The 72,089-nt window shown below is 47.8% G+C and overlaps 1 protein-coding gene across 1 annotated transcript; it reads left to right on the top strand.

Moving 5' to 3' along the window:
- Nucleotides 1-32,219: 32,219 nt before the first annotated feature.
- rgmd (RGM domain family, member D) lies at nt 32,220-63,327 on the top strand. Its single transcript, XM_070860806.1, has 3 exons — nt 32,220-32,391; nt 32,778-33,331; nt 62,422-63,327. Exons 1-3 carry the CDS (start codon nt 32,304-32,306, stop codon nt 63,070-63,072), a joined length of 1,293 nt encoding a protein of 430 aa, XP_070716907.1. The 5' UTR covers nt 32,220-32,303; the 3' UTR covers nt 63,073-63,327.
- The last annotated feature ends 8,762 nt before the right edge of the window (nt 63,328-72,089 follow it).

The raw sequence follows: 72,089 nt of genomic DNA, 5'->3' as shown, positions 1-72,089 counted from the left end.
CGGTTAGACAGCCAAGGAAAGAGCCCCGGCTACAGCTGGGCGTGAATTTTCTCCCCTTTTGTTTCCTCTTCAGATAAACACTTTGTTACACGTTGAAATTAAAACGTAAACTGCAGCAGAGTAACTGATTTCTTCTGCAATATGCAGCAACCTCCTTGTTGTATAAAGCATCAGGTTACGCATTGGGGTCGTAGTGCAAAGAGCTGCTTTAGAATGTAAAAGATGTGTGGAATGCTAGCTCCTGCCACACACCTGCAGGAACTTTCTTATATTTATTCACGGGATGTGGCCATCACTGCCAAGGCTAGCATTTATTGCCCATCCTCTAATCAGCCGTGAGAAGGCCATCATGAGCCACCTTCTTGAACCTCTGCAGTCCGTGAGGTGATACTTTGTCACGGCTTGGTACAAACTCCAAGGGCAGTTAAGAGTCAACCACATTGCTGTGGGGTCTGGAGTCACATATAGGCCAGACCAGGTAAGGGCAGCAGATTTCCTCCCCTGAAGGATATTAGTGAACCAGATGGGTTTTTACCACAATCCAATAGTTTCATTAATTAACTGAATTTAAATTCTCAAGTGCTTATGGTGGGATTTGAGCTCATGTCTCTGGATCATTAATCGAAGCCTCGGGATTATTAATCTAACAACATAGCCAATACGCCACCATGCCCAGTATAAAGAGTGTATAGTCTCTGCCCCAATAGCTATCTGTATGATGGTGATCCATTGTTCTAATAACCTTCTGTATGAAAATAAATGCCTTCAAACAGCTTCCTTTACTATACTTTGTCTTGTTTATAAATAAAAAAGCTTTTCCATGAACTAATTGCAAAAATAAATATGGAAGTTTGCAACACAAGCTTAAAAAAGAAAGACTTGGATTTATATAGCACCTTTCATGATCACCAGACATCCCAAAGCGCTTTACAGCCAATGAAGTACTTTTTGAAGTGTAGTCACTGTTGTAATGTGGGAAATGCGGCAGCTTCCACAAACAGCAATGTGATAATGACCAGATATTCTGTTTTTGTTATGTTGATTGAGGGATAAATATTGGCCCAGGACATCAGGAATAACTCCCCTGCTCTTCTTTGAAATAGTGCCATGGGATCTTTTACATCCACCTGAGAGGGCAGACGGGGCCTTGCGGCTTAACATCTCACCCGAAAGACGGCACCTCCGACAGCGCAGCACTCCCTCAGTAATGCACTGGGAGTGTCAGCCTGGATTTTGTGCTCAAGTCTCTGGAACTTGACCCCACAACCTTCTGACTCAGATACTTGGAGAATGGATAGGGAAGTGGCTGAAAGAGAGGAAGCAATGGGTGCGAGCTAAGACAGTGCCAGGCCTGTGGTGGGGGGTGGGGGGAGTGCTGCATGCAATGCCCAGGGATTGGTGCTGGGCCTGTGCTATTTCTTGTCTATAAACTGACTTGGATGAAGAATCGCAATGCAACCTGGTCAGATTTGCAGATGATGTTAAATTGAAGCGGGCTGTAGAGTTTGAGCTAAGGCAGATGAAATTTGATGCAGGTGAGTGCAAGCTCCTATGCACTGGAACTTTGCACTGACCAGGAATCTAACCTGGAACCTCACAGTCTCGAAGGGCTAAAAATTCTGGAGCGCACCTTTTGGGGAAAGTAACACTTGCAAGGCACCAAGCGCAGAAGTCTTGCCTTTTGCGAGAAATTGGGACTGAATCAAGCGCTGCACTTCCTTTCCAGGGCGGGAGCGGGGCGCATGACTGGAATGTAATGACTCAGCACCGCTACGCACTGGGCCGCTCAGGTCTCTGGAGTGGGACTTAAACCCACAACCTTCTGACTCGGAGCCAAGTCTGCTACCCACTGAGCCACGGCTGACACACTATGCAAATGCCAATGGAGGCGAGTGGGCCCAGGAGGCTGGTGTTGCAACACTCTGCTGGAGGTGACATTGCAAAGTAAAAGTGGCCGTGGATTTTCTTTCGGGTTTGCTGGTTTTGTCGCGTAGCGCAGACGTGCAGGAGTGGCTCTTCCCTGAATTAAAGGGAAGAGCCCAAGCTGCACACTCTGAATTAATGAAAGGGCTTTACCTGGAGCACTGGGGAGTGGGGTGCCATGCGAGCACCGCGTACTGAAAAACACCTGTGTTGTGCCATGTATAATGAAAGTCTCTGCACTGTTCCGTAACTTGAAAAGAAAAGCAAATGTATTCCCATCCGTTCCGTGTACTGCTTTCATCTACATAGTGCTCCATGTAACGTGATTTGTGATTGATATTGAAATGTATCCTGGAATGTAATGTAAACCTGTTCTCATCTGCTCCATGTAATACCCTTATTTGCACAGAACTACATGTAACGTGATTTACGGATTGAGCTAAACTGTACCTTGAAATGAAATGCACGCTAGTGCATTGTATGGAATTGCTGTCAGCATCCAAGCGAATTGTATGGAATTGCTGATCGCAAGGTACTGAACTATTTTCCAATGTATCGCGGCACGGGCCCCCTGTGTCCAAAGTGGCAACAAGAACCGGGCCATTTTATTTTATGAACAGCAGTGCACCCCCCCTTTAAATTTCGCCCCGTGAGCAGCCGGCCGCCCGGTATACGACTCCTGGAGCTGTTGCTGTAATTGCCCGACGCAGCTTCAGGGGGCCGATACCCAATTTAGGGTCTGGGGCGCTAATGGGGTGCTGTGCATGGTGATGATGTCACGATCTCCGGGCGCAGGAAATCGGGGCGCAACGCCACAGCGGGAATCATGAGTGGCGCCCCGCCTGGTCGCAAAGCCATTTACATCCCGTTAGCGCCCATGGGGGGGGGGGGGGGGGAAGAGGGGCTAATGGCAGGCGCAAATGACCCGATTTTCTCCCCATAAGTCTCAGCTACTCGCTGGCTATATCAACTGAGCCATTGGGGCTGTTACACAAGATGGTTTTAATATTCTGCTTCTCTGGTTCGCTGCTCCAACCTCCACAATAGAAGACCTTTGGTCTGCCAAGCTGACACCACCTCCAGCAGTGCGCCATGCACAGATTCCAACGGGAATGAAGGTGCAACATGTGCTGTCGCACAAGCAAACACATGGTGCAATTGAAAGAAAGACATGCACTTACCAGGCCTCTCGTCACCCCACACTTTCACGCTTTCACACAGCTTTGAAGTGCAATCACTGTGAGGGCGAGCCAAAGGTGGGCAGAGGAAACGTTACAGGGACACCCTCAAAGCCTCCCTGATAAAGTGCAACATCCCCACCGACACCTGGGAGTCCCTGGCCAAAGACCGCCCGAAGTGGAGGAAGAGCATCCGGGAGGGCGCTGAGCACCTCGAGTCTCGTCGACGAAAGCAAGCGCAGGCAGCGGAAGGAGCGTGCGACAAACCTGTCCCACCCACCCTTTCCCTCAACGACTATCCGTCCCACCTGTGACAGGGACTGTGGTTCTCAGATTGGACCTGTTCAGCCACCTAAGGACTCATTTTAAGAATGGAAGCAAGTCTTCCTCAATTCCGAGGGATTGCCGATGAATGAATGAATGTGGGCTAAGAAGGCTAGCGGCCACAAACAGCAAATCAGACGTATGACCATGTAATCTGTCGTGGTGGTGCTAGTTGAGAGATGAATATTAACCAGCACACCAGGAGAACTCCCTGCTCATTCAATAAAGCCATAGGGTCTTTGATGTCCAGCTACACAGGCAGACGGAGCCTCGGTTTAATGGCTCATCCAAGCTCTGGCCATGCCGCTCTCCCTCGGCACTGCACTGAAGCATCAGCCGCGATCGGGATGGGATTTAAACCCGCAGCCTTCTGACTCAGAGATGATACCGCTACCGGACTGAGCCAGGCAGACATTCAAACCTTCCCATTAAACTTTTATTATCCAATAAAGCATTTTTATTATACTTTTTTGTAACTCTTTTAGCGATTCCACCTAAACAAAACCAGCAAAACCCGAAAGAAAATCCACGGCCACTTTTACTTTGCAATGTCACTTCTCGGAGAGTGTTGCGACACCAGCCTCCTGGTCCCACTTGCCTCCATTTGCATTTGCATAGTGTGTCAGCTGTAGCTCAGTGGGGAGCACACTTGGCTCTGAGTCAGAAGGTTGTGGATTCACAGTCCCACTCCAAAGACTTGAACAAAAAAATCCATGGTGACACTCCCAGTGCAGTGCTGAGGGAGTGCTGCAATGTCGGAGGTGCTGCCTTTTGGATGAGACGTCAAACCGAGGCCCTGTCTGCTCTCTCAGGTGAACGTAAAATATCCCACGGCGCTATTTCGAAGAAGAGCAGGAGAGTTACCCCCGGTGTCCTGGCCAATATTTATCCCTCAATCAACATAACAAAAGAACAGATTATCTGGTCATTATCACATTGCTGTTTGTGGGAGCTTGCTGTGTTCAAATTGGCTGCTGCGATTTCCTACATTACTACAGTGACTGCACTCCAAAAGTCATCATCATCATCATAGGCAGTCCCTCGGAATCGAGGAAGACTTGCTTCCACTCCTGAAGTGAGTTCTTTGGTGGCTGAACAGTCCAATACGAGAGCCACAGATTCTGTCACAGGTGGGACAGATAGTCGTTGAGGGAAGGGATGGGTGGGACTGGTTTGCCGCACGCTCTTTCCGCTCCTGTACTTGATTTCTGCATGCTCTCGGCGTTGAGATTCGAAGGGCTCAGTGGCCTCCCGGATGCACTTCCTCCACTTAGGGAGGTCTTTGGCCAGGGACTCCCAGGTGTCAGTGGGGATGTTGCACTTTATCAGGGAAGCTTTGAGGATGTCCTTGTAACATTTCCGCTGCCCACCTTTGGCTCATTTGCCTTGAAGGAGCTCCGCATAGAGCACTTGCTTTGGGAGTCTCGTGTCTGGCATGGCACTATGTGGCCTGCCCAGCAGAGCTGATCGAGTGTGGTCAGTGCTTCAATGCTGGGGATGTTGGCCTGGACGAGGTCACTGAAGTTGGTGTGTCGGTCCTCCCAGGGGATTTGTAGAATCTTGCGGAGACATCGCTGGTGATATATCTCCAGCGACTTGAGGTGTCTACTGTACATGGTCCATGCCTCTGAGCCATACAGGAGGGCAGGTATTACTACAGCCCTGTAGACCATGAGCTTGGTGGTAGATTTGAGGGCCTGATCTTCGAACACTCTTTTCCTCAGGCTACACTGGCGCACTCCAAAAGTACTTAATTGGCTGTAAAGTGCTTTGAGACATCCGGTGGTCGTGAAAGGCGCTACGTAAATGCAAATCTTTCTTTCTTTCTTCCATCCAGCGTGGTTTCCCATCAGGCACCAGAACCATATGGAGTTGGCAAGAGTAGTGGCAGTTTGCCAGGCCAACAAAACAGCAAACCTCCTCTGGCAATGGAATAAGGCAAATTAGGTTGTTTATAGTTCAAACTGTAGCCTAAGGAGAGGTGCCTGAGCAATGGCATTTGGCTGCAGGTTTTTTTCAGCATTGTAAGCACCTTAAATATTAAGGAAAGCATTTGAATTTATATCACGCCTTTCACGATAATAGGGCATCCCAAAGCGGTTTACAGCCAGTGAAATACCTTTTGAAGTGTAGCTACTGTTATAATGTAGGGAAACGCAGCAGCCAATTAGCGCACAGCAAGCTCCCATGCACAGCAGAAAGATGGCAACCAATTTACGCACAGCAAGGTCCCATAAGCAGCAATGAGTTAATGACCAGATGGTCTGCTTTAGCAATGTTGGTTGAGGGATAAATAATGCCCAGGATACCGGGGGAGAAGGCCTCCCTGTGGTTCTTCAAATAGTACCGTGGGATCTTTCTTTTCTTTTCTGATAACCATTTCACATCTATTTGGATCGCTATGAATTAATTAGGGGCAACTCCATTAAGATGCCACAAACGCACAGGGAAAAAAACAACAGAGGGAAAATAAAACCTCTATTTAAAAAAAAAAAATCCTGTTAATTAACAACAAAGGCCAATACTAAACACAACAGCAGTGGGAGCAGGAATGCTTTTCCGGAAACACAATGGGACAGTGTGCGGGTTTAGCAATGTGTAAAACTGCATGTGAGTGAAATGCGATGAAGTTCTCACTGAAGCCTTTTCTCTCTCTTTTCCCTTACAGATGTTGAGGAGCGTGACTGGATCCCGGACATGCTCGTTGCAGTGAGTTCTTTTTGTCTTCTTGGAGTTTGGCTTCATCCGGGGTGTCGGGAACAGTCGGGAGCAAAGTTGGTGCAGGCTGGGAGGAGGGGCAAGTGGGTTAAGATAATGCATAAAAGCACACCTACACACTCGCACACACTCCCTCCTCTCACACACACATACTACTCATACACTCACACACCCTCGGCACACACACTCCCTCCACTCACACACACATACTACCCATACACTCACACTCCCTCGGCACAACTACATAAAACCTACACACTCACACACACTCCCTCCTCTCACACGCACATACTACCCATCAGCAGGCCGGGGCCATTAGAGGGAGCAGCGTGGGGGGGCATGCCACTGCAGGGAGCAGCGCGTGCTGCTGCAGGAGGGCGACGGCTGACTGCAGTGCGGGCAGGTGCAGCAGGAGCGGCGAGCTCGGGGCAAAGGAGCGGCAAGTTTCTTAGAGGGATGTGATCGGTGCCTAGGAGAGGCATGAATTCAGGGCCCAGAAGAGCCGAGGGCCCAGGGGCAGCACGGGCCAGCCCACACTGCGATATGTGTGTGCACTAGGTCCGTGCAGCAGAGCAGGTCTCCAGTTGTCTTGGTTAATCCTTGCCACTGGACCAAGACCTAGCTCTGTCAAGCCCGTGTGGTGGCTGATGTGCAACGGCCACCACACGTTAAAAAAATCCACGCACAGGCATCTTCCACCCTTCAACATGCAGTTCGGGATCTGGAATATTAGGTCCTTCATTGAAACACCTGTGAACTCATCCCTTTTCAGCGTGGAAGCAAGTCATCCTCGATACAAGGGACAACCAATGATGATGACTACCCATACACTCACACTCCCTCCACTCGCACGCACATACTACCCACACTCACACTCCCTCGGCACACTTACATAAAACCCACACACTCTCACGCACTCTCCCCACACACCCATACACAAAAGAAAAGAGAAAGAAAGCCAGTTAGTTCCCTCTGGTTTTCTGTCCTTGGCAACATGGCCTGCCCCCAAGGGTAGAATTTACGAGCAGCTGTCAATTGCCGAAACTCCCCTCAGCAATATCCTCCAATTGACCTCAGGGTGTGACTAATTAGAGCACACCCTCACAAGGAGGACCTGTGCAGTGGCCTCAAGAGGATAGTTCAGGTTAAACACAGCTCAGGTCAGCTGTTAACCATTGCCACCACTTACTCAAACCCCAGTCTACCTGTCAGCAATGCCACGGGAGATCAGCGAGCACAGTTTTTCTCACTAAATCTCCAAAGGTTTCCCCTGCTGCATCCTCTGATTTTCATAAATACAGCAGAACCTCTGTTATAATCAAGAGGACCTTCACCCAGTGATGACAGAAACTGGTAGGTAATCAAGATCCCTGTATTATGTGTTTCCACATATTGTACAGCAATATCCTTGACTCAGGAATGAATAAAACAGAAAGGCTTTGCATTTATATAGCGTCTTTCACGACCTCAGAACCTCCCAAAGCACTTTGCAGCCAATGAAGTACTTTTGGGAATGTAGTCACTGATGTAATCTAAGAAATGCGGCAGCTAATTTGCGCACAGCAAGCTCCCACAGACACCAATGTGATAGTGAACAGATCATCCGTTTTAGACGTTGATTGAGTGATAAATATTGGCCAGGACACCAGGTAAAATCACCTGCTCGTCTTCAAATAGTGCCGTGGGATCCCTTACATCCACCTGAGAGGGCAGACGGAGACCTCGGTTTAACGTCTCATCCTAAAGACGGCACCTCCGACAGTGCAGCACTCCTTCAGCACTGCACTGGGAGTGTTAGCCTAGATTTTTATGTGCTCAATCAAGTCCCTGGAGTGGGATTTGAACCCACGACCTTCTGACTCAGAGGTGAGAGTGCTGCCCACTGAGACACAGCTGATGGTATGATAATCCAGTACTATCGTCGCCACACTACTGTATCCCAGCATCAAAGCACTGACCACACTCGACCAGCTCTGTTGGGTGAGCCACATTGTCCACATGCACGACTCCCAAAGCAAGACTCCCAAAGCAAGCGCTCTACTCGGAACTCCTACACGGCAGATGATCCACAGGTGGGCAGAGGAAACGTTTCAAGGACACCCTCAAAGCCTCCTTGATAAAATGCAACATCCCCACCGACACCTGGGAGTTCCTGGCCAAAGACCGACCGAAGTGGAGGAAGTGCATCCGGGAGGGCGCTGAGCACCTCGAGTCTCGTCGCTGAGAGCGTGCAGAAACCAAGCGCAGGCAGCGGAAGGAGCGTGCGGCAAACCAGACTCCCCACCCACCCTTTCCCTCAACCGCTGTCTGTCCCACCTGTGACAGGGACTGTAATTTTGCGCTCGGGTATCGGGAGTGGGGTTTAGGAACCCACAGCCTTCGGACTCAGAGTCACACATGACATACATGACACACCGAATGCACATGCGCAATAACAAACATTTTGCAGATTAACTCACCAAGGAAAGTAGATGAAATCCAAATGACAAGAGAAGCTGTGCGATAAAGCCAAAGCCCACACACATGGATAAAGGGGATGGCAGATAGAGGGGACGGCAGATAACAGGAGGGTGGATAATAGTGGTTCCACAGCGATTAAAGAAACTATGCGCAATCATCCCTGCACCTGTTTTTTTTTAACAATCACTTCCTTATTAAGTTTCAAAAAGGTCTGACTTCCTGTGAAGTGCTTCCATATGGCTGCATCCTGTGACTATTGTGCAGGGGAGAGAGAGTATGTAGCACAGCATTGTCAGTGACTGGACACTGACCCTGTGTTTCTAGGTGCCTGGCAGCGAATGTTTAAAGGCACCTTTACGTTCCCTGTTTTTTTACTATCTACAGAGGTCGGTCTCTACTCTTACTTCTACAGTCGGTTGCCGGAATCACTGGGCTCTGCTCCCGAGATCTCCCCCACCCCGCCCACACCCTCCAAACCCCCGCAGTTGTCGTTATCAGTTCAAACACATGGAGTCTGCCACCCTGCCTTCATTTTGTTGAAACAGCTCCCTTGAGGCGGATTTTCACAGTGTGACGTATTTGCTTCATGGGTTCTTTGCGTAAGCATTCATAGCAACACATTGATGTGGAAATCGCAGCCTCCCCTGGTCCGTACGGAGTGTCTACGGACCCGGGAAGGCATCGGAAAAGCCTATTTTTGGCGTGCAATGCGCATGCGCTGAAAAACAGCTTTTCTGATCTGTCAAGTTTCTGGCTTGCCGGATTCTCCACATCTCGGGAGCGAGGACATTTGCCAGGGCAAGATTGCGGGATTTACCCATGTCTTGCCCAGCAAATGTCCTCAAAACTCTTGCGCCCGAAAAAGCAGGCACATAGCCTACTGTTACAGGCATAAGAGTTTTAAAATACACAAAAACATTTTAAAATAAAGTCATAAAAACACATTTTATTGTTAAAATCGCTTCCCACTACGGTAAGTTTATTTTAAAGCATCATTTTAAAAACTTTTTTAAAAATCGGGAAAATATATATTTTTTTAAATACATAACTTTAATTTAAATTAATAAAAATATGTTGTGCATTTTTTTCTATCTTTTATTATTGTATATTAGTGTTTTTGGGGCTGTTTCTCATTCACAATAATGGGAACTCCAACTTACGGAGTTCCCATTATTATGAATGAGAATATACTGCACCTGATTGGCTGTCCAGAGCCATGTGACTCCAGCTCCAGGTCTGCGCACATCCCGACTTGCATGCGCTGCGACGCGCAGTCAGGAGAGGCCTCCGGACAGGGATCTCGCGTGGCCGTAGAGGCTTCAGGCAGGTCGGCATTTTTCTCTATATTCCATTCGAACACCAGCGGGAAGGGAAAACCGGGATTTCTGGGCCATTGCTATTAAGAACTAGTTGGTTTATTAACAAAGGTTTAACAATCACACTACACATTACCAGTTCATCCACTTGGCTCACAACTGCATACCTCGTCGTGGATGACTCAGACCCAACTGGCTGGGGTTTTATTGAGTCTTGTGAACATCACGTGACTGGCTAAGCCACTCACCATTCAACAGCTCTACAACTATTTTAGTAAAACTACAAATCAAGTGTCTCCCCTTAAAAGGGGCACTAGAACCAACAAATTAACACTTGAAAACTTTTACAGTAATGTAAATCAAATTAAAATTTGGTTGCCAGGGGCAACGATGCACTCCAGTCCCTCCGGTGCCCACCTCTCGCGGAAGGCCATGAGTGTACCGGTGTCAACAGCTCTACAAACCTGCGAGCATACTTACAAGTGCATACATTACACACGGGTCTCCATTTTGTCATCCCTTCCTGTCAGGTTGAGAGACCGTGAATCATTTCCCCCGGCCACCCACCCCACCCCCCACCCCCGCAACAGCCAACTCCGCAATGGAACTGAATCTATGTCAGACTGAAATGAAACTGTTTTTTTATGGGGTAGTCCTTTGTAGGGAGGAGCGGATAGGTTCAGAGTGCTGCCGCAGGCTTCCCTGAGGTCTCAGCGTATTTACCCAGTGCGTAGCCAAGCCATATAGTCATCAAGGTCCAGGTCGGTGATTGGAGCATGGGCAGATATAGCAGGAGCAGCGAGGTCGGGGCAAAGAAGCGGCGAGAGATTGTAGAGGGATGTAATCGGGGCCCAGGAGAGGCGCGAGTTCGGGGCCAGAAGAGGCGAGGGCCCAGAAGCAGCACGGGCCAGCCCACACTGCGATATGTATACGCACTAGGTCCGTGCAGCAGAGCAGGTTGGCTAACCCTTGCCACTGGACCAAGACCTGGCTCTGTCAAGCCCGTGTGGTGGCTGGTGTGCAATGGCCACCCCACGTTATAAAAATCCACGCACAGGCGTCTCCCACCCTTCAGGATGTAGTTCGGGATCTGGAATATTAGGTCCTTCATTGAAACACCTGTGAACTCATCCCTTTTTGGCGTGGAAGCAAGTCATCCTCGTTTCGAGGGATTGTGTAGGATGATGAGATCATAGAATCATGGAAATTTACAGCACAGAAGGAGGCCATTAAGCCCATCTGTGCTGGCTGAAAAAGAGCTACCCAGCCTGATCCCACTTTCCAGCTCTTGGTCCGTAGCCCTGCAGTGCATATCCAGGTACTTTTTAAATGCGATGAGAGTTTCTGCATCTCTCATCCTTTCAGGCAGTGAGTTCCAGACATCCTCCACCTCTGGGTGAAAATAATTCCTCCCGACTCCCCTCTATTCCTTCTACCAATTACTTTAAATCTATGACCCCTGGTTATTGACCTCTATGCCAAGGGAAATAAGTCCTTCCTACCCAGTCTATCTAGGACTCTTGTAAAATGTTACGGGCCTGAAGTTCCGATCGAGGTCTTCCCGCGGGCAAACGACTGAAAAAGTTAAAAAAGATGGGCACCTACTTGTTGCTCCTGCGCCCGCTCAAACTTCCGATCCTGAGGCCTTCACTCCTACGCATCGCCGCACGTGCACATAGGGACGTGCGCAGGGCTGGAGCTGGAGTCACATGGCTCTGGGCAGCCAATCAAGGTACAGTATTTTCTCGTTCATAATAATGAGAACTCTGTAAGTCGGAGTTCCTTTTATTATGAATGAGAAACCCCCCCTAAACACACAAAACACTAATAAAAAATAGAAAAATACACTACATATTTAAGATTCATAAATTAAAGATCTTATTTTTAAAAATATTTTCCCGACTTTAAAACATTTTTTTTTAATTATGCTTTAAAATAAACTTACCGCTGGAGGGTTTTTAACAATAAAATGTGTTTTTATAACTTTATTTTAAAATGTTTTTGTGTATATTTAAACACTTGCGCCTGTAAAAGTAGGCTATACGCCTGCTTTTCCAGGCGCAAGATTTTAGAAGACATTTGCTGGGCAAGATATGCGTAAATATCGCAAATCTTGCCCTGCAAGTGTCCTCGCTCCCGATATGCGCGAGATCAGTCAAGCCAGAAATTGACAGATCGGAAAAGCGGGTTTTCAGCGCATGCGCATTGCGCGCCGAAAACCGGCTTTTCCGATGCCTTCCTGGGTCGGTAGAAACTTCGTACAGGCCCGGGACGTCGGAATTTCAGCACCATTGTTATGGTTGTACTTGGTCAGCTCTTCTCTGCTGATGCACCGGCAGTTCAGCAACAATTGGCCTTGTTATACCTGGGGCAGGGAAGGTGAAGATGACTAGGGTTCCTGATCCTCTGCCCCTGCTGGAAAGTCTGTATGGATGTGGATGCCCGGGATGGTAAGTCATTCCCCATCGGTGACAATGCCCTGTTTCTGCCGGGAGGGAGGATTCAAATCTCCGTCCAGTTCATTCAAATTCTGGTTGCATTGAAATCGCTGTGCATGACGGCAATGTGCTAGGCAATGTGCTTTCATCAAGTGGCGTGAACAGAAGCCAAGTGAGTTGATGCGCACGTGAAGGTTGTGTCAATGATGACCTATTCCATAAAATGACATCGCCTACACAGCACAGAAACAGGACCTTTGGCCCAACCAGCCTGTGCTGGTGTTTATACTCCACACACGCCTCCGCCCACTCCATCTCCCCCATCTCAGCCTTTAGCCTATCTTCCTGTTCCCTTTTCTCTCATATACTCGTCTCGTCTCCTTTTGAAGCATCTAAGCTATTTGCCGCAACCACTTCCTGTGGTAGCAAGTTCCAGGTTCTAACCACTCTCTGAGTAAAGATATTTCTCTGTCTTTCCCGATTGGATTTATTAGTAACTATCATGTATTTATGGCCCTTAGTTTTGGATCCTGTAACGTGGAAACATTCTATCACATCCACCCTGTCCAATTATAAACTTAAAGACCACTATTAGGTCATCTCTTAACCTTCTCTGTTCCAAGGAGAACAGTCCTAATTTTCCAACTTCTCCTCATAACTGGAGTCCCTCATCCCTGGTAACATCCTGGTAAACCTCCTCTGTACCCTTTCTAAGACCTTTACATCTTTCCTAGTGTGGTGCCCAGAATTGTCCACAATACTCCAGGTGAGGCCTAACCAGTGAGTTATGAAGTTCTAGCATGACCTCTTTGCTTTTATATTCTATCCCTCTGTTTATAAACCCAAGGAACCCATGTGCTTTTTTAACTACCTTATCAACTTGCCCTGCCACCTTTAAGGATTTGTGTATTTGGACACCAAGGCCTCTCTGCTCATCTACACTTTTCAAAATCGTGCCATTTATCGTAAACTGTCGTTCCATATTAGTCCTCCCAAAGTGCAACACTGCACACTTCTCCGCATTGAATTCCATCCGCCATGCCTCTGCCCACTTCACCATTCTGTCTATGTCACTCTGAAGCCTATAACTATTCATATCCAAAAGATGTGCTCAGGTGTGGTAAACAAGAGAACATCTCCTGTAAAAGTGTCGCTCTCCCTCTTCTTCTTCCTCTTGCTGCCATTGGCTCTGAAACACTCCAGGTGTCACACTCACACATGCATATTTTTCTCTCAATCATTTCCAATGTACAGGAAAAATTCTCCGCCAACAGAAAATGTCTCGTAATTGACATCTGGAGTCGCACTTTTAAATCAAAAGTTAAGAAAGAAAGCCAGTCTGACCTCTAATTAACCCGAGGATCGACTTAAAGTACAATTAGTCTCTAACTGACCCGAGGATCAGCTTCAGAACGATTAGACTCCAATTGACCCAAGGATCGGCTTAATAACAAATCTTTGGCAGGACAAGTTAATATGGCTGTTAAAAAAAGCATATGGGATCCTTGGCTTTATAAATAAAGGCATAGAGTACAAAAGCAAAGAATTACAAGTTGTTGTTGTTGTTGTTGTTTTGGTAAACCTTTATACATCACTGATTTGTACTCAGCTGGAGATTGTGTCCAGTTCTGGGCACCGTACTTTAGGAAAGGTGTCAAGGCCTTAGAGAGGGTACAGAGGAGACTTACCAGAATCGTACCGGGGATGAGGGACTTCAGTTATGTGGGGAGACTGGAGAAGCTGGGATTGTTCTCCTTAGAGCAGAGATGGTTAAGGGCAGATTTACTTATTGGTTAAAAATCTATCTATCTGTGACTTGAATACATTCAATGAGCTAGCCTCAACTGCTTCCTTGGGCAGAGAATTCCACAGATTCACAACCCTCTGGGAGAAGAAATTCCTTCTCAACTCGGTTTTAAATTGGCTCCTCAGTATTTTGAGGCTGTGCCCCCTAGTTCTAGTCTCCCCGACCAGTGGAAACAACCTCTCTGCCTCTATCTTGTCTATCCCTTTCATTATTTTAAATGTTTCTATAAGATCACCCATCATCCTTCTGAACTCCAACGAGTAAAGACCCAGTCTACTCAATCTATCATCATAAGGTAACTCCCTCATCTCCGGAATCAGTCTAGTGAATCATCTCTGTACCCCCTCCAAAGCTAGTATATCCTTCCTTAAGTAAGGTGACCAAAACTGCACGCAGTGCTCCAGGTACGGCCTCACCAATACCCTATACAGTTGCAGCAGGACCTCCCTGCTTTTGTACTCCATCCCTCTCGCAATGAAGGCCAACATTCCATTCGCCTTCCTGATTACCTGCTGCACCTGCAAACTAACTTTTTGGGATTCATGCACAAGGACCCCCAGGTCCCTCTTCACCACAGCATGTTGTAATTTCTCCCCATTCAAATAATATTCTCTTTTACTGTTTTTTTTTCCAAGGTGGATGACCTCACATTTTCCGACTTTGTATTCCATCTGCCCATTCGCTTAACCTATCTTAATTTCTTTGCAGCCTCTCTGTGTCCTCTACACAACCCGCTTTCCCACTAATCTTTATGTCAGCTGCAAATTTTGTTACACTACACTCTGTCCCCTCTTCCAGGTCATCTATTGCTTTCTTAGTTCAATTTAATAAATTTAACAAAGCCACCTCTCATTTTAAACTCATCCATTGCCGGATCATATGGAAAAGGGGTTAATAGCCAGCCCTGCCTGGTGCAAACGGTTGAACTCTGGATTCTGAATGTAACGTTCAGGGGAGGAGTGCTCTGTGAGGAACAGCTGGGGCTGAGGACAAACAAAACGGCATTCGTTCCAGTTGGGTAGCCCCATCCCAGGGACCCTGTCTCTTTGGTTACATCCAGGCGCAAGTGAGACTGCTGCCTCTACCAGAATCACTTAATTGTGCTCCCATCTCGTGCTGATAAGCGTAGCAGTGTGATACGGCGCATTCTGTGGGGAGCACAGTGCAGGAATTGTACAAGTTTTATTATTAGGAAAGGTCAGGGTAAGTTCAAGGCTGGCAGAGGGAATAAAGGCATAAAAGTGCAGGCCCGAGAGACAACAGAACATGCCTGTAGCGGAGACGAGCTGCCTGCTTTTACACTGGTGCCGGATTCGGGTTCCGGGACACCGGCATCCAGGAACATCCCTGCTCCACAGGGAGCCTCATGGGCAGCGACTCGGCTCGGGGAACCAGGACAGTAGTTATACCAAGGACCCATCATCATAGGCAGTCCCTCGAAATCGAGGAAGACTTGCTTCTACTCTAAAAGTGAGTTCTCAGGTGACTGAACAGTCCAAAACGGGAATTACAGTCTCTGTCACAGGTGGGGCAGACAGTGGTTGAAGGAAAGGGTGGGTGGGGAGTTCTGGTTTGCCGCACGCTCCTTCCGCTGTCTGTGCTTTTTTTTCTGCACGCTCTCGGCGACGAGACTCGAGGTGCTCAGCGCCCTCCCGGATGCTCTTCCTCCACTTAGGGCGGTCTTTGGCGAGGGAATCCCAGGTGCCGGTGGGGATGTTGCATTTTATCAAGGAGGCTTTGAGGGTGTCCTTGAAAAGTTTCCTCTGCCCGCCTGGGGCTCGCTTGCCGTGAAGGAGTTCTGAGTAGAGCGTTTGCTTTGGGAGTCTCATGTCAGGCATGCGAACAATGTGGCCTGCCCAACAGAGTTGGTCGAGTGTGGTCAGTGTTTCAATGCTGGGGATATTGGCCTGGTCGAAGACGCTAACGTTGGTGCGTCTGTCCTCCCAGGGGGTTTGCAGGATTTTGCGAAGGCATCGTTGGTGGTACTTCTCCAGTGGTTTGAGGTGTCTACTGTATATGGTCCACGTCTCTGAGCCATACAGGATGCTATATCCACACTGACACTGGAGCCTCTCAAGGTGACCCCTTATGTCCCTAATATGGGAGCCTGCTCTCATAGAATCATAGAACGATAAAAGAAAAAAAGACTTGCATTTATATAGCACCTTTCACGACCGCTAGAAATCTCAAAACACTTTACATCGAATGAAGTACTTTTGGAGTGTAGTCACTGTTGTAATGTAGGAAACGCGGCAGCCAATTTGCGCACAAGCCAGCTCTCACAAACAGCAATGTGATAATGACCCAGATAATCTGTTTTTGTTATGTTGATTGAGGGATAAATATTGGCCAGGACACCGGGGATAACTCCCATGCTCTTCTTCAAAATAGTGCCATGGGATCTTTTATGTCCACCTGAGAGAGCAGACGGGGCCTCGTTTTAACGCCTCATCTGAAAGATGGCACCTCCGACAGTGCAGCATTCTCTCAGCACTGCACTGGAGTGTCAGCCTAGATTTATGCGCTCAAGTTCCTGGAGTGGATCTTGAACCCACAACTGTCTGACTCAGAGGCGAGGGTGCTACCCACTGAGCCACGGCTGACACTCATCTCTCACTCATAGGCAGTCTCTCGAATCGAGGATGACTTGCTTCCACGTCAAAAAGATTACAGGTGTTTCAATGGTGGACCTAAAATTCCAGGTCCGAACTAAATCTTGAAGGGTGGAAGATGCCTGTGCGTGGATTTTTAACGTGTGGTGACTGTTGCACACCAGCCACCACACGGGCTTGACAGAGCTAGGAATAGCCAAGACGACTGGAGACCTGCTCTGTTGCACGGACCTAGTGCGCGCACATATCGCAGTGTGGGCTGGGCCCGTGCTGCCCCTGGGCCCTTGCCTCTTCTGGGCCCCAATCTCACGCCTCTCCTGGGCCCCGATCACGTCCCTCTACAATCTCTCGCCACTCCTTCGACCTGACCTCGCCGCTCCTGCTGTACCTGCCCACCGCTCCAATCACCGAGCTGGACCTTGGTGACGTCCCTTTTCACTGCCGTTGCTCTCCTGCTCCAGCACGTGCTGCTCGCTGGAGTGGTATACCGCCACACTGCTCCTTCCGCTCCCCGGCCTGTTCCGATGGTGCTCGCAGGCCGGTGGCTGACACTACAACAGCAAAGGAAGCCATTCAGTCCATCGTGCCTGTGTTGGCTATTTAACAGAGCTATCCTCTTAATCCCACTCCCCTGCTCTTTCTCCCTAGCCCCGCAAATGTTCCCCTTCAATTATTTATCCAATTCTCTTTTGAAAATGATAGTTGTATCTGCTCCCATCACCCTTTAAGGCAGTGCGTTCCAGATCACAACAATTCGCTGTGTAACGAAATTCCCCTCATCTCCCCTCTGACTCTTTTGTCAAACACCTTAAATCCGTGTCCTCTGGTTACCAACCCTTCTGCCACTGGAATCATTCTCCTTCGTTACTGTATCGAAACCTCTCATCATTTTGAACACCGCTATCAAATCTCCCCTTAACCTTCTCTGCTCCAAGGAGAACAACCACAGCTTCTCCACTCTATCCACGCAACTGAAGTCCCTCATCCCTGGTACCATTCTAGTAAATCTCTATTAAATTCTAATAATCAGCGAGTTATAAGAACATAAGAACAGAAGAAATAGGAGCAGGAGTCGGCCATCAGGCCCTCGAGCCTGCTCTGCCATTCAATAAGATCATGGCTGATCTGGTCTTGGCCTCAACTCCACTTCCCTGCCCGCTCCCCATAACCCTTGACCCCCTTATCGTTCAAAAATCTGTCTACCTCCCCCTTAAATATATTCAATGGCCCAGCCTCCACAGCTCTCTGGGGCAGAGAATTCCACAGATTCACGACCCTCTGAGAGAAGAAATCCCTCCTCACTTATGTTTTAAATGGGCGGCCCCTTATTCTGAAACTATGCCCCCTAGTTCTAGATTCCCCCATGAGGGGAACCACCCTCTCTGCATCTACCCTGACAAGCCCCCTCAGAATCTTATACGGTTCAATAAGATCACCTCTCATTCTTCTAAACTCCAATGAGTATAGGCCCAACCTGCTCAACCTTTCTTCATAAGTCAACCCCTTCTGTTATTGACGGATGCCAATCTCCTCAAATCCAAGTTAAAGATTAGCTCACCTTGAATATGAGTATCAGTGCCTGCCTCTTGGACCATTTACAGCTTCCCAATCATTTCTCGTCAGAAGAAGAAATATTCCTACGCAGGAGGTTATTATACGTTAACCCGCCCGGCGATAAACTGAGGGGATTGGATCGGTCACCCGTTTCACAACCTGCCCCAATTTTACTTTCGGAGCAGGACGACGTGGGCATAAAAGATGTTAAAGCGGGCAGTCTCCCTGACTATTTGTAGTCCTGTCTCCGACCTGTGCTCGCTGTGAGCGTGACCTCTCTACCAGGACTGACAGAATCGCCCTTTAGTGCCCTCCAGTGAGGAAAGCACTCCAGTGCCGTGCTGAGGGAGTGCAGCACTGTCGGAGGTGCCGCCTTTCGGGTGAGGCGTCAAACATCATCCTGTCTCAGGTGGGGTTAAAGGGTCCCACGACACCAAGAGCAGGGGGAGTTCTCCCGATATCCTGGTCACAATTTATCTCTCAACCAACGAGACTGAAACAGATGAACTGGTCATTACCTTGCTGTGTCAACCGTTGCTCCGAGGCACCTTTGAGTCAGAAGATCGTGGGGTTCACATCTCACTCCAGAAACTTGAGCGCAAGAATCCAGGCCGACACTCCAATGCAGTACTGAGGGAGTGCTGCACTGTCGGAGCTACCGTCATTTAAATGAGATGTTAAACTGAGGCCCCCAGCAAAGAAGGGCAGGGGAGGTTCTCCCAGGTCCTGACTAATAGTCTAATACTCATCCTTCAACTACCATCACTGAAACAAAGGATCTGCTCATTATCACATAGGGAGCTTGCTGTGCGCAAATTGGCTGCCATGTTTCCTATATTACAACAGTGACTACACTTCAAGCGCACTTCATTGGCTGTAAAGCATTTTGGGACATCTTGAGGTCGTGAAACGTTGCAGATGAATGTAAGTCTTTCTTCTTCTTCTTGCTGTTTATGGGATCTTGCTATGTACAAATGGGTTGCCATGTCCGGTACCACAAAACAGTAACTGCACTTCAAAAGATAATTCATTGACTGTGAAGCGCTTTGGGACGTCCTGAGGACATATAAAAGGCGTTAGATCAGATGCAAGTTATTTTCTTCTTTTAGATATCGCGGCAGCTTCCATTTCTATTTGACACCTTTTTAACCTGACAAAATGTCCCAGGAGCGCTTTACAGAGAAGGAAGTGAGTCGGGAGCAGGAGGTGACACAAAGCACGGCCAAAGCGGGGTCCAACTGAAGGGAAAGGGGGAGAGGGAGAGAGAAAGCGAGAGAGAGAGAGAGAGAGAGAGGAGAGAGAGAGAGAGAGAGACCCCATGGCCAACCAGTCAGCCAAAGGGTTAAGGAATTGGAACTGACCACTTTCCAGAGGCCAGTGACATTTCTGCACAGTTTGGAACATCTGTGCTTTGCAGCATTCAGCAGATGGCTGGCGAGAGATTTAAAGAGACAGTATCGCTTTTGTTTGGCCTACAGTGGCTGTTTCTTCTAAACTCGTAAAAAACAAATCTCTGTGACAGACCCTCCCCTTAACATAATCAAACCTTTTATTTTTTTTTGAAGTTAATTGAATATTTGAAAACTTCAATTTAATTTAAAAGGTAATATCCATAAAAAAACGACACAACATTTTTATTTGCGGTTCAGGGCCCAATTTTCCTCAGTGGTTAGTTTGTATGTGATAAAAGTAAGATGTGATTAATCGGGCAAGCAGAGGGACGCTGTGCCTTTAATTAATACCCCTCCGCTGAGGGGGCAGATTTACCCTAGTTACTGATTTCAAATCAATAACTACAGGGGAGTAGGAGAATTTCTTTTCACACAAAGGGCTGTATGAATCTGGAATATATTACCACTAGGGCTAATGAAGCTGAGTCACTCACAACGCTTAAAAAAAGAAAGATTTCTTTTATGTAGTACCTTTCACGACCTCACGATGCCAAAAATGCTTCACAGCCAATGAAGTACTTTTGACATTTAGTCGCTGTTACAAAGTAGGAAGGAAAGGGACGAATGGCCTCCTTCGGTGCCGTATGATTGGGAGCACCATCGAGCATGCTGGATCTTCACTGAACATCTGCTGGTCCCTTAGCAGCCAACACCTCTTCTAAAGAAAGAGAAAGACTTGCATTTATATAGCACCTTTCATGCCAATCGGACATCCCAAAACGCTTTACAGCCAATTAAATACTTTTGTGAAATGTAGTCACTATTGTCTTCTTCTTAGGCCTACTGATGGCCTTGCAGGCCGGGACTGTGCTGATTTCCAGGCTGGGCCGCCGCACGCTGCTCCCTCCAATGGCTGACGGGGCCAGCGTGCAGTGGCCCGGCCCGGAAATCGGCGCGGTCCCGGTCTGTAAGACCATCAGCAGGCCGGGGCCACTGGAGGGAGCAGCGTGCGGTGGCATACCACTGCAGGGAGCGGCGCGTGCTGCTGCAGGAGGGCGACGGCTGCGAAGCCAGGTCGCTGGTTGCAGTGCGGGCAGGCACAGCAGGAGGGGCGAAGGAGCGGCAAGAGTCCGTAGAGGGAAGTGATCGGGGCCCAGGAGAGGCGTGAATCTGGGGCCCAGAAGAGGCGGGGGCCCAGGGGCAGCACGGGCCCAGCCCACACTGCGATATGTGAGCGCGCTCGGTCTGTGCACCAGAGCTGGTCTCCAGTTAGTCTTGGGTAACCCTTGCCACTGGACTAAGACCTAGCTCTGTCAAGCCCGTGTGGTGGCTGGTGTGCAACGGCCAACACACCTTAAAAAAATCCACGCACGGGTATCATCCACCCTTCACGATGTAGTTCGAGATCTGGAATATTAGGTCCTTCATTGAAACACCTGTGAACTCATCCCTTTTCGGCGTGGAAGCAAGTCATCCTCGCTTCGAGGGACTGCCTATGATGATGACTCCTTAGGCAGTCCCTCGGAGTCGAGGATGACTTGCTTCCACACTAAAAATGAGTTCTCCCCAATGCGGACCCTACAGCCTCTGTCACAGGTGGGACAGATGGAGCAGGTGGGTGGGGTGCTTGGGTTGTCGTGAGCTTCTTCCGCTGTCTACGCTTGGCTTCAGGCAAAGAGACTCGAGGTGTTCGGTGCCTTCCCAGATGCTTTTCCCACATTACGGTCACTGTTGTAATGTAGGAAATGCAGCAGCTAATTTACGCACAGCAAACTTCCACAAACAGTAATGTGATAATGACCAGATAATGATATTGATTGAGGGATAGATAAATATTGGCCAGGACACCATGGAGAACACCCCTGCCCTTCTTCAAAATAGTGCCATGGGATCTTTTACATTCACCCAAGAGGGAAGACAGGGCCTCGGTTTAACGTCTCATCCAAAAGACGGCACCTCTGATAGTGCGGCACTCCCTCAGTACTGCACTGGAGCATCAGCCTGGATTTTTGTGCTCAAGTCTCTGGAATGGGACTTGAACCCACAACCTTCTGACAACAAGACAAGGGTGCTACCCACTGAGCCACTGACTGCCACTCTGAAACCTCCAGCGTCAGTGACATGTGTTTCTACTGCCGTGCTGCGTCAACCTTGTCACTCAATAATAGAGACAAAGTGTCTGTATCTAATATGTGGAGATAGACACACAGTTTAGGATTAACATGATGCACATCAGGTGCATTCCTCCAACTGTGCAAGAACGAGCATCTTCCCTTCCCCCCTTATTAAATAAACTGTTTTTGCTTTTGTGACCAGTTAATGACTCGTGATACAAGTGACCACCCCCTAGGGCTTAGGTAGCAAATTTCCAATTGTGCACAATTCTTTCAAGTGCAGCCCCTATTACCCCTCTGCACTCTGCTGTGTGCATTCCTATGAGGAGGGGGAGGAAACTGAAGACATGCTCCCATAGCTAACATTTGAACTTTTTAACATTATATTTGCTGCATTTTCCTTAATGTTAAACACTTTTTAACTTTACAACTGTTCACTTTTATTCCAAAAAATGTTTTTCTCATGGCAGGGGAAGTGACATTCGTATTAATCTATATTCACCCCAACAAAGAAACCATTACTACCCCCTTCACAAAGGGTTACGGAACCATAGCTGGTAGACGGAGTTAAGATACATAAGAACATAAGAACATAAGAATTAGGAACAGGAGTAGGCCATCTAGCCCCTCGAGCCTGCTCCGCCACTGAACAAGATCATGGCTGATCTGGCCGTGGACTCAGCTCCACTTACCCGCCCGCTCCCCGTAACCCTTAATTCCCTTATTGGTTAACAATCTATCTATCTGTGATTTGAATACATTCAATGAGCTAGCCTCAACTACTTCCCTGGGCAGAGAATTCCACAGATTCACAACCCTCTGGGAGAAGAAATTCCTTCTCAACTCAGTTTTAAATTGACTCCCCCGTATTTTGAGGCTGTGCCCCCTAGTTCTAGTCTCCCCGACCAGTGGAAACAACCTCTCTGCCTCTATCTTGTCTATCCCTTTCATTATTTTAAATGTTTCTATAAGATCACCCCTCATCCTTCTGAACTCCACCGAGTAAAGACCCAGTCTACTCAATCTATCATCATAAGGTAACCCCCTCATCTCCGGAATCAGCCTAGTGAATCGTCTCTGTACCCCCTCCAAAGCTAGTATATCCTTCCTTAAGTAAGGTGACCAAAACAGCACGCAGTACTCCAGGTGTGGCCTCACCAATACCCTGTACAGTTGCAGCAGGACCTCCCTGCTTTTGTACTCCATCTCTCTCGCAATGAAGGCCAACATTCCATTCGCCTTCCTGATTACCTGCTGCACCTGCAAACTAACTTTTTGGGATTCATGCACAAGGAAGGGGTCCTCCCACTATTTGTCGGGGACTTGGCCTGGAGGGTGGTGCACGGAGCAGTGCCGTGCAATAAATTTTTAAGCCGGTTCACGGGCTCCCAGGCCGCCTGCAATTTCTGCGGTCTGGAAGAGTCCGTGTTCCATGTTTTTATTGAGTGCACGAGGTTGCAGCCCCTGTTCTGTTATTTAAAGGGGCTGCTCCTGAAATTCTGGCTGCACTTCAGTCCCACTCTCCTGATCTTTGGGCACCCTGTGCGGAGGGGAGCGGGTAGGTCCGAAGGCCTCCTCGTAGGACTGCTCCTGGGCACGGCCAAGGGGGCCATCAGCCGGTCCAGGCAGCGGGCGGTCGAGGGGGTCGTTCAACCTGACTGCCTGCCTCTCTTCCGCTCTTACATCCGGTCCAGGGTGTCCTTGGAGATGGAGCACGCGGTGTCCACCGGTACGCTCGCGGCCTTCCGCGAGAGGTGGGCACCGGAGGGACTGGAGTGCATCATCACGCCCGGCAACCAAATTTTAATTTGATTTTACATTTTAAAGTTAATTTGTTTTAATTGCCGGTGCTTTTAGTGTCCCCTTCCCTTTTATAGGGGGCACTGGGGAAAAATTGTGATTTTAGTGCCCAAAAAAAAAAAAGAAAAAACAAAAAAAAAAAACACAAAAAAAGGGGGGAAAAAAAATGGGCCTTGTAAATGTCTGGAGTGTCACCCAGGTCGGGTGGCACAGTTTAATGTTTATGTTTTCGCAGGTAGACTCTAAAAGAGTTTCATGCACAAGGAAGGGGTCCTCCCACTATTTGTCGGGGACTTGGCCTGGAGGGTGGTGCACGGAGCAGTGCCGTGCAATAAATTTTTAAGCCGGTTCACGGGCTCCCAGGCCGCCTGCAATTTCTGCGGTCTGGAAGAGTCCGTGTTCCATGTTTTTATTGAGTGCACGAGGTTGCAGCCCCTGTTCTGTTATTTAAAGGGGCTGCTCCTGAAATTCTGGCTGCACTTCAGTCCCACACTCCTGATCTTCGGGCACCCTGTGCGGAGGGGAGCGGGTAGGTCCGAGGGCCTCCTCGTAGGACTGCTCCTGGGCACGTCCAAGGGGGCCATCAGCCGGTCCAGGCAGCGGGCGGTCGAGGGGGTCATTCAGCCAGACTGCCTGCCTCTCTTCCGCGCATACATCCGGTCCAGGGTGTCCTTGGAGATGGAGCACGCGGTGTCCACCGGTACGCTAGCGGCCTTCCGCGAGAGGTGGGCACCGGAGGGACTGGAGTGCATCATCACGCCCGGCAACCAAATTTTAATTTGATTTTATGTTTTTAAGTTAATTTGTTTTAATTGCCAGTGCTTTTAGTGTCCCCCTCCCCTTTTATAGGGGGCACTTGGAAAAAAATTTGATAATGTGCCCAAAAAAACCCCCAAAAAATAAAAAAAGGGCCTTGTAAATGTTGGTGTTTCCCCCAGATCGGGGGGCACGGTTTAATATTTTTTGTTTACTCCTAAAAGAGTTTCATGCACAAGGACCCCCAGGTCCCTCTGCACCGCAGCATGTTGTAATTTCTCCCCATTCAAATAATATTTCATTTTACTGTTTTTTTTTCCAAGGTGGATGACCTCACATTTTCCAACATTGTATTCCATCTGCCAAACCTTAGCCCATGCGCTTAACCTATTTAAAACTCTTTGCAGCCTCTCTGTGTCCTCTACACAACCCGCTTTCCCACTAATCTTTGTGTCATCTGCAAATTTTGTTACACTACACTCTGTCCCCTCTTCCAGGTCATCTACGTATATTGTAAACAGTTGTGGTCCCAGCACCGATCCCTGTGGCACACCACTAACCACCGATTTCCAACCCGAAAAGGACCCATTTATCCCAACTCTCTGCTTTCTGTTAGCCAGCCAATTCTCTATCCATGCTAATACATTTCCTCTGACTCCGCATACCTTTATCTTCTGCAGTAACCTTTTGTGTGGCATCTTATCGAATGCCTTTTGGAAATCTAAATACACCACATCCATCGGTATACCTCTATCCACCATGCTCGTTATATCCTCAAAGAATACCAGTAAATTAGTTAAACATGATTTCCCCTTCATGAATCCATGTTGCGTCTGCTTGATTGCACTATTCCTATCTAGATGTCCCGCTATTTCTTCCTTAATGATAGCTTCAAGCATTTTCCCCACTACAGATGTTAAACTAACCGGCCTATAGTTACCTGCCTTTTGTCTGCCCCATTTTTAAACAGAGGCGTTACATTAGCTGCTTTCCAATCCGATCGTACCTCCCCAGAGTCCAGAGAATTTTGCTATATTATAACGAATGCATCTGCTATAACTTCCGCTATTTCTTTTAATACCCTGGGATGCATTTCATCAGGACCAGGGGACTTGTCTACCTTGAGATCCATTAGCCTGTCCAGCACTACCACCCTAGTGATAGTGATTGTCTCAAGGTCCTCCCTTCCCACATTCCCATGACCAGCAATTTTTGGCATGGTTTTTGTGTCTTCCACTGTGAACACCGAAGCAAAATAATTGTTTAAGGTCTCAGCCATTTCCACATTTCCCATTATTAAATCCCCCTTCTCATCTTCTAAGGGACCAACATTTACTTTAGTCACTCTCTTCCGTATATATCGGTAAAAGCTTTTACTAGCTGTTTTTATGTTTTGCGCAAGTTTACTTTCGTAATCTATCTTTCCTTTCTTTATTGCTTTCTTAGTCATTCTTTGCTGTCATTTAAAATTTTCCCAAACTTCTAGTTTCCCACTAACCTTGGCCACCTTATACGCATTGGTTTTTAATTTGATACTCTCCTTTATTTCCTTGGTTATCCACGGCTGGTTATCCCTTCTCTTACCGCCCTTCTTTTTCACTAGAATATATTTTTGTTGAGCGCTATGTTCAGCCGTGATCTGATTGAATGGCGGAAGGGGCTCGAGGGGGCTGAATGGCCTCCTCCTGTTCCTCTTTCACAGAGACAATCTCCTCTAACCCATTCCACAGTTGACAGATACAGTCTACCCATTCCAACCTCCTTCATTTGATAATGGAATTCTTTACCGCCCCCAGCCCTTACAGTTCCCAGAGGCAACTTTCTGTATGCAACTTCCACCTTTAACTTCATCACCATCATCATCATAGGCAGTCCCTCGGAATCGAGGAAGACTTGCTTCCACTCTAAAAATGAGTTCTTAGGTGACTGAACAATCCAATACGGGAATGACAGTCTCTGTCACAGGTGGGACAGACAGTCGTTGAAGGAAAGGGTGGGTGGGGAGTCTGGTTTGCCGCACGCTCCTTCCGCTGTCTGCGCTTGATTTCTGCATGCTCTTGGCGACGAGACTCGAGGTGCTCAGCGCCCTCCCGGATGCTCTTCCTCCACTTAGGGCGGTCTTTGGCCAGGGATTCCCAGATACCGGTGGGGATGTTGCACTTTATTACAACACTGACTACACTCCAAAAGTACTTCATTGGCTGTAAAGCGCTTTGAGACGTCTGGTGATCGTGAAAGGTGCTATATAAATGCAAATCTTTCTTTCATGTCTGGGTCTGTTGTAGACTCATTGATAGAGATTGATTCCTTTGATTATTCAATAACTCCATTGTCATTGTATCGTGTGACTATCAGGAATGTAGATGGCGATCTAGATGGACCATGGTAATTTTTCAATTCCCATGTGCAACTTCCACCTTTAACTTCATCACCATATATATTTTTCATCTCCATGTTAAGAATATCTGAGTTGGCCCTTGCAAATTCTTTCATCCAACTCTTTTTTGCCCACTCACTACACATCATTAAGTGTTCTGTCCAAAACACCACTGAGCCCTGTTAAGCTGACATTTACAGGAGTGATAATGGGGCGATTTACCCTTAATGCTTTCTCACACAATGTTATGCTGATTACCCACCTGTGAAGAGCCTTGGAATGTTTTACTACGTTCCATTCCTTTGTTACCTCCAGACTTGACTATTCCTTCTCCCTCCCTTTCCCAGCTGCAGTTCCTCCCTGATGCTTTTTGCTTTGTCCAGGGCTCTGTGTCGCATGTTGGAATTCCCGATCTATTGGAAGGGCAAGAATTCCCACTCGCAACTGCCGGTGGCACAGACTCTGCTCCTGGTCGGGCACAAGGAAGCAGAAGGGCAGCAATTTCCGGGCTAGTTACCTCGGGGTACTGGGTTACCACTCCAGCTACACGCCTGTTCACAAATTGTTCCAGTTCTTGGCCTCTTGTTCATCGCAAGTTGGGCTTTTAGTCATCAAATGTCAGCTGTGGCTCAGTGGGTTGCCTCTGAGTCAAAAGGTGATGGGTTCAGGATCCCACTCCTGAAACTTTAGCACAAAATCTAGGTTGACCCTCCAGGGCAATGCTGAGGGAGTGCTGCGCTGTTGGAGGTGACGTCTTTTAGATCCGATCTTAAACCAAGGCCCCATCTGCCCTCTCAGGTGGACATAAAAAAGATCCCATGGCACTATTTCAAAGAAGAGCGGAGTGGGAGATCTGTCCGGTGTCTTGGCCAATATTCATCCCTCAACCAACCACATTTAAAGATTCTCTGTTCATTATCACATTGCTGTTTGTGGGACCTTGCTGTGCACAAATTAGCTGCCATGTTTCCCACAACAGTGACTGCACTGCAAAAGTACTTCATTGGCTGTAAAGCACTTTGAGATATCCTGAGGTTGTGAAAGGCGCTATATAAGTGAAAGTCTTTGTTTCTACAAAAAGTTTGAGTTCAGACAGGATGATGTGAGCCATGTTTTTTTCCACCAGTGTATTCACTTTTGCAACCTAGTATATGTAAAGTAATTTCCCTTCTATTTTCAGTTGTAGTGCCTTCTTTGATGCATCCTTTTTAGCATTTCTTGCATACACGTATACAATAACATTTTGGGACACGGTAATATGAGTAATTGGGGACGCGCCGTGTGTTGAGTGTAACGAGCTCGGGAGGTACAGGTGATCTTGGACCTATGGTCCCCAAAGTTCTCCACCACTGGGAGTTTTCTCACCTCATGGCAGGCTGTGCTGCAGACTCATTGATAGAGTTTGATTCTTTTGATTAGTCAACAACTCCATTGTTATTGTATCGTGTGACTACCAGGATGGTAGATGGTGAACTCGGCGCGGGTCCCGGCCTGCAAGACCATCAGCAGGCTGGGGCCATTGGAGGCCATTGCGTGCGGCGGCATACCACTGCAGGAGGGCGACGGCTGCGAAATCCGGTCGCAGGTTGCAGTGCGGGCAGGCGCAACAGGAGGGGCGAAGGAGCGGCAAGTGTTTGTAGAAGGAAGTGACCGGAGCCCAGGAGAGGCCTGAGTCTGGGGCCCAGAAGTGGCGAGGGCCCAGGGGCAGCACGGGCCAGCCCACACTGCGATATGTGTGCGCACTAGGTCCATGCAGCAGAGCTGGTCTCCAGTCGTCTTTGGTAATCCTTGCCACTGGACCAAGACCTAGCTCTGTCAAGCCCGTGTGGTGGCTGGTGTGCAACGGTCACCCCACATTAAAAAAATCCATGCACAGGCATCTTCCACCCTTCAAGATGTAGTTTGGGATCTGGAATATTAGGTCCTTCATTGAAACACCTGTGAACTCAATCCTTTTTGGCATGGAAGCAAGTCATCCTTGCCTCGAGGGATTGCCTATGATGATGATGAGATGGCGAACTAGATGGACCATGGTCTTTTTTCAATTCCTATGTGCAACTTCTACCTTTAACTTCATCACCATATATATTCTTCATCCCAATGTTAAGAATATCTGTGTTGGCCCTTGCAAATTCTTTCATCCAACTCTTCTTTGCCCACTCACTACACATCATCGTCTTCTCTCCAAAACACCACTGAGCCCTGTTAAGCTGGTATCTACAGGATGATAATGGGGTGATTTACCCTTAATGTTTTCTCACACGATGTTACGCAGATTACCCTCCTGTGAAGAGCCTTGGAAATTTTACTACATTTCATGCCTTTGTTGCCTCCAGATTTGACTATTCCAACGTACTCCTGGCTGGCCTCCCACATTTTACCCTATGTAAACTTGAGGTCAGCCATAACTCCGCTGCCCGTGTCCTAACTCGCATCAAGTCCTGATCACCCATCACCCGCTGTGCTCGCTGACCTACATTGGCTCCTGGTTAAGCAACGCCTCGATTTCAAAATTCTAATTCTTGGTTTCAAATCCCTCCATGGCCTCTCCCCTCCCTATCTCTGTAATCTCCTCCAGCTCCCCCACCCCCCGCGATGTCTGCGCTCCTCTAATTCTGCCCTCTTGAGCATCCCTGATTATAATCGCTCAACTATTGGTGGCCGTGCCTTCTGTTGCCTGGGCCCCAAGCTCTGGAACTCCCTGCCTAAACCTCTCCATCTCTCTACCTCTCTTTGTCCCTTTAAGACACTCCTTAAAACTTACCTCTTTGACCAAGCTTTTGGTCATCTGCCCTAATTTCTCCTTGTGTGGCTCGGTGTCAATTTTTTTTTGTCTTATAATACTCCTGTGAAGCGCCTTGAGTCATTTTCCTACGTTAAAGGCACTATATAAATACAAGATATTGTTGTTAAAGGCGCTATATAAATACAAGTTGCTGCTGATGTCATTCCCTAGTATTATCATTCTCTATCATATAAGATCATAAAAGCTTTAAAGAAATCACAAGGTGCTGTGCGGTATTGGGTAGTGATATCTTTGCATTGGGTTTTCTGACTGACTGATTCTTATATTTTCCAACTGAACCTGTCCGAATCGTTCCCATGGAGATGGTAACAGTTTAAAAATTGAAAGTGCAGCGAGCCAGAATATAACCACATTTTCTGTTGATTTTTTTTCTGTGTGGTTGGTGAATCCAAATAGGCAGACAATATAACACAGGCTATGTGCATCTGCTAAGGATTTCCACAGAGCACAGGCCAGGATCTGACCATCGCCAAACAGCATGAGAAAAACAGAGAAAAACAAAGACTTAAGCAGAACTGGTTTCTCTTTATTATTCACTCCATAGCGATATATATTAAGAACATAAGAAATAGGAGCAGGGGTAGGCCATTTGGCCCCTCGAGCCTACTCCGCCATTCAATAAGATCATGGCTAATCTGATCTTGGCCTCAACTCCACTTTCCTGCCCGCTCCCCATAACCCTTGACTCCCCTATCATTCAGAAATCTGCCTCTCTCCCCCTTGAATATATTCAATACCCAGCCTCCACAGTTCTGTGGGGTAGAGAATTCCAAAGATTCACGACCCTCTGAGAGAAGAAATTCCTCCTCATCTCCGTCTTAAATGGGGCGACCCCTAATTCTGAAGCTATACCCCCTAGTTCTAGACTCTCCCACGAGGGGAAACATCCTCTCTGCATCTACCCTGTCAAGCCCCCTCAGGATCTTATATGGTTCAATAAGATCGCCTCTCATTCTTCTAAACTCCAAGAGTATAGGCCCAACCTGCCCTCATAAGACAACCCTTTCATCTCAGGAATCAACCTAGTGTACCTTCTCTGAACTGCCTCCAAAGCAAATATATCCCTCCTTAAATTAGGGGAGCAAAACTGTACGCAGTACTCTAGGTGTGGTCTCATCAATGCCCTGTACAGTTGTAGCAAGACTTCCCTGCTTTTATACTCCATCCCCCTTGCACTAAAGACCAACATTCCATTTGCCTTCCTAATTACTTGCTGTACCTGCGTACTAACTTTTTGTGTTTCAGGCACGAGGACCCCCAGAGCCTCTTGTACTGCAGCATTCTGTAGTCTCTCTCCATTTAAATAATATTCTGCTTTTATATATATATACATAAATAAAAGACATTACATCTCTTCTCTCCCGTCTTTTGGATGAGGCGTTAAACCGAGGCCCCGTCTGCCCTCTCAGATGGACGTAAAAGCACTATTTCGAAGAACAGCAGGGGAGTTATCCCCGGTATCCTGGCCAATATTTATTCCTCACCCAACATTACTAAAACAGATTATCTGGTCATTATCACATTGCTGTGTGTGGGAGCTTGCGGTTCTTCCTACATTACAACAGTGACTACACTCCAAAAAGTACTTTGTTGGCTGTAAAAGTGCTTTGGGACGTCCTGAGATCGTGAAAGGCGCCATATAAATGTAAGTCTTTCTCTTTTTTAAAAAAAAGGCTCTCATTGAAAATAAAGAGAGAAGTCTGTTCAAAGATCCGCCTCTTTAAAGGACATTTAAACGCCTGGCAAATTTTACACCCCAGAGGCATCCACTGCCTTTGAAGACGCGATTGCCCCGATGATCGCCTGTAACCCAACAACCTCCCTTGTCTGATCCAAGTCCTGATAAGGGGGTTTGTAGATTATGAGCTTGTAAATACTCGACAGTAGTGTTGATTGCACCCAATGGGCTCTTATTAAAGGCTATTGAGCGCCGAGAGCGATGACTGGAAGGCGGAGCCTGTGCAGGAAAAAAAAAGGCACTTGGTGTCAGTATTTGAGCTCTTGCAACCTCAACCGAACGTGTTGGATCCGTCCCATTCCCGCCCATTTCACAGCGGCCTGACTCGTACCCAGGCACTTAAAGGGGCGGTGCAACAAAACTCCTGCAAAGTTTGCAAAACTTTAATGTAACGTTTAAAATAGATGCACGTTGTAATACATTAAATCTAACATTTGCTGTTTAATTATTAGGAATATTGGGGGGGGGGAAATAATCACCCCCCTTTTGGTTATCAGTTCCACAGTTCATTTTTGCTTAGGTATCAATAAAAATCGTTGCATTGTGAATGATTAGAGTATTACTCCCGCTGTAATTTGGGCTGCAATGGGCATGAAGAAGTTTGATGTGTGTTTTATCCCATCTCTCAGAAACGTCCCAAACCTCTTCACATACAGGTGAATGACTGAGAAAGTGCAGCAACTATTATATAGTCAAACAACCAGAAGTTGCAATAAACAAGATAGTTTAAAAGGATTGTTCAGAAAAAGTATTACTTTTCTTCTCCCCGCAGTTGAAATTGTCTGGCTCCCTCCCCTTTAATTGTGAAGCTGCTTGCTGTTTGCGATTGGCCAGACCGCCTGTCAATCAGGCTGGCCCAGCAGGTTGGGTTGTCCCGGGCTCTTTGAGTGACAGATTGAGGCTGAGATTCTTGAACTTTTCTTCCCACAGAACGAGCGCCGTCCACTCCGCCGAGCAGTCGACAAACTCAAGCCGCGCTGGATGGATTGGCATGGGGAAAGGAAGCTGTTACCCTTTGGCTAAAAAGCTCTGGTCATCTGCTTTTACCATGCTCTTTTTCTCTATGTGTCTGAATTCAGGTAAAACAAAAAAAAAACCTAGCACCGTGTAAGCGTGGTTTAAAAGTTAGAAGATTTTACTGGCAAATAACTTGCAGCACTTTGGAAAAAGTTTTTTTAAGTAGTTAGGAGTGTGCAAACGTTTTTTAAAAGTAGCTTGGAATTTGCAATTTAAAAGAAAGTAGTTTGGAGTTTGCAGAAGTTTTAAAAAAAGTCGTTTGTAGTTTGCAGACGTTTTTAGAAATTAGTTTGGAGTTTGCAAAAGTTTTTAAAAAGTAGTTTGGAGTTTTCAGACGTATTTTAAAAGCAGTTTGGAGTTTGCAAAAGTTTTTTTTCATAGAAAAATGGAAAACTTTACCTCCTCCCCCCAGTTTAAGCTTTGGTAACTCTCTCTTTACTACTCGCAGTACATTGCCAGCAGTGTCGGATCCAGAGATGTAACGCCGAGTTCGTGGCTGCGACTTCTCCGGGGATTGGATTGCAAGAGGAATCGGAGGGAGGCGGCGGCGGAGGAGGAAACGGCGGCGATTTCTGCATCGCGCTGCGAGCTTACTCTCAATGTACCAAGAAGACGGCCAAGTTCTGCCGGGGAGACCTGGTCTACCACTCGGCCGTGCTGGGCATCAGCGACCTGATGGTGCAGCACAACTGCTCCAAGACGGGCCCCACGGCCCCGGTGAAGCCGGCGGGCACCGAGCGGAGCCGGTTGCCCGAGCTTTGCAGCTACGAGAGCAAGACCAACTGGCTGAGGGACGGGGGCCAGCGGCGGCGGCGGCAGCAACAGCCCCCGAAGTTTGCACACTGCGGCTTGTTTGGCGACCCGCACCTCCGGACATTTCGGGACGAGTTTCAGACGTGCAAAGTGGAAGGAGCCTGGCCCTTGATCGACAGCGACTATCTATCGGTCCAGGTCACCAATGTGCCCGTGGTGCAAGGTTCCAGCGCCACGGCCACCAGTAAGGTAACTGTGTGCCAGATGGGGGTCTCGAAAGTCCAAAGAACCCAACACCTTCCCTTCCCCCTCCTCTTCAAAGTGCAGAGAAATTCTCCCTCCCCCCAAACCCTTCCCTCTCCCCCCAAACCCTTCCCTCTCCCAACCCCTTCCTCCAAAGTCCGGAGAACTTCTCCACTAACCCCTTTCCGTTCTCCACCCCCAACTCCTTCCCCTCTCTAAGTCCAGAGTACGTCTCACAACGCCAACTCTTTCCTCTCTCTCTCTCTGTCAGAGCTTCTCCAACACCAACCCCTTCCCTCTCTCCCCCACCAAAAAGAAAACCTTTCCTTCCCTCCCCTCTTTGTTTTTGTTTCCAAAACGAATGAATTCGAGTGCCCTCTACTGCATAAGTTTGGCACTTAAGGTGGTCTTTCTCTCCCCTCTTCTCCCCCCCCCCCCCCCCAAAAAGAGAAATTGACTCAAGGGGGAGATGAGAGATTTTTTTTTTGTACATGTTCTGGAAATGCATTGCGTGAAAGGGTTGGAGGAAGGAGATTCAATGGTAACGTGTAAAAGGGACAGAATGTTGCAAGGCTGTGAGGAAAAGAGATGGGGAGGTGGGATTCATCGCATAGCTCTTTCAAAAGAGCTGGCACAGATCCAAAGGGCTGACTGGCCAACTTCTGTGTTAATGCAAAAGCAGAATGCTGCAGATGTTGCAAATCTGAAATACAAACCGAAAACGCTGGGGATATTCAGCAGGTCAGGCAGCATCTGTGGGGAGTGAAACAGAATTAACCTTTCAGGTTGATCTTCCAGCATTTTCTGTGTTTAGCCCTTCTGTGCTATATGATTCTGTGGGGGAGGGGGGGTTAAACCTGCAAGACTGGATTACCAAGGAAAAACCGATTTTAGGAAGGCTGTATTTTTTTTAAACCACCCTTTACTGTGTCCATCCTACAATCTTGATTAATCACTAGCCCATCAATTATTCCTGTTGTCAAATCATGCAGTCAAAAAAAAAATCTCACTTTCTCAACTATAGTTGGTTTGTTTTAGATGCAAAGTCCTACTAATTTTAATTCTAAACTTTTTTTGTGGGAAAATTAATCCAGATGGGTTGCAAGTACACTTTTTTTTAATTGGAGACATTGTTTATTGAAGATTGTATCTTTAAGATTCAGAATTTAATTTGACCAACTTTTTTTTAAACAAAGTTTTCCCTGAAGCTTTTAAAGTAAAGTACTAGGTATTTTAATGCTCTTGGCTTGTTTTCACTTTGTATCTGAGCAGATTAAACTTTGCGACCAGTTAGATTTTCTTCCCCTGCCCCGCCCCCGCCACCTGTTATCATTCAAAAGTGTGACAAAAAAAGCTAACTAACTGTAACCTTGTACTAAGGCTGTAATTGGTGCCTGAATTAAAGGGGGATCTGAAATGGGATGTGACCAACTTTTTCAGAAAAAAAAACACGGGTCTCATTGTTCAAAACTGCAAATAGGTGCAGTTTTTGTGCCGTGTACCGCTATTGTGGACACACTTTGTTCTACACGGTATGTAACTTTTAAATGACATCAGGAGACTTGCTTCCAACAATGGCCAGTCGCCATGGGATCCAAACATGGAAAAATACAACTCTTTCTCCCCCCCCCCCCCCCCATACCTCCATGCACAGTTATGCTCCAGAGCGAAGGAGAAGTCAAAGAGTAGTAATAATTCCGACTTGGGATTCCTTCTGAGATTTGGAATTTTTTTTTCCCTCCCCAAAACAAACTATTCATAAACAACAGGGTAAAAAAATATACAAATGCAATCTTTTTAAAAAAAAAAATTCTGTACGCCATAAAAGAAAGACTTGCATTTATATAGCGCCTTTCACAACCGCAGGACGTCCCAAATCGCTTTACAGCCAATGAAGTACTTTTGAAGCGTAGTCACTGTTGTAATGTAGGAAAGGCGGCCGTCAATTTGCGCACAGCAAGCTCCCACAGTCAGCAATACGATAATGACCAGATCATCTGTTTGTGATGCTGGTTGCCATAAACACAGTTCGAAGGGGTACTTCATTCCAGCTTTAGCTGGCATTCATAAGTTAGATTATTGCACTTCAAAGGATGTGACCTGTTCATTTTACGTTGTTCGTGCTGTTTCTCTTTTGTCGCATCATTATTGCACCCGGACAGAAGTTGCATTTGCATTGAGTTGTGCACCACTCCACCCGTTTCTATCCAAAGTGGGTCCAACTTTGGGTACACGGTTTCAGGGATGTTCAGTTCTTTTGAAAACCTTTTAAGACACCGAGAGGGTGTTGTGTAGGATTTAGACTTGCAGTATACAATGGTATAGTGGCTGATCTCTTCTCCCTCCCTCCCTCCCTCCCTCCCTGTTTACAACTTGCGGTGGCTGTATAAAGCTTCAATACAGTCCCTCGGCATGGTATTCCTGCTCCAGGCCAGTCTGCAACACTCGGCCTTGCTCAACTCCTTGCTCTGTGGGTTTGGGCAGGTGGCAGGGCGCCTGCAGCAGGTGATGTTTGTCTCGGGTCTGCGCCCCCAGGAACGCCCCATGGAGCACGGAGCGCTGTGTTGGGGGAGCTGCTCGGGGATGTACCTCGACAAAAGCCACCTCTTCCCGCCCCCACCTCCACCCCAGCATTTCATTCCCACCGCACATTGTGAAAGGTGTCAATGTTGAATCTAAATGATCTTGGGGCTTATATTCTATACTATAAGCTTTGTCATGTAAGGGAGGGAAGCTATTGTGCAAAATTAATCCTTGTAGTAGAAATCTGACCATTAATAAACTTTAACGTTGGTGCTCTTACATAAAATGAGCACTTGGAAAATGCTTTACATAAAATACCCTGCTTTGTATAAAACGGCCCTCTGTTTGCTTATAGAAGGAATACGTAAATATATGATTTGCACTTTTAAATAAATGGTTCCTAGCAATTTCCCAAGTGTTAATTGCACCCTACAATTTTAAACTGATTTATAAAAGTAAATGTGATTTGTTACTGTAGAATATATTCCTCGTCAGTGTTGCATGCTGCCCAAGTAACTGGATTCTGATTTTAATGGTGATTGTGCTGGTTGTGGTTTATGATGTGCTATCGCTCTATCTATCAATCTCGTAAAACACCAATGGTCTTGACAGATTGGTATGGCAGAGTCTTGCGCTCTCTGTGTGTGTGTGTGTGTGTGTGTGTGTGTGTGTGTGTGTGTGTGTGTGTGTTCTGTTAATGCAGCACGTTTAACTTTAACAGCTTTCAGTCCCCACTCACAAACGAAAGACTTGGATTTATATAGCGCCTTTCGTGACCACCGGACGTCTCAAGATGCTTTACAGCCGATGGAAGTATTTTTGGAGTGAAGTCACTGTTGTAATGTAGCCAATTTGCGCGCAACAAACTCCCACAAACAGCAATGTGGTGATGACCAGATAATCTGTGTTTTTTGTTATGTTGATTGAGGGATAAATATTGGCCCAGGACCAAATATTAACTTCCCTGCTCTTCTTCGAAATAGTGCCATAGGATCTTTTACGTCCACTTGAGAGAGCATGAGAGGGGTTTAATGGCACCAATCCCGCAGCACTGCACTGGAGTGTCAGCCTAGGTTTTCTTTGTGGTGTGGGACTTGAACCCACAACCTTCTGACTCCGAGGCGAGAGTGCTATCCGCTGAGCCACAGCTGACACTCGTAAATTGCGTTTCATAGTTTTTTTTTAACAACTTTTGACATTTCTTTATCTGTCTTGCCTTTTGTGCTCGTCATACGTAAGTAAGGACTTGCATTTCTATAGCAGTTTATTACATTTGCAGAACGTTTTAAAAAGTGCTTTGGGAATGCAGTCACTAATTTATAGGCAAATACAACAAGGTCGTCCAATTGGCTGAGATGAAAGACCAGCTAATTGGATTTTGGTGGTACAGGTTGTACCTCTCCTGTCCGCGGGACACTGTCCGGCAATATCCCTGATCCGGCAACATTCGGGGGTGGGGGGGGTCACGACCCCCGCTGCGTCCTGGGGCTGGCTGCTCCTCTTCTCCCCGCTTGCTCCGGTGTTCCCTCCTTGGTCGGGTCAGCGCGGAGAGCGAGCGAGCGAGGAGTGTGGCAGCTGACTGAGGCGCCGAAGCTGGGCCTGGGAAATGCTGCGCATGCGCAGAACGTGGCCGGAGCGTTGTCAGCAGCACCCGGAAAGTCCAGGGTACTGCTGACCATGCTGGGGACGGCGTGACCTCCCATGATCTGGAAAATTCTCTGGTCCGGCATCAGTCATGGTCCAAGGGACTGGAGAGGTACAACTGTAATTGGAGGAATTTTGGCTGTGGTATTAGGAGATGCCCTCTGCTGTTCTTCCAGCAGTGCCCAGGAATCTTTCTCATCAACTGCAGGAAATAGACCCTTGATTTTAGCATCTTGCCCCAAAAGGCAGCAGTATTAATTATATGCTCCGTTTTGTACAACAACTTGTGCCTTTAACGTAGTAAAACTTCCCAAGGCGCATCACCAGGAGCATGATCAGACAAAATTGATACCAAGTCAGAGACGTTGGGACAGGTGATCAAATGCTTGGTCAAAGAGGTAGGTTTTAAGGAGCAACTTAAAGGAGGAGAGGTGAAGTGGTTCAGGGAGTAAAGTCCAGAGCTTGGGGCCAATTTAATATTGGGCAGAGTAACCTTCCCTTTAATTATCGGGTAATCATCATCATCGGCAGTCCCTCGAACCGAGGATGACTTGCTTCCACGTCAAAAAGTTCGCAAGTGTTTCAATGATGGACCTAAATGAGTATAATTTCAGTGGGGTTTGAACCCACAACCTTCTGACTCCAGGGCAAGAATGCTCCCAACTGAACAAAGCTGAAAAGGGATATTGGAAAATTGAACAGCAAGTTACTAGGAGGCAATTTGGTACATAAGAAATGGGAGCAAGCCATTTGGCCCCTCGACCCTGCTCTGCCATTGATCTGATCTTGGGCTCAACTCCACTTCCCCGCCCGCTCGCCATAACCCTTCACTCCCTTATTGTTCAAAAATCTGTCTCTCTCTCTCCACCCGTGACCCATGTAGTTGGCCTCAGTCTGCCCTGCTTCATGAAACCAAACCCTCAATGTTACTATCAAAAGTCTGTGTGTTTTCAAAATCTATTTTGTCACTACATGGAGGAGAAAAAACTGACATTCTGAGCTCGTTGGTGTGGCCCTACTGTGGAATTTGTGTCTCGAGAGACGAGAGAGAGCGTATCCTGGACAGCAGTGACACGTTACCTGTAAATATCGACACGAGTGACACACTCTCCAGGTGATGGTGTTGATTATTCTGTACCTGGGCATCCCAATCTATTCATATTTTTATATGCTTTCAACTTAAAGGTTGAAATGATTTGATCAGTTGCAGCCCAAGGAAACTTGGAGATGGGGTGAAGGGAGAGAAATAACCTGCTTGTATCAACACTTTACATCACAAAAAATAGGAAAAGGCCATTCAGCCCAGCAAGCCTATTGTTTGCGTAAAGTCCGTCACAATTTTAGTGGACGTGCCGTAACTTAGTGTACTGAAGGAGCTAAATGATGCTCTTTCAAAATTCTCATCCTTATTTTCAAATCTCCGCCCCCCCCCCCCGCCATGGCCTCTCCCCTCCTATCTCTAATCCCCCCCCCCCATCTCTGTGCTCTAATTCTGCCCTCTTGTGCATCCCCGATTAAAATCACACAACCATCGGTGGCCGTGCCTTCTGTTGCCTCGGCCCCAAGCTCCGGAACTTCCTGCCTAAACCTCTCTGCCTCTTTCCTCCTTCAAGACGCTCCTTAAAACCTATCTCTTTGACCAAGCTTTTGCTCACCTGAGCTAATTTCTACCTGAGCGGCCAGGTGTCAAATTTCCTATCACACACCCGTGAAGCGCCTTGGGACACTTCACTACATTAAAGGCGCTATATAAATATAGTTGTCGCTGAATTCCAGCTCCAATGATATTCCACATCCAAAATGCCATGAAGGAGGGACATAATCTGTTGAGGGATATGTCAATGGATTGTGGGTGGATACAGGTCACACTAAGAGTACCGACAGCAACTTGAATTTATGTAACCACTTTCAACATAGAAAAATATTCCAAAATGCTTCAGAGCGGTAATTTTTTTAAATGACTGCTGAGCCCAACGAGCAGATACTAGGAGGGATTATCTAAAGATACAAGACTTTCCAAGGAGGTGGACTACAATGGTTGGTTGTAAAGGGACAGGTGGTAGCAGTGGGGCTTAGGGAGGAAATTCCAGAGCATGGGGCCCAGGAAGCTGACTATACAGCTGCCAGCGGTGAGGCGAGGCGAGGGGAGGGATGCACAAGAGGCCAGAATCGAAGAAAGAAAGGAAGAGTTTTGGACCCGAGGAGAGGCCTTGAAGGAGGATAGTAGTATAGATCATTTCAAAGACTATAGCAGGGATCATGCATCACGGCCACATTCCCAACTTGCGTTTATATCCTACCCTTTTAATGTAGAAAGACATCTGAGAGCTTAATAGAATCATAGAAATTTACTGCACAGGAGGCCATTCGACCCATCGTGTCTGTGCTGACAATAGAAGTACACTGAGACATAAATTGACTCCATGCCAAAGAAGGAGATAGTACAGTGTGTGTGTCTAACATCTTGGTTGGAAGCAGGTTTGAAGAAGGGCTTGAAGAGGACAGGTGAAGCGGTTTAAGGAGTGAGTTCCAGAGCTTGGAGCCTCAACGGCCGAAGGCATGGCTGGCAATGGTGCGACGGAAGGAAGAATGTCGGCCGTGACTTTGGCTCAGGCCAGCTTGGTGGGGTTTCATGGGCAGGATGGAGAGATTCAAGTGGAGTTCGGAGAGATCAGCACCACGTTGGGAGGTGACCACACATTCCGGGACTTTGGAGAGGAAATGGAGGTTGGAGATGGGGCGGTAGTTTGAAGGACCACCTGTGGGTTTTTTGAGGAGGGTGGTGGTGACTGGTTTTGAGGAGCCAGGCCAGTACTGTGGCTGAATATTTACACTGTTGTGATTGGAGTCAATTGACGTTCACTTTGCCTACAAGACTACATTATTAATTGATGCACCAATCTGATTAGCTTGGCTATGGCTGATCCTAGCTACCTTGGCGTATGTCTGCACTGAAACCGAAGAACTTTGTTTAACATTCAAGTATGTAACACACTGCGTTGTGTGCAACTAGTATAGTTTACATGATATACTGTGGGCGGAGAGTGAGCTTCACTAAATGGCATGGGTCGTGGCTGGCTGAGAGCTGATTCCAGGCACTGGGTGGGGTGCTAACGTGTACCTGTGCAGTTGTCCACTGTGGCAGGGGCCAAAGGGGTTTTGGTTGGCATTAACTGAGCGCTTGGATGTGTGGCTTCAGAGTGGCCAGTTGTTGACCCGTCAGCCAGAGAGTAGAGTCAAGAGCAAGGGCTGGATTGCAAAGACTTGCTCCTGGGTCAGCTTTGGACTGGGCCATTGGGGGAGGGAGGGAGGGAGGATCACTCCATTTTATAATAGGAGGGGTGGGGTGGGCGATCACTCCATTTTATAAAAGGGGGGGCGCGATCATTCCATTTTATAAAAGGGGGGGCACGATCATTCCATTTTATAAAAGGGGGGGCGCGATCACTCCATTTTATAAAAGGGGGGGCGCGATCACTCCATTTTATAAAAGGGGGGGCGCGATCATTCCATTTTATAAAGGGGGGGCGCGATCATTCCATTTTATAAAAGGGGGGTGATCACTCCATTTTATAAAAGGGGGGGCGCGATCACTCCATTTTATAAAAGGGGGGGCGCGATCACTCCATTTTATAAAAGTGAATGACTACTTGTTGCGAAGTCCCATGAACGTGCGCAAGGCCGAAGATTATTTGGATAGTGATGAACTAGTCTTCGAGCTTCAAAACAGAAAATTCTGGACAACACCCAGCCGGTCAGACAGCATCCATGAAGAGAGGGAGAGATAAACAGTTGTTGTTTCAACGATGAACTTTCTTCAGAACCGGTCACCGACCTGAAATGTTGGCTCTGCTTCTCTCCACAGACACTGCCTGACCGGCTCGGTGCTGTCCAGCATTTACTATTTTTATCTCTTGATTTCCAGCAACTGCAGTATTTTGCTTTCGAGTTAGAAAGAAAGACTTGCATTTCTATAGCGCCTTTCACGACCACCGGACGTCTCAAAGTGCTTGCAGCCAATGAAGTACTTTTGGAGTGTAGGCACTGTTGTAATATGGGAAACGCAGCAGCCAACTTGTGCACAGCAAGCTCCCACAAACAGCAATGTGATGATGACCAGATAATCTGTTTTTTGTTATATTGATTGAGGGATAGGGGATAACTCCCCTGCTCTTTGAAATAGTTCGATGGGATCTTTTCAGTCCACCTGAGAGCGCAGATAGGGCCTCGGTTTAACGCCTCATCCAAAAGACGATTGATGTATCAAATCGCTACTTGGACTGCTTCCTGTGTTGTAGGAAAGACGACCTCTTTACACGGGGATAAGTCTTCTCGCATTCATGGTGACGTGGGTTTCTGCCTGTAATCACTTCCTGGGCCTTGAGCTCAAGTTTGGGGGTTGGGATAGAAAGGAGATTGGCAGAATGGAGTCCAGGTATTTTCTGTTTACGTGAAACAAACATCAAACAGTGGGTGCCTGGGTGAAGGTCACCTATCCTAGCCTCTTAGCTGGTGCTGGGCGCGAGAAGCTCAAGAGGTCCAAGTGTAGAAACAACCACTTTTTCTCTGCAATTCAGAAGTGAAGCTGATTGCAGACGCGCAGTGTCATAGTGTCAACAAGCCAAGATTGCAGAGAGGACAATGGGATTTTAGATCCACCATCTTGGGCAATCCCTCGGAATTGAGGAAGACTTGCTTCCACTCTGAGTTCTCAGGTGACTGAACAGTTCAATACGGGAATTACAGTCTCTCACAGGTGGGGCGGATAATTGTCGAGGGAAAGGGTGGGTGGGACTGGTTTGCCGCACGCTCCTTCCGCTGCCTGCGGTTGTTTTCTGCATGCTCTTGGCGACGAGACTCGAGGTGCTCAGCGCCCTCCCGGATGCTCTTCCACTTGGGGCGGTCTTTGTCCAGGGACTCCCAGGTGTCGGTGTCCACGAGCTGCTTCCAGTTCCCTGGCTCCCAGTGTAACAACAACTTGTATTTATATAGCGCCTTTATGTCGTGAAACTTCACAGGAGTATTATGGGAGAAGAAAAATGACATCGAGCCTTATAAGGAGAAAATACGGCAGATGGCCCAAAAGCTTAGTCCGAGGTAGGTTTTAAGGAACGTCTTGAAGGAGGAGCGAGAGGCGGAGAGGTTAAGGCAGGGAATTCCAGAGCTTGGGGCCGAGGCAACAGAAGGCACAGCCACCAGTGGTTGAGTGATTATAATCAGGGATGCCCAGGAGGGCAGACATGCATGGATCACATCTCAGATTGCCTCTCTGCATTTACCCTTGCCTGCTTTCCCGTTGTGCTAGATGTTTGGCTAGTACTGCTAGCCCCAAATGTGGTGTCCTCAATTACACGGGAGCTGTAACACAAAATAAACTTGCCAGATTCACTAAGACCAGGAAGGCCCATTTTTTCCCCCCAGAAAAACAAAGACTTGCATTTATAAAGCATCTTTCACGGCCTCAGGAAGTCCCAAAGCGCTTTTCAGCCAATGAAGTACTTTTTGGAGTGTAGTCACTGTTGTAATGTAGGAAACGCAGTAGCCAATTTGCATACAGCAAGCTCCCACGAATCAGCAATGAGATAATGACCAGATAAATCTCTTTTTAGCCGTGTTGGTTGAGGGATACATTTTGGCTAGGACACTGGGGATAACTCAACTGCTCTTTTTTTTTTTAAATAGTGCAATGGGATCTTTTAAGCCCACCTGAGAGGGCAGACGGGACCTCGGTTTAACGTCTCATGCGAAAGGCAGCACCTTTGACAGTGCGGCACTCGCTCTGTGCAGTGCTGAGGGTCAGCCTAGATTTATGTGCTCAAGTCCCTGGAGTGGGACTTGAACCCACAACCTTCTGACTCAGAGCTACCACGGCTGACGGCTTTTTTAGAACTTTTCGAATGAATTGCCAGTGGTGTTGGCAAAATGTAAACTGAGATCCCATGGCACTCTTTTTTATATTTAAAAAAAAAAAGGAGTAGTTAAGTTATCCTCGCTGTACTGGTCAAAATTTATCCCTCAACCAACATGGCTAAAAAAACAGAATATCTGGTCATTATCTCATTGCTGATTCATGGGAGCTAGCCCTTCAAATTTATTCTTTGTAGGCTTCTTAAAGCACAGAGCACAGCATTCTGACAGTGAACAGTGTCCACGATAGAAGGCTTTGCACAGAGACTGTTCTCCGAAAAAGGTTGCGGCCTTTTGAGTGCGAATATATTTATTAAAAAAAAGCCTAACATACAGCAATAGAAAATGTACTGATTAGAATCATAGAAATTACAGCACGGAAGGAGGCCATCGTGTCCGTGCTGGCCGATAAAGAGCTATCCAGCCTAATCCCACTTTCCAACTCTTGGTCCGTAGCCCTGTAGGTTACAGCACTTCAAGGGCACATCCAAGTACTTTTTAAAATGTGGTGAGGATTTTTGCCTCTACCACCCTTCGGACAGTGAGTTCCAGACCCCCACCACCCTCTGGGTGAAGAAATTTCTCCTCCAATCCCTCTCTAAACCTCCTACCAATTACTTTAAATCTATTCCCCCCCTGGTTGTTGACCCCTCTGCTAAGGGAAATAGGTCCTTCTCATCCACCCTAACTAGGCCTCTCATAATTTTATATACCTCAATAAGGTCTCTCCTCAGCCGCCTCTCTTCAAAGAAAACAAACCCAGTCTATCCAATCTTTCCTCCATAGCTAAACTTCTCCAGCTCAGGCAACATCCTCGTAAATCTCCTCTGTACCCTCTCTAGTGCAATTATACCCAAGTGTCTTGTAAATAACATGGACCTACACCCATGTACTTGGGTGTACCTGTAATAAATTCCTTGACTTTTTCTTGGCATAACCTTTTTACTGTTGTCATAGTTGAGTAACTTTTCTGTGACTTTAGTAACATCAAAATGGGTTTTGGACTTGGTCTATCTATATGTAACAGAATAATTCCATTATAGCTTGAAACCTGAAGAAAATTCAGTCAGCATTCGTTGCACAAACTGAGCAGGTAAAGCTTTGCGCAGTGCCCTGAAGAACATTAGAAATAGGAGCAGGAGTAGGCCATTCAGCCCCTCGAGCCTGCTCAGCCATTCAATGAGATCATAGCTGATCTGACCTTGGCCTAACTCCCCTTCCCCGCCCGCTCCCCATAACCCTTGATTCCCTTATCGTTCAAAAATCTGTCTCTCTCCGCCTTAAATATATTCAGTGACCCAACTCCACAGCTCTCTCGGGTAGAGAATTCCGCAGATTCACAAGCCTCAGAAGAAATTCCTCCTCATCTCATCTCTGTTTTAAATGGACGACCCCTTATTCTGAAACTATGCCCCCTAGTTCTAGATTCCCTCACGAGGGGAAACATCCTCTCTGCATCTACCCTGTCAAGCCTCCTTCATAATATTGTACATTTTAATATGTTTCAAGAACTGAATGATGGGCTCGTCGGAGTCTATAGTCTTGATAGAATCCGGGGGTGAGGAGGAAAATGCAAGCAGAGACTGCAATCTTGGAAAAGGGGGAAGTTAATTAAAACAGGAGATTGTTCTACCACACCTTGAATATTTTGTACAGTTTTGCTCACCGAATCTGAGGAACGACATTCTTGCTATTGAGGGAGTGCAACAAAGGTTCACCAGACTGATTCCCGGGATTGCAGGACTGACATGAAGAAAGACTGGATCGACTAGGCTTATATTCATTGGAATTTAGAAGAATGAAAGGGGATCTCATAAAACATATAAAATTCTGACGGGATTGGATAGGTTAGATGCAGGAAGAATGTTCCCGATGTTGGGGAAGTCCGGAACCAGGGGTCACAGTCTAAGGATAAGGACCGAGATGAGGAAAAACCTCTTCACTCAGAGAATTGTGAACCTGTGGAATTCTCTACCACAGAAAGTTGTTGAGGGCAGTTCGTTAGATATATTCAAAAGGGAGTTAGATGTGGCCCTTGGGGCTAAAGGGATCAAGGGGTATGGAGAGAAAGCAGGAATGGTGTACTGAAGTTGCATGATCAGCCATGATCTTATTGAATGGTGGTGCAGGCTCGAAGGGCCAAATGGCGTCCTCCTGCACCTATTTTCTATGTTCGATGATGCAAGTCACACTCCCGGTCGACAGACAATGGACAGAGGCTTAAAGAAACACAATAGGACTTGCAAATGGATACATGACACATGTGAGGCCCTCCCTTGGAAAAGGTGGGAAATAATGGAAAGCTGGAGGGGGAGTAAAGAGAGTCAGTGAACGGAGGTCTGGAATTAAAACTAAAACGCAAGCAGAAGGTCTGAAGTTACAAAAGCAACTCCATAACCCGTGTTTGGTCTCCCTAATGAGAGAGTGAGAAAGATGCAGTTTCAGCAGTCTATTTAAACCTCTCCCCTTGAAGGCTACGTGAACAGAAGCAGTATTTTTATGATCGTGTCCAGCCAGAAATTGGATATTTGCCCAATTTTTTTTTCCCTTCCCATTGGGACGAGGGTCCCTGTGGCACTAAATTGGTAACATGAACGGGCTTCCAATTAGTGGTGAATAAGCAGTTTTGTGCTCTGGGTTCGAATCCTCCGAGAATTGGCCCTGCACTCATTCCACTAAGAACCCTTCTCTGTTTCAGTGTCCTCAATCCAAAGCTGTATCTGTCGGGAGTCCCAAAAGCGAAATGGCAGTGCCGGCGAACTCTTTGCCGTTCAGCCCTCTCCAGGCACTGCCTGGACACGGATGTTTCCTCCTCTTAATGCAGCTTTGCTTTCAACTTTGTTTTTAAAAATGTATCTCTCTGTACGCGCAGTGTTCGCTTTAGTCTCGTTCCCTCTGATCGCGTGTCTGACCTTTCTCAAAGGGATGGACATGCTGTCCGGTTCTCAATGGGCAGCGCAGTCTACTGCTGATTAATCCAGTCGTTTGAACTTAAGCAGCCTAACTAATGCAATAAAGTGCGAATTTGTATTCGGCCGGAGGGGGGAGGGAGGGAGGGGAGGGAGGGGGGCGGTCAGGAAATGTTTGCATTTCTGAGCGTTTAAAGAGTAGCAAACAAGCTCTTGGCTGCTTTTTAAAATAAAAAATTAAATAAAAACAACTTTGACTCGACATTTCAATACACGAATGTTCCACCTCATGGTATCCTCCTGGTGATCTCCTTCAGTTTAGTGTGTTGGACTTCTCACACCATGGTTTGTGCTGGATTAAAACAAATTTTACATTAAAGTTGGATGTGGGCCAGTTTTATGGATAGAGAGTGCGTGTGTCACACCGGGTAAGGATAGGATTGGGGTCCTCAGTGCTGCCTTCCGGGGTTGAATAGTCCAGCACATCATCTAGGCTCAACAGTTCAAGAATGGCCATGTGGAAAGGTGTTGGGAGGGTGACGGGGACCCAAGGAACCAGTGCTGGGGAGGCGAGAGTGGTCATGGGATATTAAAGAAGATAATTGGCCATGAAGTTGTGATTATAAGTGGTGTAATCTGGAACAGCAAGATTGGTCACCTCTGGGCCAAATGACTGCCTCCTGTGCTTGCTGTACTATTCTATGATTCGCTTGGTTTACACATGTGATTTTTCACATCGAATCCAAGGCTTTAACTTCCGATCTCTCGTGTGGTTTTCAGAGAATTAAAAAACCATGATTCTTTAAAGTGGTAAGAAGTGTATTCCAGTATTAATATAATCCACAGGTTATGAAGGGACAATTGTGGAACTTTTCCAAGTGTTTCTGGGAGGTGGTGTGGGAGCAGGGGTGAAGACGGAGAAAATGCCCAATTCCAGGTTGTCTACAACATCCCCCATCAAGCACACGAGGACCGAGACATATGTACATATTTCAAAGTTACAACATGGAAAACAGGCCATTCACCCAAACCGGTCTGTGTTGGCGTTTACCCTCAGCGTGAGCAAATAGTTCTCATCCCATTTATCCACCGTGCTCCTATATCCCTTCAACCCTTTTCCTTAATCAACCTCCGATCCAAGCTCGAATGTTGGCATAGTTTCTGCCTCAATCACAAACCCTGGAAGTAAGTTCCACAGCCCCATGATTCTGAAGTGGCTTCTCTTGCACACCGTTCTAAAGCTCTTGCGTTTAACCTCGTATCTATGATCTCTCGTTCTTCACCCTTTGGCTACTGGAAGCAGTCTGCATCTATCTACCCTGTGCCCATCCTTTCCTAATGTTAAACACTTCTGTTATCGCTACATGTTTGTCTCAATTTATAACATCCAGGGTGGGAGTGGAATTCAGGTGTTTAGCTCCCTTTATGAAATTGTAGATTTAGACTGCACCAAGTGCCGCTCACCCAGCATCCCTGTGCTCGCCGACCTACATTGGCTCCTGGTTAAACATAGAAAATAGGTGCAGGAGTGGGCCATTCGGCCCTTCGAGCCTGCACAGCCATTAAGCAACGCCTCGATTTCAAAATTCTCATCCTTGTTTTCAAATCCCTCCATGACCTCGCCCCTCCCTATCTCTGTTATCTCCTCCAGCCGCCCCCCCCCCCCCCTCAGATGTCTCTGCTCTAATTCTGTCCCCTTGAGCATCCCTGATTATAATCGCTCAACCATTGGTGGCTGCCTTCTGTTGCCTGGGCCCCAAGCTCTGGAACTCCCTGCCTAAACCTCTCCACCTCTCTTGCCCTTCAAGACGCTCCTTAAAACCTACTTCTCTGACCAAGCTTTTGGTCACCTGCGCTAATTTCTACTTGTGCAGCTGCATGCATCCACCTTGTCAAACCCCCTCATAATATGTTTCGATAAGACCACCTCTCATTCTACAGAATTCCAAAGAGTAGAGAGAGGCCCAAACTTCTCAACCTTTCCTCTGTGTCAAATTGTTTAATCTCCTGACACTCCTGCGAAGTGCCTTGGGATGTTTCACTAAGTTAAAGGTGCTATACAAATGCAAGTTGTTCTGATATCTCTACAACATGTTCCGTTTCACCAGAGGCCATAAGTAGGGAAGTTTTATTTTTCTATTTGTGAAAGGATGAATTTCAGATGATGGGACGCAGAATCAAGTTTCAGCGATCAGTTTGCCTTGGGAGTTTTGACGTGCGACGGGCAGACTTCTGCAGCTACCGGTATATGGCGCAGGGATGGGATGTCGAACAGGCCAATTGGCAGCCCACTGCTGGGGGTATACCGACGCCTGCGCAAGTCGCCATTGCACTCCTCTGATTTTTTTCCCCCCCCTCGGTAAATCTGAGGCACCAGAGTCGGAGGTTGGGGTACAATGTATTCGAGGCCTGGTTTGTGCGATTTCAGTGGGACCTCTGCAAGGACCGAGTTAAACGTTCCCCGTGGATCGTGATTTTCTGAAAGCTGCAGAGAAATGGCCGTCCATCAAGTCTTTGACCCGAGACTTGATTGAAAAAGTGCTGTATGCGAGAGTAGCTGGGTCCACGCACCAGGTTTGTCTGGAGTGTGACCGCTTCACAAAAGCCCACCGAACAATTGGGCGGCTGGTGATTCTTTTGTGCTTTGGGTGTGTGCATTTTTCCCCTACCAGCTTTGGCTCCGTGGGCATCAGGTTGTGGGTTCATTCGAGTCCCGCTCCAGTGCTCAAGGGAGTGCTGCACTGTCGGAGGTGCTGTCTTTCGGATGAGACATTAAACCGAGGCCCCCGTCTGCCCCCTTCGTTGGACGTAAAAGATCCCGTGGCACTATTTCGAAGAAGAGCAGGGGAGTTATCCCCGGTGTCCTGGGCCAATATTTCTCTCAATCACCATAACAAAAACAGATGATCTGGTCATTGTCACATTGCTGTTTGTGGGAGCTTACTGTGTACAAATTGGCAGCCACGTTTCCTACATTACAACAGTGACTACACTCAAAGTGCTTAATTGGCTGTAAAGTGTTTTGAGACATCTGGTGGTTGTGAAAGGCGCTATATAAATGCAAATTTTTCTTTTATCGAATGCTTCAATGGACAGAAGGTGCCACAGCGCCCCCCCCAGTAGTGCGGAGTTTGCTCTCTCTCTGCACGGTGGGTCACTGTGCCCTCAGTCCCTGGTGCTGCAGGTTAGGTCCTTCCCCTGGTGACGTGTTTGGAGCCCTGACCTGGACGTACCATCCACAGCAAGCGCCCACCACCCTCGCACCTCGGAGTCACTGTGTGCGCTTCTCCAGAGTGTCTCCCATTTGGGACCGGGCAGTAGCTTCCATGCCAGCAGCCAAGCGACGCTAACCCTCGATACCAACAAGGCGTTGCTGGATTGGGAATTATGCGCCACAGGGCCGAATGGGAAGTGGTTTTACTTCACGGGGATTCTGCGTTTGGATCTGATGCGCAGTTATCTGGAGTCAGTTCAAGTTGACTGTGTTCTCGATGACTTTCCCTCTCTCTGCCTCCAAAAAAAAAGGGTGTTTTTCTTTGCTCCCTCCAGTGAGAGGCACCAATGGTCCGCTGGACACTAGAGCAGTCATAATCTTGGAATTTTTCAGAGATTTCTGAAGCGGTGCCTTCCCCCACCCCATTTGCAGCTTTGTACAATTGCTAATGGAGCTTGGTGGGCTGGTGTCCAATAACAACAAGCTCCGGACAGGCAGAGTGCCGGCTAGTTACACTGGGCCTTTTCACAGACTTTTCATTTGTAAGCTGTGGAAAAATTCGCGTCCATGCGTGAACACCAGTCACTGTTCTGAGGTAGCCTCGCGCGCAAGTCCGTCAGCGGTTAAGAACATAAGAATTAGGAGCAGGAGTAGGCCATTCGGTCCCTCGAGCCCGCTCTGCCATTCAATGAGATCATGGCTGATCTTCTACCTCAACTTTCCTGCACTATTCCTTAATACCCAAAAATCTATCGATCTCTGTCTTGAATAGACTCAACGACGCAGCCTCCACAGCCCTCGGGTCGAGAATTTCAAAGATTCACCACCCTCTGAGTGGAAAAAATGTCTCCTCATCTCAGTCCTAAATGGGCGCCCCCTTATTCTGATACTGTGACCCCTGGTTCTAGACTCTCCAGCCCGAGGCAACATCCTCCTTTCATTTACCTCTGCCGCTACTTCAGTGTCTTTCCGAGAACTAGCCCAATCCTCTCGACCACCCCACCCCTTCCCTAACATTTTCTCCTCTGAGCTTTATCAGCCCGCAGGTTCCCCAGGCAGCGGCTAGCTTCCAGCACTTCACACGTTGAGCGCAAGTTATAACGGTGGAGCGATTAACATTTACAGGCCCATCTACCTGTTCAAGTGGACAGTGAGGACTCCCATCCCATGACACTACTTGAAAAAGAGCAGGGAACTGTCCCAAGCGTCCTGGCCAAGATTGAACCAACACCACCGGGACAAACCGAATAACTGTCCGTTCACTCGTTGCTGGTTGTGGGATTGTGCTGTGTTCAAAATGGCTGCTGTTTGACAACTGCACAAAGTAATGCATTGCTTGGAGCCCTTAAATGTGGTTCCTAAGACATGACTATATATGTAAATGCAGAAAAGATTTCTGAGTGTTTCCTGGGATGAGGGACTTCAGTTACATGGATAGACTGGAGAAGCTGGGGTTGTTCTCTTCAGAGCAGCGAAGGTTTAGAAGATTTGATAAGGGATCTAGACGAGTAGATAAATAAACTGTTCCCATTGACGGAAGGGTCGACAATCAGATGTCACAGATTTAAGGTGATTGGCATAAGACCATAAGAATTAGGAACAGGAGTAGGCCATCTAGCCCCTTGAGCCTGCTCCGCCATTCAACAAGATCATGGCTGATCTGGCCGTGGATTCAGCTCCACTTGCCCGCCCGCTCCCCATAACCCTTAATTCCCTTATTGGTTAAAAATCTATCTATCTGTGATTTGAATACATTCAATGAGCTAGCCTCAACTGCTTCCTTGGGCAGAGAATTCCACAGATTCACAACCCTCTGGGAGAAGAAATTCCTTCTCGACTCGGTTTTAAATTGGCTCCCCCATATTTTGAGGCTGTGCCCCCGAGTTCTAGTCTCCCCGACCAGTGGAAACAACCTCTCTGCCTCTATCTTGTCTATCCATTTCATTATTTTAAATGTTTCTATAAGATCACCCTTCATTCTTCTGAACTCCAACGAGTAAAGACCCAGTCTACTCAATCTATCATCATAAGGTAACCCTCTCATCTCCGGAATCAACCTAGTGAATCGTCTCTGTACCCCCTCCAAAGCTAGTATATCCTTCCTTAAATAAGGTGACCAAAACTGCACGCAGTACTCCAGGTGCGGCCTCACCAATACCCTGTACAGTTGCAGCAGGACCTCTCTGCTTTTGTACTCCATCCCTCTCGCAATGAAGGCTAACATTCCATTCGCCTTCCTGATTACCTGCTGCACCTGCAAACTAACTTTTTGGGATTCATGCACAAGGACCCCCAGGTCTCTCTGCACCACAGCATGTTGTAATTTCTCCCCATTCAAATAATATTCCCTTTTACTGTTTTTTTTTCCCCAAGGTGGATGACCTCACATTTTCCGACATTGTATTCCATCTGCCAAACCTTAGCCCATTCGCTTAACCTATCTAAATCTCTTTGCAGCCTCTGTGTCCCCTACACAACCCGCTTTCCCACTAATCTTTGTGTCGTCTTCAAATTTTGTTACACTACACTCTGTCCCCTCTTCCAGGTCATCTATGTCTATTGTAAGCAGTTATGGTCCCAGCACCGATCCCTGTGGCACACCACTAACCACCGATTTCCAACCTGAAAAGGACCCATTTATCCCGACTCTCTGCTTTCTGTTAGCCAGCCAATTCTCTATCCACGCTAATACATTTCCTCTGACTCCGCGTACCTTTATCTTCTGCAGTAACCTTTTGTGTGGCACTTTATCGAATGCCTTTTGGAAATCTAAATACACCACATCCATCGGTACACCTCTATCCACCATGCTCGTTATATCCTCAAAGAATTCCAGTAAATTAGTTAAACATGATCTCCCCTTCATGAATCCATGTTGCGTCTGCTTGATTGCACTATTCCTATCTAGATGTCCTGCTATTTCTTCCTTAATGATAGCTTCAAGCATTTTCCTCACTACAGATGTTAAACTAACCGGCCTATAGTTACCTGCCTTTTGTCTGTCCCCTTTTTTAAACAGAGGCGTTACATGAGAAAAAAACTTTTTTACGCAGCGAGTGGTTAGGATCTGGAATGCGCTGCCTGAGGGTGGTGGGGGCAGACTCAATTATGGCTTTCAAAAGAGAATTGGATAAGTACCTGAAGGGGAAAAAAATTTGGAGTTACGGGGAAAGGGTGGGGCAGTGGGACTAGCTGAGGTGCTCTTGCAGAGAGCCAGGACGGGCCGAATGGCCTCCTGTGGTTTAACCACTCTCTAATTCTATTTTCTTTAAACATTGACGATCCCAGAATGCTATCTGTATTGAGTGCCATTGACAGAACTGGCGGGTCGATTTAGTACGTGTTTCACCTCTGGGGGCCGAGGATCGGATCGTGGAAATATTGCCACAGAAGGAAGCCGTTTAGGCCAATGTGCTCGTGCCCGCGTGCTGACGGGAGTTACGTACTTCGATCCCATTTCCCTCTTCTTTCCCTATGCCCTTTAATGTTTTTTCTCCCGCGTATTTATCACTAGTGTCATGATAGACTAGGCTCCAGCAGATAATTGTGACAATACAATACACATCCTAAATAACTCTTGACATCCTCACCGCTCCCCTTTATGCCTGTACTCATCCCGAGTTTGTTCTTTGTGACCAGTTGAAAGACTTTTTAATCCCTTCAACCCTTTCAGAAGTTTCAATTCTTCTAGACTTCTTCTCCCCTCAACCTCATTTAAAAAAAAAAAAAAAAAAATATTCCTGGGATGTGGGTGTCGCTGGCAAGGCCGGCATTTATTGCCCTAGCAAAGGTGGTAAGCTGCCTTGAACCGCTGCAGTCCGTGTTGTATCTTAGTCGTTTGTTACAACTGAGGTGGTTTGCTCAGCCAGTTCAGAGGGCAGTTAAGAGTCAACCACATTGCTGTGGGTCTGGAGTCACATGTTGGCCAGACCGGGTAAAGACGGCAGATTTTCTTCCCTAAAGGACATTAGTGAACCGGCTGGGTTTTTTACAACAATCCGATAGTTTCAAAGTCCCCATTACTCAGACGAGCTTTTTGTTCCGGATTTAGTGAACTGAATTAAAAATTTCCCAGCTGCCGTGGTCGGATTTGAACTCGCGTCACTGGATCATTAGTCCAGGCCTCTGGATTACTGGTCCAGTAACATAACCACGGTGCTACCATACCCTCCTGGTCCAGTGACGGTGGCTTAATTATTTCTATTATTAACCTCCACTCTATCGTCTGGGTGAAGCCGACACAAACTAACGCTGGTTGTAGAGAGCATTGGTGCCGTCGGGAGCTGTCTTGGTATGCCGGGGTCGGGGTGTTGGAGGCTTCCCTGCTTGTGGCTGTTCTGTACCTCCCGAGGAGTGAATGCTGACACAAGTTGAAAGTGTGGGCAGGTAAGGCAATATACCATTCCCAGCCATTGAAGTGCCCTCTTTTTCTCTCTCTCTCTCTCTCTCTCTCTCCCTCCCTCCCTCCCTCCCTCCCTCCCTCTCTCCCTCTCTCCTCTCTCTCTCTCTCTCTCTCTCTCTCTCTCTCTCTCTCTCTCTCTCTCTCTCTCTCTCTCTCTCTCTCTCTCTCTCTCTCTCTCTCCTCCCCGCTCCCCCACCCCCACCCCAACCACTCAATTAAAAACACAATCTCCGTGAAATGACTGTCCAGGAGGCAAAGAATTACAGATGAGTGGTTCCAAGAACAAATTAGATTGCATTAGTTACTGGGTACTAACTGGCTCAGTGGGCAACACTCTTGTCTGAATCAGAAGGTTGTGGGGTCCAGGGACATAAGAACATAAGAAATAGGAGTAGGGCACATGGCCCCTCGAGCCTGCTCCGCCATTTAATACGATCATGGCTGATCTAATCATGGACTCCTGTCCACTTCCCTGCCCGCTCTCCATAACCCCTTATTCCCTTATCGGTTAAGAAACTGTCTATCTCTGTCTTAAATATATTCAATGACCCAGCTTCCACAGCTCTCTGAGGCAGCGAATTCCACAGATTTACAACCCTCAGAAGAAATTCCTCCTCTCCTCTGTTTTAAATGGGCAGCTCCTTATTCTAAGATCATGCCCTCTAGTTCTAGTCTCCCCCATCAGTGGAAACATCCTCTCTGCATCCACCTTGTCAAACCCACTCATAAAATACGTTTCGATAAGATCACCTCTCATTCTTCTGAATTCCAATGAGTAGAGGCCCAATCCTACTCCACCTTTCCTCATAAGTCAATCTCCTCATCTCCGGAGCACCTTGAGCACCTAATCTAGGCTGACTCTCCAGTGCATTGCTGAGGGAGTGCTGCACTGTCGGAGGTGCCATCTTTTGGATGAGATGTTAAACTGAGGCCCTGTCAACCCCCTCAGATGGATGTAAACGACCCTGTGGCACTATTTCAAAGAGCGGCGAGGGGGGAGTTATCCCCGGTGTCCTAGGTCAATATTTATCCCCTAACTTGCATTACTAAGACAGGTTACCTGGCCATTATCACATTGTTATTTGCTGTGTGCAAATTGGCTGCCGTGTTTCCCGATGTTACAACAGTGACTACACTGTAAAGCACTTTGGGACATCCTGAGGTGGTGAAAGGTGCTATATAAATGCACATCTTTTCTTTTAGCTTCCAATTGGTTCAAATATTGCCTGAAATACACTTAGAGCCAGAAAGATGTGTGTGATCTTTGAGATTGCACCATAATTGATCCACACCCCTGTGGTAAGGAAGTTCGATATCGGCCAGGGTTCCTGCCACTGTAAATGGTTATTGTGACACATGGACTTTCCTGTGATGCGTCCCATGGCGGAATAGGCTGGCAACAGACTCTAGGTTTGCACACTAACCTATCCATGGGTTAGATACGAGGTGCTGACGCTGCCGGAAGTGGGGATGAAATAATGTGTTCTCTGCTAAATACGAGATGGTACACCATGTCATCTGCAAGATGCCCGCATGCAGCAAGGCCTAGACGTCATTCAGGCTTGGGCTGATAAGTGGCAAGTAACATTCGTGCCAGGCAATGACTATCTCCAACAAGTGAGAGTCTAACCACTGTCTTTTGACATTCAACAGCATTACCATTGCCAAATCCTCCACCATCAACATCCAAGGTGTCACCATTGACCAGAAACTTAACTGGACCAGTCACACACATACTGTGGCAACACAGGTCAGGCTGGTATTCTGCAGCGAATGTGTCACCTGACTCCCCAAAGCCTCTCCACCACCTACAAGGCACAAGTCAGGAGTGTGATGGAATACTCTCCACTTGCCTGGATGAGTGCAGCTCCAACAACACTCAAGAAGCTCGACACCATCCAGGATGAAGCAGCCCGCTTGATTGACACCCCATCCACCACCTTAAACATTCACTCCCTCCACCACCGGCGCACCGTGGCTGCAGTGTGTACCATCTACAAGATGCACTGCAGCAACTCGCCAAGGCTTCTTCGGCAGCACCTCCCAAACCCACGACCTCTACCTCCCCCTAGAAGGACAAGGGCAGCAGACGCATGGGAACACCAGCACCTCCACGTTCTCCTCCAAAGTCTCGCACCGTCCTGACTTGGAAATATATCGGCTGTTCCTTCATCGTCGTTGGGTCAAAATCCTGGAAATCCCTAACAGCACTGTGGGAGCACCTTCACCACACGGACTGCAGCGGTTCAAGAAGGTGACTCCCCACCACCTTCTTGAGGAGCAATTGGGGACGGGCAATAAATGCTGGCCTTGCCAGCGACGCCCGCATCACAGGAACGAATTAAAAAAAATAAAAACCTGGAGGTTTACAAAGGGCAGTACTTAGCACCATATTGATGGTTAAAATCTCAATCAAGGGCCACAGTCTTTTGGCATCAGCAACTTGTGCTGAACACAAATTATTGGGACCATGGATTTAATAACGTGTGCCTCCTGAGTCTGTATCGAAGCATCTCGCAAAGTCAAACCGTTGGCATTCCTACATTATAGTAATTAGTTCTTGATTCTCTCTCTTCACCCCCACATGTGCTGCAGTCTGTCTAAAAGGGGGTCCTTAATTCAGCCTGTCCCTGCATTCAATGGCAGTGTCTGGACACTAAAGCAACTGAGGTTCATTGTGAACGAGTTGCCTTGATTCTCACCCCTCGTACTGTGTAGCACATACTTGTCTGAACTGTGACCCCCACCCCCTGAACCCTGGCAGTGTAACCCATAGTGCCCTGACCCAACACCACCCACTTAAACAGGCAAGCTAGCCCCCCCCCCCACGTCCATTCCCTTTCTTTCCTACTCACCGCTTTTGAGTTTTATGGGGGCCAGGAACTTTGGGAAAAGGCCGTTTCTAGTTAATGTTGCCTCAATGGTGGCTAAACGTAATTCACAACGCCAAGATCTTGAGATGGAGCCCAAAACAAGGGATCATAAACATGAGTCCCCAGCACTTCCAACGGGGAATTCAGGAGAAACTTCTTTGCCCAGAGAGTGGTGAGAATGTGAAACTCGCTGCCACTGGGAGTGGTTGAGGTGACTAGCACAGATGCGTTTAACGGGAAGCTGGATAAACACACGAGGGGGGGAAAGGAATAGAGGGTTATACTGATGGGGTGAGGTGAAGTCGAGGTGGGAGGAGGCTCGAGTGGAGCATAAACACTGGCATAGACCTGTTGGGCTGAAGTGCTGTACGTTCCATTGCAATTCTGTGTGAAATCTGTTCTTAATTTGCACAAGATGCTCACAAGAAAGTTGAGTTACATGTGGCCCCTGAGGCTCCATGGTACACACCTCTGAAGCCAACAAAGGTTATTAATACCGGCCACTCCTGCTGCAGAGGAGTAAGTTTGGAAACTGCGATCACAGTCCGAGACAGGCCATACTGCCAAGCGCTGTTGGACACAGGAAGGCTTCTGCACTTCCCAACAACAATAGCTTGTATTTATATAGCGCCTTCAATGTAGTGAAACATCTCGAGGAGTATTCACAGGAGTATTATGAGCTGAAAAAAATTGACACCGAGCCGCACAAATAGAAATTAGCGCAGGTGACCAAAAGCTCCGTCAGAGGTAGGTTTTAAGGAGCGCCTTGAAGGAGGAAAGAAGTAGAGGTTTAGGCAGGGAGTTCCAGAGCTTGGGGCCTAGGCAACAGAAGGCACGGCCACCAATGGTTGAGCAATTATAATCGGGGATGCTCAAGAGGGCATGGGGGGGGGGGCGGGGATTGTGGGGCCGGAGGAAATTAGAGATAGGGGAGGGGGCGAGGGATTTGAAAATAAGGATGAGAATTTTGAAATCGAGGCGCTGCTTAACCGGAAGCCAGTGTAGGTCGGCGAGCACAGTGGGTGATGGGTGAGCGGGACTCGGTGCGAGTTAGGACACGGGCTGCCGAGTTTTGGATTACCTCTAGTTTACATAGGGTAGAATGTGGGAGGCCAGCCAGGAGTGCGTTGGAATAGTCGAGTCTAGAGGTAACAAAGGCATTATTTCTGTTGATTAAAATTGCTTTCTGCAACAATAGTATAGCTGATGCTGTCGTTTGGCAATTAGGAGTGTCAATATTTGCAAGGGGTGTGCTGTATGTTAACTGTTGATTGCTGCAGGGCTGCATTAAGAGACCATTTGATCAAATGCTCATGTGCTCTTAAATCGTACTGAAGTCATTTAATCCATGGCTGATCTCAGGAGATGGTGAATTTCAGCTTGTTCACACAGGTACACTCGCCCATTGTTCAATGCAAAGACCTTCCTCCACCACTCCACACACAACACAAGCTTCAAAGGAATCAATAAATTCAGTCAATGCGAGGCATTGAATAGCCAGCTCACTGGAGTGTCCGGGATACTGACGGCTCACTGAATCCCACGGGATAAAGACTTTACGCACAGTGAGGTGGGGTAGTTGGCAAATCGGCCTCGGAGGGTTTAATACACTTCCAATTTAATCGAGCTTGTGAGATAATGTGATGGGTTTCTTTTTTTTAAGTTACGGGTTTGAAATAGCTATTGGTAATGGTCATGTTAAGTTTGCGTGGAATTAATCAACAAAATTGTTAGCTGTGTTAAAACAAATGCCTCTGTTCAAATGAAAGACTTGCATTTATATAGCGCCTTTCACGACCACCAGACGTCTCGGCGCTTTACAGCCAATGAAATACTTTTGAAGTGTAGTCACTGTTGCAATGCAGTGAAACCCGCAGCCAGTTTGTGCACAGCAAGCTCCCATGAACAGCAATGTGATGTTGATCCAGATAATCTGTGTTTGTTATGTTCAGCGAGGGCTAAATATTGGCCCAGGACATCGGGGGTAACTCCCCTTCAAAAATAATGCCGTGGAATCTTTTACGTCAGCTTGAGAGAGCAGACGGGGCCTCTGTTTAACATCTCACCCGAAAGACGGCACCTCTGACAATGCAGCACTCCCTCAGCACTGCACTGGGGGTGTCAGCCTAGATTTATGTGCTCCAGTCCCTGGAGTGGGACTGGAACTCACAACCTTCTGACTCTGAGGCAAGAGTGCTACTCATCGAGCCACAGCTGGGTTACTGGTGTCGATCACTGGATGTTTTTAATATCGGGTTCGGGCTAGCCATTTCTCTCCTCTCCATCTTTAAGTGTGAGTGATTTGTCTATAAATGCTCTTTAATTGTTGGGGCTGCTGACTCTTCTCTGATCCGAAATCTGACTCAGAGTAATAGTTACTTTTCTGCTTCTGATGTGTTGGGTAAAGTGAATAGAAAGTGAGTTTCCTTTATTTTATTTATGCTTAGCCGCCTTCAACCCTTACTCTTCTAGCTCTTGTCAGTATAACTCTCTCCCCTTCTCTGTCATGTGCTTATCTAGCTTTCCCCTTAAATGCATCTATACTAGTTCGTCTCTTTATATTCATTCACGGGATGTGGGCGTCGCTGGCAAAGCCGGCATTTATTGCCCATCCCTAATTGCTGCCCTTCAGAAGGTGGTGAGCCGCTGCCTTGTTGGCAACGGAGTGGCTCGCTGGGCCATTTCAGAGGGCCGTTAAGAATCAACCACATTGCTGTGTGGGTCTGGAGTCACATACCGGCCAGACCGGGTAAGGTTCACCTCAACCACTCCCTGTGGTAACGAGTTCCACATTCTCACCACTCTCTGGGTCAAGAAGTTTCTTCTGAATTCCCTAGTGGATTGCTTGGTGACTATCCTGTATTGATGGCTCTTCACCACAAGTGGAAACATTCCCTCTGTCTACTCTACCAAAACCTTTCAGAATTTTATAAAGACCTCTATTAGGGCCAGTTAATCAGTTTGAAGTACCATCACCTCCTGTGAGTGACTGGGGCAGCCATCTTGCATAAGCCATGATTTCATAAGCAGCAAGAAGACAACTAACAGTCTGGGGTTTTTTTTGTGTGTGGGTGGATAGTTTGGTAGGACACTGGGATGACTCTCTTCTCCAAGTACAGGGTGATCTTTTAACACCCACTTTAGCCAGAGGTTTTTGCTTTGGGTGAAAGTTGAGCCCTTGACCAATACAGCAACCCCCCCCTCAGTACCTGCAAGTGTCGGCCTGGATTATGTGCTGAAAGAGGCTTGAAGCTACAACATTCTGACAATTTGGGCCACGGTGACATTGGGATTAATTAATACTTCCACATTGTACAGAGCAGTAGTGAGAGCGGATGGACTTCAATTTAAGAACAAAAAAATACACTTTGGGTGTCCAGCTTACATTGGTAGAACGTTGCTCACAGAGATTGGAATTGGCGTGTGTTTGTTGTACTAGAACTGTCTTCCTTACGACATTACAAACGCGCGCATACAAGATGGCTCTTAACACAGGAGGTCACCTGATGCTTTTATTGCATTTACATCAGTTGCAGTACCACACCCGTCCACGAGGCGGAGCTCTACATTACAAGAACCTTTAACAATTGTTTCAAATGGGGGATGCATTGACGGCTCGCGAGGAGCCAGAGCGGAACGCGTATCTCGGCTGGCAGCGAGCTTGACGTACAGTAGGTTTGAACGAGGCCTGTTTTCTGTGTATAATTTGTGGAGCAGTCGGCACTGTCTTTATTTGCCAGGCAGAGGGAGGGTGTTTGGTGAAGTGACACAGTCTGATCAAGGAGAAGCGCGTTGAGAAGGCTCCTGAAAGTGAGGAGGGACATCGGCAGGTGGAGAGAGGTTTAGGGCGAGAGTTCCAATTGACAGAGGCCAAGGTGACAAAGTTCGGTCACCTGACGGTGGCGTGGAAGAATGGGGAAAGCACCAGAGTCTTGGAAATTGTAGCATTCATAATTAATTTAATTAAACTGAATTTCAATTCCCACTGTGCTGCTGTGGTGAGATTTGAACTTTCACCTCAAGATCGTTAGTCCAGGCCTCTGGATTACTAGTCCCGTAACATAACCACTATGCCTCCATACCCTACGCTATAATGTAATTATGGCTAAATGGCTTAAGTGTCACAGTTGGTTGCTCCCAGACCCAAAACGGCCCCACTTTGTGCAAGTGCAAGGCTGCTGTTCATTACTTATCTGGCAGGAGTCGTGTTCCCCGTAACTGGGAGGAGGGTCCATACAGGATGGTGGTTATAAAACCACCTTTATGGACTTTGTCTCTCCAGCAACAGATGAGGCTGAAGTTGTCGGCCAAAACTGACTCCTGTGGCGTGGTTGGCTCGCTTGCACTGCCAGCTTGCTGCCAATGGGTGGCGCTGCCCACAGAAACCGCCCAATCCGTGCTTCCAGTGGGTGTGGGCGTGTCTGCGTGACATTAGTTCTTGTATTAGTATTTTGTTACTTTACAAGCCCAAACTTGGGTTTCATTCAATCGCTACATCTTGATTGAGCTTATCTTTGTTTTGCTCTATTTCAAACTGTTTTTCCAACCTTGGGAGTGTCCTTTGCTATGGGCCTTCACACAAGGTTTTTCTAATAATCCCACCCCAGGGCCTTGAGCACAACAAAAATCCAGGCTGACACTCCCTGTGCAGTGCTGAGGGAGTGCTGCACTGTCGGAGGTGCCGTCTTTTGGATGAGACGTTAAACCGAGGCCCCGTCTGCTCTCGGGTGGACGTAAAAGATCCCACGGCACTCTTTTTTTTTTTGAAGAAGAAGAGCAAGGGAGTTATCCCCGGTGTCCTGGCCAATACTTATCCCTCAATCGACATCACTAAAACAGATTGTCTACCTGAGGGGGCAGATGGAGCCTCGGGTTAATGTCCCACCCAAAAGGCGGCCTAGATTATTTTCTTTGTATGTGCACAAGTCCCTTGAGGTGGGGCTTGAACCCACAACCTTCTGACTCAGGAAAGGGCGCTGCCCACTGAACCACAGCTCTCTCTGTTAATCCCACTCCCCCAATGCGAGGAGCTATATAAATGGTTTGTGACATACTTTGGGGCTTTTGCGACACAGGAGATCAGAATTAAGAACATAAGAAATAGGAGCAGGAGTAGGCCATTCGGCCCCTCGAGCCCTGCTCCGCCATCCAGTAAGATCATGGCTGATCTTCGACCTCAACTCCACTTTCCTGCACTATCCCCGTATCCCTCGATCCCCTTAATATCCAAAAATCTATCTATCTCAGTCTTGAATATACTTTATTGAATATACTGCGTCCCACAGCCCTAAGAGGTAGGGAATTCCAACGATTCACCCCCCTCTGAGTGAAGAAATTTCTCCCCTCAGTCCTAAATGACCGACCCCTTTATTCTGAGACTGTGACGCCTGGTTCTAGACTCCCCAGCCCAGGGGGGAAACATCCTCCCTGCATCTACCCTGTCAAGCCCCGTAAGAATGTTGTATGTTTCAATGAGATCACCTCTCATTCATTCTTCTACACTCTAGAGACCAAAGGCCCAGTCTACTCCGAGGACAATCCCACCCCGCCCCATCCCAGGAATCAGTCTGGCGAACACTTGTACCGAGACTAACCAAATTGCCGTTTCTTGTGTTTTGGCGCAGATCACGATAATATTCAAGAGCTACCATGGCTGCACCGAGCAGAAGGTCTATCAGGCCACCACGGACGACCTGCCGTCTGCGTTTGTGGACGGCACAAAGAGCGGCAGCGAGCGGGACGGCGAGAGCAGCCTGCGGATATTCCAGAAGGCGGGCAGCAGCCAGGTGGAGATCCAGGCCCGCTACATCGGCACCACCATCATCGTACGGCAGGTGGGCAAGTACCTGACCTTTGCCATCCGCGTGCCGGAGGAGACGCTCGACTTTGCCGCCGACGACGGCGCCTGCCTGCAGCTCTGCGTCCACGGCTGCCCCCGCAGCGAGCTGATCAAGGAGCACACTCTCTCCCGCCGGCTGGCCGGGCCGCCCCGCCAGGCCTACACCGCCGCCAGCGCCACGGCCAAGTGCCGCGAGATCCTCCAGGTGGAGGACGTCTACTTCCACTCCTGCGTCTTCGACCTGCTGACCACTGGCGACCCGGCCTTCTCCATGGCTGCCCACGGGGCCTTGGAGGACCTCAAAGCACTGCACCTCAACGTTCTGAAATTGCACAGCGCCCCCAGGGCCGAGGAAGGGCGCAACGGAGCACCGGTCCCTCGCCGGACCCCCCTCCTCTACCTGGCCTGTCTCGTCTTAGTCATAACCCTCATGTAGTGAAAGTCTATACCCCTCAGATTGCAAAAATGTCTATATAATAATATATTGAGAAGTGTACATATGTGAAAATGATGTGTAAAGTGCCTGTACATATAGTTGTATCGTATGAATTGTTGTCCCTTGAGCCTTTCTGTTAGCGCTAGAGTTTTTTTTTGTGTACTCGTGTTTTTAAACCCCCTTTCCCCCCCCCCCCCCGGGGATGTGGTCAGGAAGGCATCTAATCTTTGCCTATTAAAAAAAAAATATCTCCTGCTACAGACTTCAAAGGATTTGATTTGTGTGACTGAAGGTGTCGGGGTTGCCATGTTGCAACTCGCCGCTGTTGAAAATATTCTGCATTTCATAGTTTCCAGGTTCCTTTTCCGCTCCCCCGCCCCTCCCCCACACACACACACACACACATGCACACACCTCGGCGTTTCAGTTTCTCCAGTCCAATGTCACAGAAACATAGAAAATAGGTGCAGGAGTAGGCCATTCGGCCCTTCAAGCCTGCACCGCCATTCAATGAGTTCATGGCTGATCATTCCTTCAGTACCCCTTTCCTGCTTTCTCTCCATACCCCTTGATTCCCTCCCCCCAACCATAAGGGCCATATCTAACTCCCCCTCGAATATATCCAATGAACTGGCATCAACAACTCTCTGCGGCAGTGAATTCCACAGGTTCACAACTCTCCGAGTAAAGAAGTTTCTCCTCATCTCAGTCCCAAACGGCCTGCCCCTTTTTTTGTTTCATCTGCAAATTTGGACATTGTGCCCTGTACGCCCAAGTCTAAGTCATTAATATAGGGCAAGGAAAGTAGTGGTCCCAGTACCGACCCCTGGGGAACACCACTTCCTGCAGTCTGAAAAACAACAGTTCACCACTACTCTCTGTCACTTAGCCACTTTCATACCCATGGTACCACTGTCCCCGTTAGTCCATGGGCTTTGATTTTGCTGGTATTGTCCCCTGTGAGCTGTGGGGCTCCGCGCCTTCTGAATCATAGAATGGGTACAGCACAGGAGGAGGCTATTCGGCCCCTCAAACCCACGCCGGCAATAACTATGCAAAAACACACACGCGGCATTTTGACTGGGCTAGGGGGCCCTTTAAAGGGCCCACGCACCCAAAAAGAAAATTGAAAGACTTGCATTTGTATAGTGCCTTTCACGACCGCCACACGTCTCAAAGGCGCTTTACAAGCAATGAAGTAATTATTTGGAGTGTAGTCACTGTTGTACTCTGGGGAAACGCAGCAGCCAATTTGCACACAGCGAGCTCCCACAAACAGCAATGTGATAATGACCAGATATTCTGTTACGTTGATTTGAGGGATAAATATTGGCCCAGGACTCCGGGGATAACTCCCCTGCTCTTCTTTGAAATAGCGCCATGGGATCTTTTACATTCACTTGAGCGAGCAGATACGGCCTCGGTTTAACGTCTCATCGGAAAGACGGCACCTCCGACAGTGCAGCACTCCCTCAGCACTGCACTGGGAGTGGCAGCCGAGATTTATGCGCTCAAGTCCCTGGAGTGGGACTTGAACCCACAACCTTCTGACTTGGAGGCAAGTGTGCTGCCCACTGAGCCACAGCTGACGTAAAGGGAACATTGCTCCAGTCAGAGGCCTAGCTTTTTCAGACTTCGCTGGACCTGTCAGTAATCCCTACGTCTAACCAAGTCCTGCAGGGATCAGAGCCGACATCGTATAATAATAGTGCAGTTTGTCTTCGAGACACCCCCAAGTGCTTCACAGCCAATGAGGTGCCAGCTTATTGTGTGTTGGGGTAAAACTAAAAGACTGGGTTTCAAGTCCAAAGTCTTTAAAGTAACACTCCAGGTTTGTCACTGCAGAATGAAACGTTAAATAGAGGCCCTGTCTCTCTCAGCTACTCATAAAAGATTCCATGCTCACTATTTTGAAGAAGAGCAGGGGAGTTATCCCTGTTATCCTGGCCAATATTCCCTCAATTAACATCACCGATTTATTTACAGCCATTAATTGTTGGAAGAACCGGGTCTGGGACAAAGCAAGACCAGTTGTACTGTGAAGAAGAAAATCGGCTGCAATTTTCCTGTTTTTTTTTCTTCCTCCTGACCAGCTATTGGTTGCTGCTGGGTTACCTTGGACACCAAGTGCTGCTCCGTGGGCCGTGAGTGTTGACCCAGGTCACAGCGGCCAGGCCTGATGTTTGAGCGCGAGCCCCCATGGCCTTTCCTGCAACGTTCACGGGACACCGAGGTAACGGACCTGTGATGTTGGTGGAGTGGGGGGGGGGGGGAGAAAGCCATTCAGCCCATCGCATCATTCCGTCAGATACAGTCTTCTCGCACGAAGATTATTCCAGATAAAATAATGCTGCTCTGAGGGACACTGAAGCTAATTTTAACTACTGTGTTTCTTCAAATATATTCAAAAAGGAGTTAGATGAGGTCCTTACTACTAGGGGGATCAAGGGGTATGGCGAGAAAGCAGGAATGAAGTTGAATGTTCAGCCATGAACTCATTGAATGGCGGTGCAGGCTAGAAGGGCCGAATGGCCTACTCCTGCACCTATTTTCTATGTTTCCTGCTCAAATTATACAAAATGCCAAGGATTCTTGGACAGCATGTCCCAACCCCGCCACATCTACCACCCAGCGAGACAATGACAGCAGGATAATAGGAACACCATCACCACCTCCAATTTCCCTTCTCACGTCACCCTGCCACCCTGACTTGGAAATATATCGGCCGTTCCTTCATCGTCGCTGGGTCAAAATCCTGGAACTCCCTCCCTAACAGCACTGTGGGAGTACCTTCACCACACGGACTGCAGCGGTTCAAGGTGGTGTCTCTCCACCCCCACCTTCCTCGCGGGCAACCAGAGAGGAGCAATAAATGCTGGCCTGGCGAGCGATGTCTATATCCCAATAATTTATATATTTTTTTAAACTTGAGATAATGGTTAACAGCACAGACTGAGTATTTTACTCCCCACCTTCCCAAACAGCTGCTGTACCTTCATTTTCCTGTTGGTGGTGCTGCTGAGCCACCAGGGCTAACAGCTGAACAGCACCACCATCTACAGGCAGCTACTGGTACTGCCGTATAGAAGTCTCAAATGGAACAGATATTCAGAAGCCAAGGATGAAAAAAGGCCTGTGATTACTCTAATGCTCACTACTAACTTTCCAGCACGCAATATCCAAATGCAAATTAAACCAGCTAATGTGTATGTGCACGTTGGTAAAATATTCCAAACATTTATCACTATTTGAGTAAATTTCATTTAGAAGCACAAATACATTTTTACCATGTGTCAGTTGTGAAACTATTAGTCTATATTGGTTGAGAATTACAGATTAATAGTCTGTCGTGACAAGAGCTGGTGCAGGCAGCAGTATACCTCACAGTCCTGTGTTGCAGCAGCAGTATTTATCTCTTCCAAGTGCCCCATTTACAAGGATGTTGTTCAAAGTAGGCAAATAATTCTTGCCGACTGAATCTACTCTCAACACCAATGGCTACTCTGCTGCTCATCATGGGTGTGATGACAGTTATTGCATTTGAGAATTCAGAGCACCAGTCCCTGCATCAGTCACTCAGAGGAGGCTGAGGGGAGACCTATTGAGGTGTATAAAATTATGAGGGGCCTAGATAGAGTGGATAGGAAGGACCTATTTCCCTTAGCAGAGAGGGCAACAACCAAGGGGCATAGATTTAAAGTAATTGTTAGAAGGTTTAGAGGGGTTTTGAGAGGAAATTCCGTCACCCAGAGGGTAGTCTGGAACTCGCTGCCTGAAAGGGTGGTAGAGGCAGAAACCCTCACCACATTTTAAAAAGTACTTGGATGTGTACTTGAAGTGTCGTAACCCACAGGGCTACGGACCAAGAGCGGGAAAGTGGGATTAGGCTGGATAGCTCTATGTTGGAAATAGGTCCTCCCTATCCACTCTATCCAGGCCCCTCATCATTTTATACACCTCAATAAGATCTCCCCTCAGCCTTCTTTGTTCAAAAGAAAACAATCCCAGCCTATCCAATCTTTCCTCATAGCTAAAATTCTCCAGTCCAGGAAATCTCCTTGTAAACCTCCTCTGTACCCTCTCTAGTGCAATCACATCTTTCCTGTAATGTGACCAGAACTGTATGCAGTACTCTAGCTGTGGCCTAACTAGTGTTTTATACAGTTCAAGCATAACCTCCCTGCTCTTGTATTCTATGCCTCGGCTAATAAAGGCAGGTATTCATCACCTTATCCACGCGGCCTGCCACTTTCAGGGATCTGTGGACCTGCACTCCAAGGTCCCTTTGTTCATCTACACTTCTCAGTGTCCTATCATTTATTGTGTATTCCTTTGCCTTGTTAGCCCTCCCCAAATGCATTACCCCACACTTCTCCGGATTGAATTCAATTTGCCACTGTTCTACCCACCTGACCAGTTCATTGATATCTTCCTGCAGTCATATCCAACTTTAGTATTATCTGCAAACTTCTTAATCATATCACCGACATTCAAGTCTAAATCACTGATATATACCACAAAAAGCAAGGGACCTAGTACTGAGCCCTGTGGAACCCCACTGGAAACAGCCTTCCAATCTCAAAAACCCCATCGACCATTACTATTTGCCTCCTGCCTCTAAGCCAATTTTGGATCCAACTTCCCACTTTGCCCTGGATCCCATGGGCTTTTACTTTTGTGACCAGTCTGTCATGTGGCACCTTATCAAAAGCCTTGCTAAAATCCATATACACTACATCAAACGCACTACCCTCATTGACTCTCCTTAAAAAAAGTAAATCAAGTTAATCAGACACAACTTTCCCTTGCCAAATATGCTGAGTATCCTTGATCAATCCATGTCTTTCTAACTGAAACTCCCCTGTTCCTCTTTGCAATAGTGCAGTGGGACCTTTTAGCATCACAGACAGGGCCTCAGTTTAATGTCTCATCAGAAAGACAGCACCTCTGACAGTGCAGCACTCTCTCAGCACTGCACTGGGAGCCAGCCGAGGTTTTTGTACTTAAGTCTCTGGAGTGAGATTTGAACCCATGACCTATTTGCTCCAGAGGCAAGAGCGTTGCCCACTGAGCCACAGCTGACCAAGCAGAAAGTGGGGGAGAAGCAAGTTGGATCCAAAATTGGCTTAGAGGCAGGAAGCAAAGGGTAAGATGCCACAAATGAAGGGTGTTTTCGTGACTGGAAGGCTGTTTCCAGTGGAGTTCCGCAGGGCTCAGTACTGGGTCCCTTGCTTTTTGTGGTATATATCAATGATTTAGACTTGAATGTCGGGGGTATGATTAAGAAGTTTGCAGATAATACTAAAATCAGATGTGTGGTTGATAATGAAGAAGAGGTAATCCAATTGGTGCTACACTTGATGTTCCAATGTGCATGAATTCACAGTTAATTCACTGCATGCACACCAACTGGTGCCTCGAGTCCATTTCTTAGGAGTCCCTCTCGTTGTTTGAGAGCTGGAAACAACCATTGGTGTGATTTTGAAGGACAGTCAACACCCCAGCAAGTAACACTTCCTCCAGCGTTGTGTTTGAGTGATTTGTATTTGAAAAACGAAAGCCCACGATCCCTTTGCAGGAAGTGGCTGGGAGCTGAATTCATTCCAACAGGTGAAAGATGGATCAACATCTGGAGACCCCATTAGCAATGTGCACACTTCAATCATTCTCCCTCTTGTCATTCCAACCGCAGTTCTAATGCTGATTTCCCCCTTGCACTTGGCAACTGATTTGTGCAGCAGTCATCGGCTCAGTAAAAGATATTTTACTATTCATTCCGAAGTATCTGTTCAGAGTGATCCCCAAGTTAATACAGCTCGCTCTTTGTCCAGCTCAAGTGTCCACTCAAAGGTTGCTGGGACAGTGGGACCTTGGCCAAAATTCTTTTAAAAAATAAGGTTTTTAAATGTTCCCGCATTCCCGCCGCCCGGGAAAGGCTTGGTTTCTGAAAGTTTGCTTTGTGGCCACTGGCGTTGGTAGCAGCTGGCTGAACACCAAAAGTGGTGAGAGACTGATCGGCAAAATCTGACCTGCCTTGACAAGTGAGACAGGTACAATGGCTTGAATTGGGACAGACTAACGTGGAGAAGCCATTTCAAATAAGGACATAAGAAATGGGAGCAAGGAATCAGAGAAACTTGCAGCACGGAAGGAGGCCATTTCGGCCCATCGTGTCTGTGCCATCCAACAAAGAGCCATCCAGCCGAATCCCACTTTCCAGCTCCTGGTCCGTAGCCCTGTGGGTTACGGCACTTCAAGGGCACAACCAAGTGCTTTTTAAATGTGGTGAGGGTTTCTGCCTCTACCACCCTTTCAGGCAGTGAGTTCCAGACCCCCACCACCCTCTGGGTGAAAAGCAATTCCCCTCAAATCCCCTCTAAACCTCCTACCAATTACTTCAAGTCTGAGGAGCAGGAGTAGGCCATTCGGCCCCTCGAGCCTGCTCTGCCATTCAATGAGACCACGGCTGATCTTCTACCTCAACTCCACTTGCCTGCACTATCCCCGTATTCCCTGATTCCCTTAATATCCAAAAATCTATCGATCTCTGCCTTGAATATAGAATCACAGAATGGTTACAGCACAGAAGGCGGCCATTCGGCCCGTCGAGCCCATGCTGACTCTCAGCAAATCCCGCTCCCGCCCTTTCCCCGTAGCCCTACAAAATCTTTTTCTTCAGATACTTATCCAACTCCCTTTTGAAAGATATAATTGAGTCTGCCTCCACCGCCCTTTCAGGCAGATCTTAACCACTCGCTGTGTCAAAACGTTTTTTCTTCCATCGCCTTTGGTTCGTCTGTCAATCGCCTTGAATCTGTGTCCTCTGGTTCTCGACCCTTCCACCAATGGGAACAGTTTCTTTCTGTCTACTCTGTCCAGACCCCTCATGATTTTGAAATAGCCTCAACGACTGAGCCTCCTCAGCCCTCTGGGGTAGATAATTCCAAAGATTCACCACCCTCTGATTGAAGACACATTTCTCCTCATCGCAGGGATAAATATTGGCCAGGACACCGGGGATAATTCCCCTGCTCTTCTTCAAAATAGTACCATGGGATCTTTTACGTCCACCTGAGAGAGCAGACAGGGCCTCGGTTTAACGTCTCATCAGAAAGACAGCACCTCCAACAGTGCAGCACTCCCTCAGCACTGCACTGGAGTATCAGCCTAGATTTATGTGCTCAAGTCTCTGGAGTGGGACTTGAACCCACAACCTTCTGACACAGAGGTGAGTGTGCTGCCCACTGAGCCACAGCTGGCAACTAACTTTGAGCTGAAGAGAGTTTATTCAAAATGGGAAGGACTTAATTTAATTAATTGATCCCCATTGCACCAGTGCGATCCAAATCTTTTATCATTGTTGGTCACTTTGTTGCATATCTTGAGAGTCCCACAGGCCCCGGACTAACTGATTGTGACACAAGCACTGGCCTACACCATTGCTAAATAAAAAGTAATTTTGTGTGGTTCAGTTCACCTATAATCATTCCATTCCCCCACAGTCCCAGCCTGTGCTAGAGGTGGATTGAGACTTTCTCCACTGAGGGAACAGGGCCAAGAACAAACCTTCCCAAAGCATCGGGCCAAAGGAATTCAGCGAGCAGAGAAGTTAAAGAAATCCATGTGATAATAGAGAGACAGAAGCGTCTCGGTCTGATAGGCAGGGTCCCCCCGCTCTCAGCCCCCGGTCTATCCACTGCCCACCCGTTCTGCACCCACACTCTGCCCACTCTCCCCTCACTCTCCCCCCACTCGCCCCCTTACTCACCCTCCTCACTTCCCCCACTCTCCCCCCTCACTCCCTCCTCACTCTCCCCCTCCCCCTTCACTCTCCCCCTCACTCTTCCCCCCACTCTCCCCTCACTCTCCCCACACTCTCCCCTCACTCTACCCCCACTCTCCCCTCACTCTCCCCTCACTCTACCCCCTCACTCTCACCTCACTCAACCCCTCACTCTCACCTCACTCTCACCTCACTCTCCCCCTCACTCCCCCCTCACTCTCCCCCTCACTCTCCCCCTCACTCTCCCCACACTCTACCCCCACTCTCCCCTCACTCTCCCCTCACTCTACCCCCTCACTCTACCCCCTCACTCTCCCCTCACTCTACACCCTCACTCAACCCCCTCACTCTCCCCTCACTCTACACCCTCACTCTACACCCTCACTCAACCCCCTCACTCTCCCCTCACTCTCCCCCCTCACTCTCCCCCCTCACTCTCCCCCCCCCCACTCTCCCCACACTCTCCCCTCACTCTCCCCTCACTCTACCCCCTCACTCAAACCCCTCACTCTCCCCCCCCCAGTCTCCGCTCACTCACCCCCCTCACTCTCCCCCCCACTCTCCCCTCACTCTACCCCCTCACTCTAGCCCCTCACTCTCCCCCTCACTCTCCCCTCACTCTCCCCCCCATTCTCCCCCTCACTCTTCCCCCCCCACTCTCCCCTCACTCTCCCCACACTCTCCCCCCCCCCACTCTTCCCTCACTCTCTCCCCCCATTCTTCCCTCACTCTCCCCTCACTCTCCCCCCCCACCGCTCTCCCCCTCACTCTACACCCTCACTCTCCCCCTCACTCTCCCCTCACTCTCCGCCCCATTCTCCCCCTCACTCTCCCCCCCCACCGCTCTCCCCCCACTCTCTGCCCGCTGTGGTTTGCATCAATACAAAGGTGAAACTGCCCTATTGAGCATCCCTGATTGTAATCGCTCCACCTTTGGTGGCCGTGCCTTCTGTTACCTGGGCCCCAAGCTCTGGAACTCCCTCCCTAAACCTCTCCGCCTCTCTACCTCTCTCTCCCCCTTTAAGACGTTCCTTAAAAACCTACCTCTTTGACCAAGCTTTTGGCCACCTGCCCTAATATCTCCTTATGTGGCTCGGTGTCACATATTAGCTGATCACGCTCCTGTGAAGCGCCTTGGAACGTTTTACTACGTTAAAGGCAGCTGTCTAAATGCCGGTTTTTGTTAGAGGGGATGTAAGCAAGAGCTGTTTACTTGTTTTTACAAGGGGTCCTG

Source organism: Pristiophorus japonicus, chromosome 18 (assembly GCF_044704955.1).
Source record: "Pristiophorus japonicus isolate sPriJap1 chromosome 18, sPriJap1.hap1, whole genome shotgun sequence".
NCBI classification, from domain to species: domain Eukaryota; kingdom Metazoa; phylum Chordata; class Chondrichthyes; family Pristiophoridae; genus Pristiophorus; species Pristiophorus japonicus.
This window is presented reverse-complemented; position numbering and strand designations above follow the sequence as displayed.

Excerpts from the sequence above, each read along its gene's own strand:
- rgmd (XM_070860806.1), top strand. The coding sequence starts at position 32,304 with ATGGGGAAAGGAAGCTGTTACCCTTTGGCTAAAAAGCTCTGGTCATCT. Across the intron at positions 32,392-32,777 it reads CTCTATGTGTCTGAATTCAG|TACATTGCCAGCAGTGTCGG; the intron begins GTAAAACAAAAA and ends TACTACTCGCAG. Across the intron at positions 33,332-62,421 it reads GCGCCACGGCCACCAGTAAG|ATCACGATAATATTCAAGAG; the intron begins GTAACTGTGTGC and ends GTTTTGGCGCAG.